The sequence below is a fragment of the Neoarius graeffei genome, chromosome 7 (assembly GCF_027579695.1).
Source record: "Neoarius graeffei isolate fNeoGra1 chromosome 7, fNeoGra1.pri, whole genome shotgun sequence".
In the NCBI taxonomy this organism is placed as follows: Eukaryota; Metazoa; Chordata; class Actinopteri; order Siluriformes; family Ariidae; genus Neoarius; species Neoarius graeffei.
This window is the reverse complement of record NC_083575.1, coordinates 99,593,840-99,665,928: the sequence shown is the minus strand read 5'-3', so window position 1 is coordinate 99,665,928 and position 72,089 is coordinate 99,593,840. Positions and strand designations below refer to the sequence as shown.

General features: G+C 40.7%; 1 protein-coding gene across 1 annotated transcript; it reads left to right on the top strand.

The window, feature by feature from the left end:
* The first annotated feature begins 17,038 nt into the window (after positions 1-17,038).
* On the top strand, positions 17,039-58,337 carry LOC132889813 (mucin-3B-like). The gene is made up of 131 exons (XM_060926665.1): positions 17,039-17,125; positions 17,695-17,747; positions 18,329-18,368; positions 19,163-19,510; positions 19,605-19,759; positions 19,860-19,978; positions 21,264-21,325; positions 21,410-21,489; positions 21,609-21,738; positions 22,410-22,582; positions 24,311-24,432; positions 24,545-24,606; positions 25,139-25,482; positions 25,599-25,720; positions 25,983-26,047; positions 26,138-26,238; positions 26,349-26,415; positions 26,765-26,943; positions 27,062-27,183; positions 27,318-27,379; positions 27,500-27,837; positions 27,953-28,074; positions 28,388-28,449; positions 28,549-28,619; positions 28,745-28,811; positions 28,908-29,062; positions 29,189-29,310; positions 29,632-29,693; positions 29,797-29,892; positions 29,997-30,208; positions 30,324-30,445; positions 30,759-30,820; positions 30,920-30,990; positions 31,116-31,182; positions 31,279-31,433; positions 31,560-31,681; positions 32,003-32,064; positions 32,168-32,263; positions 32,368-32,579; positions 32,695-32,816; positions 33,130-33,191; positions 33,291-33,361; positions 33,487-33,553; positions 33,649-33,803; positions 33,930-34,051; positions 34,373-34,434; positions 34,538-34,633; positions 34,738-34,949; positions 35,065-35,186; positions 35,500-35,561; positions 35,661-35,731; positions 35,857-35,923; positions 36,019-36,173; positions 36,300-36,421; positions 36,743-36,804; positions 36,908-37,003; positions 37,108-37,319; positions 37,436-37,557; positions 37,871-37,932; positions 38,032-38,102; positions 38,228-38,294; positions 38,391-38,545; positions 38,672-38,793; positions 39,115-39,176; positions 39,280-39,375; positions 39,480-39,691; positions 39,807-39,928; positions 40,242-40,303; positions 40,403-40,473; positions 40,599-40,665; positions 40,762-40,916; positions 41,043-41,164; positions 41,487-41,548; positions 41,652-41,747; positions 41,941-42,095; positions 42,222-42,343; positions 42,665-42,726; positions 42,830-42,925; positions 43,030-43,241; positions 43,357-43,478; positions 43,792-43,853; positions 43,953-44,023; positions 44,149-44,215; positions 44,312-44,466; positions 44,593-44,714; positions 45,037-45,098; positions 45,202-45,297; positions 45,491-45,645; positions 45,772-45,893; positions 46,215-46,276; positions 46,380-46,475; positions 46,580-46,791; positions 46,907-47,028; positions 47,342-47,403; positions 47,503-47,573; positions 47,699-47,765; positions 47,862-48,016; positions 48,143-48,264; positions 48,587-48,648; positions 48,752-48,847; positions 49,041-49,195; positions 49,322-49,443; positions 49,765-49,826; positions 49,930-50,025; positions 50,130-50,341; positions 50,457-50,578; positions 50,892-50,953; positions 51,053-51,123; positions 51,249-51,315; positions 51,412-51,566; positions 51,693-51,814; positions 52,137-52,198; positions 52,302-52,397; positions 52,591-52,745; positions 52,872-52,993; positions 53,315-53,376; positions 53,480-53,575; positions 53,680-53,891; positions 54,007-54,128; positions 54,442-54,503; positions 54,603-54,673; positions 54,799-54,865; positions 54,963-55,117; positions 55,244-55,365; positions 55,688-55,749; positions 55,853-55,948; positions 56,214-56,392; positions 56,576-56,703; positions 56,840-56,901; positions 57,019-57,277; positions 57,713-58,337. The coding sequence occupies exons 1-131, from the start codon at positions 17,097-17,099 to the stop codon at positions 57,806-57,808; spliced, it is 14,715 nt and encodes a 4,904-aa protein (XP_060782648.1). The 5' UTR covers positions 17,039-17,096; the 3' UTR covers positions 57,809-58,337.
* The last annotated feature ends 13,752 nt before the right edge of the window (positions 58,338-72,089 follow it).

Below are 72,089 nucleotides of genomic sequence, written 5' to 3'. Positions count from 1 at the left end.
TGCTATAGAAATAAACTTGCCTTGCCTTGCCATGGCAGTGTGTTCCTTCTGGGACAGGGGATAAATGTGACCATGGGGTGGAAACATACCTGGTAGTAAGTCTATGGTGCAGTTGTAAGGTCTGTGCGGAGGTAGTCCGCAGGCATTCCCTTTGCTGAAGACCTTGGAGAGGTCCTAATAGCAGTCAGGAATGTTGTCAATGGAGTCAGGTTGAGGGTTCTCTACAGAGGTGGAGGCTACTTGGACCTGAGGATGAGAAAGGCAGCTCTGGAAACATGTAGGTGACCATTTGGAGAATTTCCTTGTATTGCCAGGAAATGAGAGGGTCGTGGAGTTGAAGCCAGGGATATCCAAGAATAATATCATGATTAACAGTTGACATAATATAGAGAGATATGAGCTCCTTGTGTAATGCTCCAACCTGGATCTGCACAGGTTGGGTGCATAAGGTGACCAGCCCATCACCTATGGGTCCTCCATCAATGGTCTGGATGCTGAGTGTACTGTGCAGTGGGGTGATGGGTAGGTTGAGCTCCTGCACAATGGCTTGACTGATCAAGTTCCCCTCTGCCCCTGAATCAATGAAAGCAGATAGGGTGTGAATGGAGGATGCAACTTTTAGCATCACTGGTAACTGGAAAGACTTTGAGGTGAGCTTTCTCACCGGACTTGTAGATGGTACGGGCTTTTTGACTGGGTTCTCATGGGCTGATTGGCTCAGACAGTTCCAGATGTTATGTTTGGAGCTCCCGCAGTAAAAACACAACCCCTCCTTGTGTCGTCTAGCTCGCTCAGCATGGGTTAGTCTAGTGCAAGAGACCTCCATGAGTGCACTGTCCTCCAATGGCAGAGCAGTCCTGGCACAATCTTGAATTGAGGGTCAGGCTTAAGCAACAGGTCGAGATGGATGGCTAAATCTATGAGGGAGTCAAGAGAAAAAGGTTCTCATCTCTCCAAGTCAGTTCGCTGATGATCTCAGGATGGAGACCCTGGTAAAAAACTGCCTTCAGGGTGGTGTCGTTCCATCCACTGGTGGTAGCTAGCGGCCTGAAGTCCAGGGCATATTCAGCAACACAGTGATTACCCTGGGAACTGGCAAGTAGGCTCTCTCCAACCTCTATCCCCTCGGGTTCATGGTCAAATACCCTCTTGAATAGTGAGAGGAACTATTCATAGGATTTAGTTTGCTCACCACCCTTGTTTCAGATTGCAGTTGCCCAGTGGAGTGCTTTGCCAGTGAGAAAAAACAAAAATTTAGCGATCTTATTGTGCTGCCCCCTCTGGCATGCACATCTCCGCCTGAGGGTGGCAGTACTGCGACAAGGGTAGAGATAGTAAAATGTTAGAAGAAGCCGTAAGTCTGCAGCCGAACTTCAGCAGTGCCCATTCAAACATTAAGAGAACGCATGCCTGTGAGTATTATGTAGTTACTGTGTGTTTTACTGTAACCACTATTGGTGTAAGATGACAGCCGTTTTATCTTTTTGCCGCTCTGACGATGCTAGTTTTGTTAGCCTGTCTATGGCGTTTTTCATTATACGTTAGCTTTGAGCTAGCGGACTTTATTCCCAGCTATTATAATTTGAATGTTAATGGATTTACTGTAAGTGTGAATGCTGTTAAAACCGTGTTGGTTGAGCATCTTTATTACTTAAAGATATATTAAAATTTTGCCTCTCATTGGAGAACTGTTAGCTATCTGCCAAACTAAACACAGCACGTTCAGGGAGGGCAGAATAGTAAAAAGGCATATTCTTGTTGCACTCTGCCAAGAAACAGACTGCTCCACAGTTGCAAGTGTTTAAAGCATCAGAGAAGACCTGTCAATCATGGTAACTCCTACAGATGAAAACAAAGGAGATAAAACACTGGAGACTAGATCAAGAGCATCCAGTTCTCAACACTCCAGTCAACTCACCTCATCATCTGTCGCTGTGGCCAGGGCATGAGCAAAGGCTGAAGCTGCACGAGTGAAGCCTTCCTTTGCACACAAGGAAGCAGACATCTTGAAGAAACAAGCAGAGCAGCTTAAAAAGAAAGCTGAGTTAGATGCAGATCTGCATGTGCTCAAATCAGAGAAAGAAGCGGCAGCAGCACAAGCTGAGGCTCAAGCTTGGGAAGACTCCATACAAGAAACCGGAGACCCACAACAGCCCCAACTGGTCGAAATGCCACTCATCAATCCAACCCAGCGCACTCAAGAGCATGTGCAGTAACATGCAGAATTCAACTCTGGTTTGCAAACATATCCTAACTACCCCCCGATCCTTCATCTGCATCCATGCATCAGCCAGCCATAGGCTACCTTAAAGCGACAATGGACTATAAAGACCCGGATGGTTACCAGGGCAGTCAGCACAGCAAGGAAGAGTTTAAACCTTTGCCATTTCTTTCATCCGACCAAAGACAGAAGGTTGGGGCGAGCATGTCACAACACAACTATGCTGTAAGTCCCAAGAGAGAGCCTTTCAGTGGGAATTATGGTCCTTATGTAAAAAAGTCTATCAATGACAGCCAGCTTTATCATCCTGGGCCCCACCTATCTACAACCACACCTCCTCATGTCCATCCTACAGACACCTCAGCCCTTGCAAAATATTAGATGCATCGAGAGATGGTTAGTTCTGGGTTGCTGAGATTCGATGATCAACCCGAGAATTACTGGGCGGGGAAGACGTTGTTCCAGACTGCAGTTTGGGATCTGAATCTGCTACCACAAGAAGAGTTGGACCTGCTTGCAAAATGGCTAGGACCACAATCAGCTGCTCAAGCAAGAAGAATCAGAGCAGCTTACATCCATGACCCTGGGGCAGGTCTCAACATGGTGTGGCAGCGACTGGAAGAATGTTTCGGTGCACCAGAAATCATAGAGTATGCACTGTTAAAAAGAGTTGAGGACTTTCCAAAGGTGTCGAACAGAGAGAATCAGCGTTTGAGGGAACTAGGAGATCTTCTTTTGGAGCTACAAGCAGCAAAACAGAATGGCTATCTTCCTGGCCTTTCTCATCTGGATACAGCACATGGAGTCGACCATATTCTGGTGAAACTCCCATACAACCTGCAAGAGAAGTGGGTTACCATTGCTTCAAAATTCAAGAGAGACTGTGGTGTGTCCTATCCTCCATTTTCATTCTTTGTCAGATTCATCAGTGAGGAAGCCAAGGTTTGCAATGACCCTAGCTTTGCCTGTGTTATGGCCTTCAGCCTGAGAACAGAAAAACCAGCAGGTCTAAAGCAGAAACACCAGCTTCCAATCTCTGTCAGGAAAATGGATGTGTCACCAGCAAGTGGAGCTACTCAACATACTACCACTGACAAGAGCATCATGGACCCTGACAAACAGTGTCCTCTGCATGGTAAACCACACCCACTGAGGAAGTGTCATCTGTTCAGAAGTAAGAGTCTAGAAGAAAGAAAATCTCTCCTGAAGGACAAGTATGTGTGTTTTAGATGTTGTTCTTCCATTAACCACATGGCTAAAGACTGCAATGTGCCAATAAGATGCAGAGAATATGGAAGTGAAACACATACCACAGCACTTCATCCAGAACCTCTTCCTTTAAAGTGGAAAAGCTCTGCTGCTTCAGAAGACCATGGCAGGGAGCAAAAGGAGCTAACAGCCATGGATGTGACATCGAAGTGTACTGAAATATGTGGAAACTTAGCCGGCTCCAGATCATGTTCTAAAATGGGTTTGGTGAGAGTGTATCCTGTTGGGCAGTCAGAAAGGGCAGTCAATATGTACGCTGTTCTTGATGAACAAAGCAACTGCTCACTTGCTAAGACAGACTTTTTCGACCTTTCCAGTATTGATGGACACCTGGAATCATATACCTTGAAAACATGTTCAGGAGTCATGGATGTGACAGGAAGACGAGCAAACAACTTCATCATCGAGTCCCTGGATGGTATGACACGGCTCTCTCTTCCTACTCTCATCGAGTGTGACATGATACCCGATGATAGAGCGGAAATCCCAGCTCCTAAAGTTGCTCTGCACTATCCACACCTCAAGCCAGTAGCAGGCAAAATTCCAGTAGTCGATCCGCATGCAGAAATCCTCATCCTCCTTGGTAGAGACATTCTCTGTGTGCACAAGGTCAGAGAGCAGCACAATGGACTCCACAATGAACCATACACTCAATGTCTGGAACTTGGGTGGGTCATTGTTGGAGAGGTGTGTCTCGGAGCCGCACATAAGTCATTTCAAACCAATGTCTACAAAACCAACATTCTATACAATGGACGAGCTTCACTTTTGGGTCCATGCGCCAACAACATTCAGATCAAAGAGAAGTTCAGTTATCACACTCCAAGCTTGAATCTTCAAAAGGTCCATGTCTAACCAAGTGAGAGAGACTGATGATCTTGGTTGCCAAGTATTTCAGAGAGCAGAACACGATGACAACCTTGATCTGTCAATTGAAGATAGAATTTTTCTGGAAACACTGGATCAACAAACTTAAGGATGAAGCAAACACATGGGTTGCCCCCTTACCTTTTCAAACACCATGGAACTGCCTTCCAAACAACCAACTTCAAGCTGTGAAGCATCTCTCATCTGTAAGGCACAATCTAGACAAGAAACCACAGATGAAAAAAGATTATCAACTTCATGCAAAAGATATTTGATGCCAAGCAAGCAGAGCCAGCTCCACCGCTAACAGAAGGCCAGGAATGTTGGTACCTACCCTTATTCAGCATTTACCATCCACGCAAGCCAGAGCAAAGAAGAGTAGTGTTCGATTCCAGTGCTAAACATGAGGGAGTTTCTCTTAATGACGTGCTCCTTCGTGGTCCTGATCTGAACAACACCCTTATCGGGGTCCTGATCCATTTCCGCAAAGAACCAGTCACAGTTACTGCAGATGTGCAGCAGATGTTTTATTGCTTTACAGTCTGTGAGGAACATCGAGATTTTTTGAGGTTCTTATGGTATGAAGACAATGACCTGCAGAAACCAGTGAAAGAGTTTCACATGATGGTCCATGTATTTGGCAACAGTCCATCAACAGCGGTTGCTATTTACTGCCTACAACGAGCCGCATCAGAGGCAACAGAGTCCACTCCCAAAGCGAGGGAGTTTGTCATGCGCAATTTTTACGTGGATGATGGACTTGTGTCATTCCCCACTGAAACAGATGCTATCAAGGCCTTGTGGACGTCTCAAGAAATGTTAGCTGAGTCAAACATCAGACTACACAAGATAGCATCCAACAGCAGCAGCGTCATGCAAGCCTTCCCCACAGAAGACTGGGCCAAAGGTGTTAAAGACTTTGATTTTGAAAGAGAATCACTGCCCCTACAGAGAAGCCTAGGTCTCGGCTGGAACCTAGTGACAGACAGCTTCACCTTCTGTGTTTCTTCAGAGGAGAAACCCTCAACTAAAAGAGGCATTCTCTCCACAGTGAACAGTCTATTTGATCCCTTAGGGTTTGTAGCGCCAGTTACTGTGGGGGGAAGGAACATGATGAGGGAGCTTTCTGTTGAACAGTACGATTGGGATGCTCCACTTCCAACAGCAAAACAAGAACAATGGGAGCTCTGGAGAGACTCCATGAAAGAGCTGGAGCAGCTCGATATGCCAAGACATGTTTCTGTTTCATTGGCTACACAGACTCCGTATAGACAACTTTGTGTTTTTTCAGATGCTTCTGACATTGCTATAGCAGCTGTTGCTTACTTGAGAACTGTCTCTGTGGCAGGAGAGTGTCATGTGGGCTTCGTCATGGGAAAATCCAAACTGACGCCGTGTCTGGCACATACAGTCCCTCGTCTGGAACTCTGCGCTGCCGTTTTGGCAGTTGAGATGGCAGACTTCATTAAAGGTGAAATGGGCATTGACATTCACTCAGTGCAATTCTACACAGAGTAGAATTGTGCTCGGTTACATTAACACCACATCACGCCGATTCTACGTCTACGTCTCCAACAGAATCACACGAATCAGGAAGTCTTCTCATCCATGTCAGTGGCATTATATCAACACTGAACAAAACCCGGCTGACCATGGGACTTGGCCACTAGCTGCTGCAGACCTTAAGTGCACCAACTGGTTTTCTGGGCCATCGTTTCGGTCAAGGCCGCAGCAAGAAAACACTGCTCCTGTCGACAACTTTGAGCTGATACATGCGGACCAGGATCAAAAAATCCATCCTGAGGTGATAGCCATCAGAACAAAGGTGTCATCGGCATCAAAGAATCTGCTTGGGGCACAGAGGTTTGAAAGATTCTCCTCGTGGAAGTCACTGGTGTGGGCTATCTCCACATTAATCAAGAAAGTCAGAAGCGAGGTGAAAGTTCCCAATAGTAAAGACAGTAGAGGAGAGGAACATGCCCAAGCAACAGCTGTGATCATCAGGGCAACACAGCAAGAGGTCTTTTTTAAAGAGATAGAACATCTCATCAAAGGGGATCAGATCCCAAGGCAAAGCCCTCTCGTGAAGTTGTCTCCATTACTGGATCAAGATGGACTACTTGAACTCTCATGAAGTTGTCTCCATTTCTTCTTCTCCGTGCTCTCATGGAAGGCGGTCACATTTCTCTGCTCTCCTCTCCTTTTTTCCTGCTTGTGCTCTTTGTTTTGTCTCGTCTGCCTATACTTTTTTTTTTGAGAGACTCTCTCCACATTGAATTTCTAAACTAAAAAAGTATGGATTTGATAAACTGGTCTCCTAACAAAATTGACACAGTTACTGGGTTCGGGGGAACCCACCTGTCCTGCCGGAATGTCTGTGGAGGACATTGGAGATATCTACCTATTTGGAACCATGATTACCAGACTTTTGCTGATTGGATTAGGCATTGCCCTGGTATATCGAGGAAATCAGACAATGGTGACAGCTGTTCAAAGCCCCACAAAGCTGCCTGATATGATTGAGTGGTGGGCAAAGCTGTTGGCACTCGGACTGTGGCAGAACTTGAACCACAACATAGTTGTCACCTTGGAGACGCTTTCAGCTTTGCAAGGAATAGGTATTTAGGAGACTAAATGGAATTGAATTGAACAGAAATGGACAGAAATGGACGAAATGGACAGATATGGATGAGTGGTGTTGACATGTAAAGACTGCGTCTGTTCGAAAGACCAAACAATCTCTATCTTATTGACATTTGGCTCCCTGAACAGCACCAGCCTCGATCAAGGCCGTTGCTGGGACAACATTTCCCCCAGAAGGTCACTGCTGGGAGACACTCTCGTATTCTTCGCATTCCTTCCCCAATTTTCCGCGGTCGCCGTTTTTCACCCCCAGTGTGACAAGCGGGTGCGTGACCAGCACTGCTTGCATGGCTGCAGGAGTGGATGGCTGCTTGCTTGCGCTGGGTTACCTCTACCTCCTCCCCTCCTACCCCCTTACCCCCCCACCCCTGATTGCCCCCTCCTTCCCCCCTTTCCCCCCCTCAAGTCCCATGTTTTAAAGTGTACTTGTGTTATTGTGTGCTTGTGCAGAGGTTTTTTAAATGCTCCCACACTGTACTCCTGATAGGAGCATAGTGGGGGGGGGTGTTCTTTTTTCCTCATCTTTCCTCATGTTACTACTGTGTTTCTTTTTCTTTTATCCCTGTCTTCCTGTCCTGTTCCCCCTCAGTAAGGACAGGTTGATGGTCAATTTCACCGGTAACAGTGATAAAGGGTTCATTCATTCATTCATTCATTCATTCATACCCGAGAGTCGGTGGTCACACATCTGCAACAGACATGTACTTTGATGATAAACATCCTGTGATCATTCCAAAGACGCACACAGCCACACTATTGGTGAGACATTATCATAATCAAGTTGCACATCAGGGACGTCATTTTACAGAAGGCGCCTTGAGATCAGCTGGACTGTGGCTAATTGGGGAAAAGAAACTTGTTTCTACTGTTATACATAAATTAAATGTGTCACTTGCAAAAGACTTGGAGATAAACTAGAGGAACAGAAGATGTCAGAGTTACCAGCAGACAGACTGTCATCGTCACTACCATTCACTCATGTTGGAGTGGACGTCTTTGGCCCATGGATTGTGACAGCTCGAAGAACAAGAGGAGGCCACGCTAAGAACAAGTGGTGGGCAGCCATGTTTACCTGTTTGAGCACCAGGGCGGTGCATATTGAGGTCCTGGAAACCATGACTACTGCAAGCTTTATTAATGGTCTCAGGCGGTTCACAGCAATCAGGGGACCCATTAAAACGCTCCGATCGGATCGGGGAACAAATTTTATTGGGGCATGTAAGGAACTCAACCTTGACACAGAGGATCCTGATCTGCAGACCCACTTCCATAACAGCAAATGCACCTGGGTCTTTAATCCTCCTCACTCCTCCCATATGGGTGGAGTGTGGGAGAGGATGATGGGCATCGCTCGATGCATCCTGGTTGCTCTCCTCCTCAAAACAAGCGCATCCCATCTGACACATGAGGTGCTCACTACTTTGATGGCAGAAATCACTGCCATCATGAACTCAAGACCATTGGTTCCAGTACAATACAATACAATACAATACAATGCAATACAGCTCTGCCTATTTGAAATCCATCGGCAAATTACAACCTAAAGAACGTCTCACAGATGAGTTATGGCAAAACCTTGGCCATCTTGGAATACGTAAGCCCTTTCGTTCAAAGAGAGCTGGCTGTTATCGGGTTCGCCAGTTCAGTAGCGAAGAGCTTTGCAACCTACAATCGAGTGAACCAACTTCCTCGTTCACCACTGATGAATTTACACTAAATGCAGCTTCCAGTCAACCAAGTAAGTCACATGTGCCGTGGTTTCCCAGTATATTATTGGCAAATATTCGTTCTATTTGCCAAAAGATGGACGAAATTCAAGCTGTAGTTGATGTAAACCTTCCAGGCATTGTCTGCTTGGTTGAGACCTGGCTGAATTCATCTATTAGTGACTCCCTTATTTCTCTCAATGGGTATTGCTCTTATAGACGTGACAGAGCTGATGGCTGGGGTGGTATTTGTGTATATGTAAACTCCCAGATTCGCTGCAACAGAATCCTATCTTACAAATCACCAGAGATTGAATCACTGTGGCTTGAGCTACGTCTGTTTTGCCTTCCTAGGGCTGTATCTTGTATCTTACTGGGTGCTGTTTACCATCCTCCCAAAAATGGAGCTGCAGAAAACTTAGTTTTATTAAAGCAGATTCATAATAATTTTGACTCATTCCTGTCTCGACATCCTGATGGGTTACCTGTGGTATGTGGGGATTTCAACCCTACTAGCACAGGTATTACAGAACGGCAAACTAAGAATGCAACTGGACTAACACAATTGATCAAGATCTTAACTAGAGATACAGGGACTTTAGAATGGTGTTTGTCTAACAGGCCTAAACTGTTTGCTCCACCTCTTCAGTTGCCCAAACTTGGTACGAGCGATCATTTTACTGTATTGATTAAGCCGAAGACTATTGCTCCCAATCAAGTCCCTTCTGTCAATACTATAGTTAAAAGGGACCTTCGGCCCAGTAGGGTCCGTGATTTTGGCCGCTGGATTACACAGTATGACTGGTCTGGTGTACTGAGCCATACACATGTCCAGGAAAAATATGACTTGTTTATTTCCACCTTGACAGAGGCAGTTAACTATTACCTGCCCTTACAGCGTACCAAGTGCTGTACATCAGATAAACCCTGGATCACTCACAAGCTAAAAGCTCTTATTATTAAATGTCAAAGAGCTCTTGCAGTTTATGGGAAAAACTCACAGCACTATAAAGAACTGTGGAATAAGGTGCAAAGGGCATGTGTAGAATGTAAACAAAAGTTCTATGAGGGCAAGGTAGCCGCTCTTAAAGAAAGCAACATCAGCCACTGGTGGCGTGAGGTAAAGGGTCTTACTGGACAGAGAATTCAAACAGACTGGGTGACCCAGCTACTCGATGAGGATACTCCAACACCAACTGCTCTAGGGGAGAAATTCAACTCCTTTTTAGCTGATCTTACGTCACACTTCACCCCCCTAGACATTATACCCGTTGCTGTTGACCCTAACCTGGATGTTCCAAGGGAGTTTCTTGTTGATGTCACGTCTTGTTATAAAGCCTTGTGCCAAGTTAAGATCAATAAGTCGCCTGGGCCCTCAGCGGTGCCCAACAAGATCTGGAAAGAGTTTGCTTGTGAACTTGCCCCTATTGTTACAGATATTTATAATGCTTCACTTAAGCAAGGGTTCATCCCTGTCCAGATCAAGGAATCTATAGTTACACCTTTGCCCAAAAGTTTTCCACCTAAATGTATTAAAAACGATTTAAGGCCAATTACCTTAACCTCCCAAATAGCTAAAATACTGGAGGGTTTTACTTTATAGTTACTTTTTAGACAGGTTTCCAACAAAATTGACCTAAGGCAGTTTGCACTACCAGGTAGATCAACCACGCATGCGCTTGCATATTTGCTACATTGTATTTTTGAGGCTCTGGACAGTGGTCATTGCTATGCACGCATACTGTTTACTGATTTTAGTAAAGGATTTGATCTGGTGGATCATTCTGTTTTAGTATCTGAGCTTCGCAATTTGTGAGTACATGAGATCTTAATTAGATGGATTGGGGCCTTTCTGACTGAAAGGTCTCAGCAGGTCAAAATTGGTAACACTCTATCGAGTTGCGTTGTCCCAAGGGGCGGCATTCCTCAGGGGATGAAGCTGGCTCCCCTGTTTGCAGTCCTAGTTAACAATTTGGTTAGTGACTGGAAAACAAGGGTAAAATATGTAGATGACCTTTCCATACTTGAAATTATTCCTAGATGTTCAACCAGCCTGCTGCCCTTGGTTGCAAGGGATATCTGTACATATGCTTGTAGTCATGGAATGAGGTTGAACCCTGCCAAATGTAAAGAACTGTGCATAGACTTTTTACAGTATAAGCCCTTTTACCTACCTCCCTTGCAAATGTCAGGTCAAGTTATTGAGCAAGTATCTTTTTATAAGTTGCTTGGTGTATACATTTCAGACAATTTGTCATGGTCTACCCACTGTGAATTTATTGTAGAGAGAGCTCGGAAACGCCTATATGCTTTGTGTGTGTTGAAGAAATCTGGTGTTTCATCATCTGACCTTATTCAAGCTTATTGTAGCCTGGTTAGGCCCATCCTGGAATATGCATCTCCTGTGTGGGCTGGGCTACCAGCTTGTCAAGGTCAGCTGGTGGAGGGCATTTAGAGGGCTGCACTTAAAATTATATTTCCTGAGCGATCATATGAGTCGGCACTCACTGGTTGTGGTTTGTCTATGCTGGTAGCGCGCCGCAATGCAGCTTGCAGGAAATTTATTGCTAACATCAGGGAATCTGGTTTCCTAGCACACATGCTACCACAGCCCGTGAGTGTCGCTCATGGCTATGGTCTGAGGTCTGGCCTGTTCCACGATGACTATCGTGTAGCGAGGACCGACCGACTCAGCAACTTTGTGACCTATAAGTTCAGTAGGGATTAAATATGTTTTTTTGTGTGTGTTATTGTATTGTATTAGTATTTGTATTTGGCCTCCCTTGTAATTTAGTGTTATCACTACCAAAGGGCTAAATAAACTGATCATTCATTCATTCAGTATCTTCTGACCCTGAAGCTCCATCAATGTTGTTGACACAAAAAGCAGATATTCTGTCTGCACCTGAAGGTGACTTTGATGTAAACCACCTCTTGATTAAGCACTGGAAAAGGGTTCAAGGCCTTGCCGATGCTTTCTGGAGGAGGTGGAGACAAGAATACCTGTCAATGCTCCAACCCCCAAAAAAGTGGCACACTGACAGACGCAACCTGCAAGTAGGAGACGTTGTTTTACTGAAAGATTCACAGGCCAGAAAATCTGAGTGGCCTACTGGACTTATTGTTAAGACTGTGCCCAGCCAAGATAATAGAGTACGCAAGGTGGAAGTTAGGGTGGTTAAACAAGGTACTCCTAAGGTATATTTGCGACCTATCCCAGAGGTCATCTTACTTTTCCCTAAACACAATGTGTAGTGGTATAAAGCATTATACCAGGCGGGGAGTGTGCTGCCCCCTCTGGCATGCATGTCTCCACCTGAGGGTGGCAGTACTGCAACAAGGGTAGAGATAGTAAAATGTTAGAAGCCGTAAGTCTGAAGCCAAACTTCAGCAGTGCCCGTTCAAAAGTTAAGAGAACATATGCCTGTGAGTATTATGTAGTTACTGTGTGTGTTACTGTAACCGCTATTGGTGTAAGATGATGGCCATTTTATCTTTTTGCCACTCTGACAATGCTAGTTTTGTTAGCCTGTCTATGGCGTTTTTCATTATACTTTAGCATTGAGCTAGTGGACTTTATTCCCAGCTATTATAATTTGAATGTTAATGGATTTACTGCAAGTGTGAATGCTGTTAAAACCGTGTTGGTTGAGCATCTTTATTACTTAAAGATATATTATATTAATCCTCAGGCGGCACGGTGGTGTAGTGGTTAGCGCTGTCGCCTCACAGCAAGAAGGTCCTGGGTTCGAACCCCGGGTCCGGCGAGGGCCTTTCTGTGTGGAGTTTGCATGTTCTCCCCGTGTCCACGTGGGTTTCCTCCGGGTGCTCCGGTTTCCCCCACAGTCCAAAGACATGCAGGTTAGGTTAACTGGTGACTCTAAATTGACCGTAGGTGTGAATGTGAGTGTGAATGGTTGTCTGTGTCTATGTGTCAGCCCTGTGATGACCTGGCGACTTGTCCAGGGTGTACCCCGCCTTTCGCCCGTAGTCAGCTGGGATAGGCTCCAGCTTGCCTGCGACCCTGTAGAAGGATAAAGCGGCTAGAGATAATGAGATGAGATGAGATATTAATCCTCTTTGTTGTATGTATTTTAGTTTTACAGTAATCTTCAACTGGGAGTGGCAATAAATCTTTGGAAGAAAGAAGACTTTGCCTCTCATTGGAGAACTGTTAGCTATCTGCCAAACTAAACACAGCATGTTCAGGGAGGGCAGAATACTTATGCTCGTCAGATAGGCTGGGCATAGTGGCAAAATAAAAAGAACATTGTAACAAGAAACCTTTACATGCGCCGACATCTCCAGCGAACTTCTCCAGAGTGGGGAGTTGCAACGCCAGATTAGGAGACTCGGGGCATGCTAAGACATCTGGGTGTTGAGATCGGCGAGTATCTGATGATGTTCTCCTAGCAAACGGCCCTGCACATTTAAAGCAGACTGTTTGGAATCCTCTGCTACATCCATGTAGGTGAAGTATCCTTTGAGGATGTAGGCACTTACAGATGTATGCGCGGAGGAAGACAGATTGCAGAAAGTCATCAAAGCCAAATCGTGATGCTGGAATCAGTGTCAGAAAACTAGCAAGGGTCAGGTGATCAGCAAACAATGTAGTGTAGGAAGGACAAAGAGTGAGAAACGAGCAGAAAGTAGCAAGGGTCAGAATCAAAATGAGCAGTCAGAAAGATGCAAGGCTTGGTATGAACTGATAGCAGAATGATACTTCACAAAGGTGTGTTTGAGAAGTGAGCTTATATGGAAGGACAGGTGATTGAGGAAATGACGGCCAGCTGTGATTCAGTAGGCGGGAGACAGAGGGCACTGTGCGTTATGGGAATTGTAGTTCGGAGGGTCCGTGTTTTGTAGTCTGCTGAGCTTCAGCGGGTTTACTGACAGAATTTGCTGATTAGAGAACTGCATCAAACAACAGGTGTATGGGTGTACCTAATAAAGTGGCTGGTGAGTATATATATATATATATATATAAAGAAAAACAATAAGACTCCTTGGTTTCAACATTTATGTTGCTGTGAATATTATTACCATAGCACAGTTAATTAATGATGAGATGAGAGAGGATTACAACAGCTCAAAAAATCTTTTTTGAAAAAGCATATTAAAAAAATTAAAGTAATTAAAACTACAATAAAAAGAATAAAAACAATGTTCAAAAACAAATGTTTTCTCATTCTCCAAGCACTAAAATTGCGATAAAATATTTTGAGAGTAGTAAGATAATTCTGAAAGTAGCATTCCATAGAACTAAATGCAAGTCTTCGGAGTATTATGTATAAAAAAAAAGTATAATTAATTTATTTGCTTGTATCTCATCTCATCATCTCATCTCATTATCTCTAGCCGCTTTATCCTGTTCTACAGGATCGCAGGCGAGCTGGATCCTATCCCAGCTGACTACGGGCGAAAGGCGGGGTTCACCCTGGACAAGTCGCCAGGTCATCACAGGGCTGACACATAGACACAGACAACCATTCACACTCACATTCACACCTACGCTCAATTTAGAGTCACCAGTTAACCTAACCTGCATGTCTTTGGACTGTGGGGGAAACCGGAGCACCCGGAGGAAACCCACGCGGACACGGGGAGAACATGCAAACTCCGCACAGAAAGGCCCTCGCCGGCCACGGGGCTCGAACCCAGACCTTCTTGCTGTGAGGTGACAGCGCTAACCACTACACCACCGTGCCGCCTTTGCTTGTATTTATTTGCAAAAAAACAAAACTCTTTGTTCCCTCTTTCACACCCAGTTTTGTTTGTTAACGTCCACACCAAAGTTCTATTTTTGTGACATCCTTTCTTTTTTTTAATTATTTGGTTCAGTTCACCACATTGTTTGCCCACATGAGTATTCTTTGATTGCTGATGTGTGCTTTGATGGGAAATTCTTATTGGTTCTCACGGAAAGCTGTTCTTCCTCTTCAGCTCATGCAAGTCTATATAAATCAAACTAAAAGTCATACATGTTCTCTGTGGAGAAGGTTTCTTTATTTTTCAGCATTAACACAAGGAAAATATACTGCCATATGCATTAACCTCTGTGATTTGCATGCATGGCTAAGTACATGTGAAACAGACTAAACAATGTTGAAAAGGTTTGATAGGTCTGTAGTTCAATGTAAGTGCAAAAGCACTCGTGGTGAAATAATACATTTGTTTTACTGAACAATACATACACTGGCACTCCCTGACAGTGCAATTAAGCTTCCAGTGAGTAACTTGTTTAGAATAGATGTTTTTTGTTCAGATGTGAATGGTTACCTACCTTATTCCTATTTTAGCAAAGTACCAGCAGGATTACCTATTTCATTTAAATAGTGGCATATGTTTCTGTTTAACTGAATATCTATTAAAAAGAATATTGACGCAAGATCTCTTGGGTGGTGGCACATGTTTTACATTTTTCCACAGTATTATGATAGTTTTACAAATAGCATGATAATGATCAGTGATTAATTCCAAGAGAGGGTTGGGTGTAATTATAATTATGGGAGTGTTACTGCATATTCATGGCAGGTGACTGGAACTATTTCTCTTGATGACTTCTTTCTGATCTGATTTTATTTTTTCTTTGCTTTATCCCGAGATTTATTTATTTATTTATTTATTTATTTTGTTTCATCATGTAGGCTCTACTACAACCCGAATATTTAAAATTCATTAAAATTCTGCATACCCTGTATGATTTCACAACCAGCTCTTTCTATTATTCATATACATACACAGGAAATTTGCCTGACTAAAAGTTACTCAAATTGAAAAACAATATTTTAGAGAGGGACCAAATGTTATCTGTTGAGTAAAATTTCTTCAATTTGAGTAAATTTTACTCAGGCAAATATCCTGTGTAGTATTAAAAAGAGGTAAAGCCCAGAGTAATGCCTAGAACACATAAAAATGCTCAGTATGATTCTTTGTAAATCACCACAAATGAAAATTATTTAAAATGGATGGATGGATGGATGGATGGATGGATGGATGGATGGATAATATATTTACAACTTGTACTTGAGATAAAAATGCTAATTAATAATTAATTTTGGTAACAGCTTTATATGCGAGAAAAATGTGAGGGATCTTACATGGCTTTATGTAGAAGATGCTGATAGTGCACACAGAACTTTTATATTAATTATGGTTATAAAACAAACTGTGAGAATAAAACAGGAAAACTTGGTTGCGAAAAAGGAGCAGCAAATTTAATTGAACTTTGAACTGTATATACCTTTGTCATAAAAATAAAATGTGTTAACGTTATTCATGAATGACGTTCGTCATTTTATTGTATGAATACACTCACAGCAAAACAACTTACTTTTGGGTGTAACAAAGGATTCTCCTCCCAAAGCGTCAACAGCTTCTTTCAAGCATACTGTAATTAGATGTATTAAGTTTGTGTTTTTTCAATATACACACCTTATAGCACCGGTTTGTTTCAGTGGCAACATACCCAGTTTTCTCTTTTACAAAAATAACTAAAATCAATGTGTTGAGAACAATAAAGGAAGTAATAAACAGGATGAAAAGTAATATTAGTGATGTAAAAATCTTACAGTTCACTGGCAGTGGAATGCACACCATGCCAAACCTTGATATAATCGATAACATAATTTTAAGGTCAATTTATCATTTTATCCCATTATCTTAACACCATCACCATATTCAGTGTGACTGAAATCTGAACTCTTATATGGGAAAAAAGTTATAGCCATATCTTTGATTCAGGACATGTACTGGCTACATTTTCTTCTTATCACCCTTTCTGTGAACTGTCAATTTGCAAAACTCCACTGCTCCACCCTGAATATACTTGAGGAGTGCAATAAGCTTGACAGATGGACAAAAGAAAATAAATAGTTGCCCTAATCTCGAGCTCTTTCTATTTAATTCTATAACTGCCAAGTTTCTAGGTATGTCTGCCATGTTTATCAACACAACCAATATCATACAAACTGGACTAAATAGGAATAGTGTTTATATTAAAGTATTTAGATATTATGGATGATTTAGAGCTTGGCTCTGATTTCTAAATCTTTCAAAAATAAGTCATCATCTCATTGCAGTATGCACAACACAAATCTTTGTCTAACTTCCTGGCCATGGTATTCTCTTTATACATCACTGCATACTTCACATTGTCTTTGTCATGATTTTCAGTATTTGGATTTACACCTGTTATTGTTCAGGTGAGCAAAGACATCTAATTTGTTTGTGCGACGCAAGTGCAGGAGGGCCCGCCCCTTATTGACATAACACCACTCCTTATAACGTCAATTTTCACTTTTGATAAATAACCTTTCAAGTCTGAGTGTGACATCTTTAAGACAAATCACTGAGTGTGTTACAGTGGACAAATTATCGATTGAAACTGGATGGTTATGACTTTGAAGAATAAATTAAGGTAAAACAATTGCTATCTTTTAGATTTTTTTTCACTGTTAATCCTGATGCTTTAATTAATTAGTATGTGGTAATTTTTCTTTATGAAGCAGATAAAAATCACAGCTTATTCACTGTAGATTGGCAGGTATCATCTATTGCACAACAGCTATTGGTATCTGAGTTTGAGACAGTTTAGGAAATTAAGTTAGACTAATTTAGAAGCAAATTAAGATTCATAAGGAATTTATGTATTTTCTGATGGAATTGTGTTTTAATGAGAAAATGAGAAGAGACGAGTTTAGACTAATGACTCCTCGTTTGTTTAAATCATTAATTTTTAATTAAAACCAATCTGTTCTAGTACATTGTAGATGACAGAATTGATCATCTATAGCAGATATATTAGTTACACATTCTAATTCCATTATCCAGTATAGCATAATGACAAGAAATTTCAATCTGTTTTAGAAAATATACAACAGGCTTTGGTTAACCATCAGTAATGGCTGATTTAAAAACTGATCAAAATATTAGACGAGCATAGTCAATAAACTAAAATTGAGATTTCATATCACTGTATATCAACAGGTTTGACTTCTGTAAAAATCATGGCACCAGAAAAACTACACTCCTCACCATGTGTAAGTAAAATTTATATTTTGTTCACTTTAATGTCATTGGAATATTTCTGCAACTACACTAGAATTTACTGTTCATTTAACATTAGTCACAAATATATACTGTCCTTTCCTTTTAATAATTTGAGTTGAGTCAATATTTAAGCTTAGTGGTTAATTTCCTAATTATTTCTGCTGGATATATTAGTTTTGTGTGAAATTGAGTGTGAAAATCAAGCTTTCTCTCAGTGCCCAACAAAATACCAGACAAAGCTGTTAATCTATGCTTTGTTTATGAAAGTAAGCTTATGGTATTCATTAAGGGATCTTTTCCTGGAGTAGAACATTAAAATAAATAAATAATTGTATGATGTAAAGTTTGGAAACTACAATATATAAGTTGTCAGATACATTGTTTGCAATATGATTGTAATGATTACACACTATATGATTATTACTAGATCATACCATAATTTCTATGTATGACCTTAATTTGGACACAATTGACCTGTTTTATGTTTGTTTAAAACCTAAAGTCAATAAACAGACATATAACCTGATCATTAAAAGATATTTTACATTAAAATATTCTTTGTTTGTGACAGTGTGTGTGTGGTGGGTGTTTACCTGGACTTGTGCCCAAGCGTAAGTACAATATTTTTTCTCCATTGAAGGCGCCTGGTTGATTGTAATGCTCATTGTGGACCAAAAAAAAAATTGGGGGAGAATTAATAATGCGGGAAGTGAGCTAGCAAATGTCAGTGGTTAAAGCACAGTATGTCAATCCACTATCTCAATGTTTCCTTTAACAATCCTTTATATCAGGGCTTTTCAAAGTGTGGGGCGCGCCTCCCCTAGGGGGCACCAGAGTTCTTCGGGGGGCGTGCAACGTGAGGAAAAATAAACCAGAATAAGTTACTATTGCGGACATTTAGCGAACTTCAGCTAGCCTTTGCCAGAGACAAAATGGATCGATTTTTAGTACCTAAAGCTACAGGGAGTGAGGAGACAGAGTCTGGGCCAAGCAAAAAAAGAAGGAAGTATGACCACGATTATTTAAAGTTTGGATTTTCATGGACTGGATCTGAAGATGCTCCACTGCCACAGTGTGTTGTCTGCCAAGAGGTGCTAGCTAACGATGCTATGAGATGTTTAAAATGTGTAAAACAAGATGTTTTTTTTTAAAAAGCACAGATGTTTAAAATGTGTAAAAAAAAAAAAAAAAAGATGTTTTAAAAAAGCTCATATGTTTTAAATGTGTAAAAGAAACAAATAAAAATGTGTACAACAACCATTTTTTAAAAATACGAATGGAACATTAAGTATAGCAACAACAAAAATTGTGTGTGGGGGCGCTGTTGTTTATTTGCTCTCTGAGGGGGGGCGGACTCTCCCACACTTTGAAAACCCCTGCTTTATATAATATTGATCGATTGCAGGACAAGAGAACGGCTGAATCCTGAGACACCTACAAGGGGACCAATGAAGATGAATCATGATTTCACACAAAACAAAACTGTACTGAAAGAAAGCAATAAAGTAACTTCACAACAATCTGCAGATACAGACATAACAACTGTCAAAAGAGGTGGACATACTTCTCCTACTAATACTGATAGAAAAACAACTGAACAATCATTCAGTACTGCAGAAGGTACAACAACCAAATCTAGAGGAAGACTTTCCAGCAAAGTCACGATCAAACAGCCATCACATGGAACAAGCAAAATGACAACAGTGGCTCCAAGAACTATTAAGAGTTCACCAATGAAGACGACTCCCTCAAAGTATGTTCAACATCTGTTGTTTATTTAATAGATAGTTGAAGTAGATGATTATTAATCATCATTGGAAAATAATCAATATCATTTGTCTCTCCAGACCTGTTCCACCTACGGCTACTGTAAAGCTGGTGTTCAACTGCTCATATCCTGTTCCCAGTGAGAGTTTGGTCTTGAATGCTATCGCAACTCTGCTACACTCTCGAGCTGCCAACATCCCCAATACTGTGAAAATACGGGGCTTCTCCTATCAAGGTATATTCTCCCTTCTAATGATACCATGCATCTCTGTCCCTTCCTCATGAAACCTAAAGAAGAAAAAAGGAAGAAAATGATATTCATTTTTTTTCCACAGAAATTTCAGACAACTCCTATGAAGTTGACTTCATAATCAGTGTCAATATCATCATGCCAGAAAAATACGACCTCAGGAAAAAAGTCTACAAGCAAATCCAAAAATCCATCAATGACGTAGTAAGCAAACATAACCACTTGTGTAAAAAAATGATTCTACCTTATTTAATGAACATGAGATATTTTTATTTTATAAAAGGTGAAAAATATACTAATCAATGACTTGTGAAATCAATCAGGCAAATGAATTTTTAAATTCACAATACCAGAAGAATGTTTGTTTTTGGTTAAACAAAGAAAAGTAATGTATTTCCCTAAAAGATTACTTGCTTTAAACCAGTGATGTGTATTTGAAGATCAAAAGTAATAATTTCACAATATGTAGATCACTTTAATCAGGCAGGTGTTTCACAACCACTGGACAGGATGTTGGCATATATGGCATTTACTCTGCCAAAAAAGGAGCTGGTAATGAGGCCTTAATGATAGACAGCTATTTTTTCAGTAGTTTTGCCTTAATAAAAGTAGAGTAGAGGAAAGACTTGCAAAAAAAAGAGTCTCTGAGTAGCTGTGGATCCCTTAAATTTACACAGTATATAAAGAGAAGTGAAAGTGCTGATGAGCAGGGAAAAAAACAATGTGTCCTCAGTCATGTGGAAATGGTTTGTTGTGATAAAGTTCAATACTGTAAAGTCAGTCAGGCAGGTTTGTGGCAAATGATCTCTTGAATCTCAAAATCAAACGTTTTCTTGAAGGAATTTTGCTCCTCCATTTGTTTCATTGACGTCTATACACTAAATAAAAGTTTACATTTTCATTTACCTCCATTATCTATACCACTTATCCATCAGGGTCATGGGGAAGCTGGTACCAATTCCAGCTGATTTTGGGTGAGAGGTGGGGTTCACCTTGGGCAGGTCGCCAATTTATCGCAGAGTTACACAGAGATAAACAACCACTCACACTCACATTCACACCTATGAGGGTTTTATTGTAGCCAGATGACCAAATCCACATCTTTGTACTGTGGGAGGAAACCAACACAGGCATGAGGAGAACATACAAACTCCACACAGAAAGGCCCCAGTCAGTCATGATGTTCGAACCCAGAACCTTCTTGCTGTGACAGTGATAACCACTGCACCACCCAATTTTTATTTACTAAAAATTCAATGTAAATAATGAATAAAATTTTTTTAATGTCAAGCACACAAGGGATAATTCAACATGTATGCCTGTTGTTATTCCAAGTTCACATTTCCATATTTGTTAAGAAAAATTATATAAATTAGCAATATGTTTAAATAAGAAACATCTTTGAAATGGGGTTTACTGATTGTGGTCATGACAATGAAAGACTGAATGTACAGAGAACAGTTACAACAGATTTTTTTGTCATCTCCAGCTAAACATGCTATTAAATGAACCTGGAGCAGAACTATTTGAACCCCATAGCACCTTCTTCATGTAAGTTCAAAGAGGCATTGATTTATTGACTCATATTCAACAGTAAATTGTATGATTATCATGTTAACATTTTGCTGTTTACAGGAATTTGGAAATTGATATGGAGTACAGATTTGGATGTGGAAATAGCAAACAACCAATCAGCTTCATAAATAAACTCAGTGGTATGTTAAACCACAGATTATTACTTTATGAATGGAGAATGTGTGGTTGAAATTAAATAATTGTTCCAGTAATTGGCCCTATTATTAAAAAAAGTCTTCTTTTGATTAAATTTGAACAGCTTCTGTGACGACTGCAAGAACTCTGGAGGGGACCACCAAACCACTAATTACTGCATCAAGAAACACGCATTTAGGTGGAGGAGGCAAAACAACAACAGTTACTCCAGCAGTTTCAATAAATAAAAACAAGTATGCTCAACCTGTGACATTTATACACTATATGGCCAAAAGTATGTGCACATCTGATCATTAAACCCATATGTGCGTATTGAACATCCATTCCATATTTATTCCCCCTCATAATGAGCTCCACTCTTCTGGGAAGGATTTCCACTAGATTTTGGGGTGTGGCTGTGTTCATTCAGCTACAAAAGCGTTAGTCAGATCAGGCACTGATGTTGGTGAGGAGGTTTGGGATGCAGTCAGTGTTCCAGTCCATCCCAAAGGTGTTCAGTGGGGTTGAGTTCAGTCAGAGCTCTGTGCAGAGCACTCAAGTTCTTCACTCCAACCTTCACACACTATGTCTTCATGGAGCTCACTTTGTGTTCAGGTGCCTTGTCATGCTGGAGCAGGTTTGGATTCTGAGTTCCAGTGAAGGGAAAATGTAATGCTACAGAATAAAGAGACATTCTATAGAATTGTGTTCTTCAGACTTTGTGGTAACAGTTTGGAATCACATATGGGTGTGATGGTCAGGTGTGCACATACCTGTGTAGTGTACTTAATGATTATTGTTGAATGCAGTGTGAATTGTTGTTGTAAAACAATGTAATACTAGATTATTTTATTAGGACTTAGCTGAACATGAGTATTTCTTTCTGTATTTTGGTAATTGCTTCTCGTGTTCTCTCCTGTTTCAGAGTCCGGGCCATTGTGATGCACGTTAAAATTGAGTTTAGGAACTTGACCACTGTACCAAGTGAGGATGAGGTTCTCAGAGCTGTTAATGCTACATGGAACACAAACACCAGAACTGTGCGAGATGTAGGAATAGAAAAACTGCCTGTCAACATACAGAACATCATCTATGAGAGTAAGTTTCTTTACTAATCTGTCATCAAAACCTAGTTTTCCTTGCTTTGGCAGCATAGTAGCACTGTGATAGCATCACCACCTCACAGTTCCAGGGTTCCCGGTTCCATCCTGAGCTCAGGTTACTGTCTGTGTTATGTTTCACATATTTTCCTTATATTAGTATGGATTACCTCTGGGTTCTCCGGTTTCCTCACATCTCCCAAAGCCATGCAAGTAGGTGTACTGGCTAAGATGAAGTGTTCCTAGGTGTGAACGAGAGTGTCAATGTCTGTGTGTTGACCTGTAATGTAGTGGCATCCCATTCCAGGTGTATTCCTCTTTCATTTACATTTATTCATTTAGCAGATGCTTTTATCCAAAGCGACTTACAAAAAGAGAATTAACAATCAAGCTACATAGAAGAAGTCTTAAAAGAAATATCACTAAAGGGAGCTTTAGAGTGTGAGTGCAAAAGTGGAATCAAGTGCAAGATGAGTGCAGTGGAGCGGAGGGGGGGTGTAAAGTCTAAGTGCAGGACAGGAGGTGTTCTCTGAAGAGCTGGGTCTTCAAGAATTTCTTGAAGACAGACAGGGACGCCCCTGCTCTGGTAGCGCTCGGTAGGTCATTCCACCAGCGTGGGATGACACATGAAAAGAGTCTGGATTGTCTTGTGCGCGGTGCTGGAACTGCCAAACAGCATTCTTTTGATATCTGGAGTTGAGAAAGAGTAACCTGAGCCTTTATTAGAGAAATCAAGTAAGTAGGTGCAGACCCAGTAAGCACTTTGTAGGCTAGCATTAGTGATTTGAATTTGATGCATGCAGCCAGGGCTAACCAATGTAGTTCAATTAGCAGAGGGGTCACATGTGCCCTTTTGGGCTGATTGAAGACCAGGCGTGCCGCTGCATTCTGGACCATCTGAAGTGGCTTCACAACACAGGCTGGGAGGCCTGTTAGAAGGGCATTGCAGTAGTCAAGGTGGGAGATGACCATTGTTTGTACCAGCAGTTGGGTGGCCTGTTGGGTTAAATATGGTCTAATCTTCCTTATATTAAATAATGCAAAGCGGCAAGACCGGGCTACAGAGGCAACATGATCTTTAAAGGTCAGCTGATCATCAATCATGACACCTAAGTTCCTTGCTACTTTAGTAGGAGCAAGAGCTAAGGAGTCAGTCTTGATACAGATGTTATGATGTATGGTTGGCTTGGCAGGGAAGACCAGTAGTTCAGTTTTTGAGAGGTTTAACTGGAGGTGATGGTCTTTCATCCATGCAGATATATCAGAGAGACAATCTGAGATTTGCGCTGAGACCATATGGTCGTCAGGTGGGAATGAAAGATAGAGCTGGGTATCATCAGCATAGCAGTGATATGAGAAGCCATGTGAGTGGATGATTTGGCCCAATGAGGTGGTATACATGGCAAACAGGAGGGGCCCCAGCACTGATCCTTGGGGCACCCCTGTAACAAAGGGTGTATGAAATGTACATGAAAGGGTGTACATTCCAGGTGTATTCCTCTTTCATACCTGGCATTCCTGGGATAGACCACCACCCTGACCAGCACTAAACTCTTACTGAATATCATATAAATAAATGAATTTTCATGTTCTATTATGGCCTGTCTTTGATATATTTTACCAAGTTAATGTTTGTTGAAAAATACTTAAATATTAGAACTAATGAGGTTATGGTGTTTGTTCACACTATTTTATAACCCCACCTTTAATTATCATTCCTTTTCAGAAACAGGCAGCAACTCATACAGTATTGACTTTGTATTCAAGATCAGCAATGTGACCATTCATGTAAACAATGATCAGATAAATGAAACATACAGCACAATACAAAACAAAATGAACAGCCTGGTGAGTAAAAGATACTTTTCATTTTTACTTACAAACTTAAAAAATTCACACTTTTAATTAAAAAAAATGACAATATTAAGTTATTTCTGTAACACTTGACTCTTGTATTCAGCTGAGTAAAATCATACATCACTCAAATCCCGTACAATTTACCTACCCACCAGCAAACTTCAGGTAAGTGAGAACTCAGCCTGCTCTGTTACATTTTCAGGACAAATAAAAATAGACAGATGATTATTGCCCCATGAGGATAGTTGAGGGTTATACCTGGAGGACGCTCTGGACTCTTACAGTAATGCTTTTATGGCTGAGGACTACAGTTGACTTGCTAACTTTAGGACTGCAGTTATCATGAACAGTTTTGCACTCAAGTTTCCATCAATGAAGAGTTTATAACATCAACGAAACTGTCCTCATGTTAAAACTATTAATATTATAGTCAGGCTGTCTGTTGTTGCCCAAATGAGGATGGGTTCCCTTTTGAGTCTGGTTCCTCTCGAGGTTTCTTCCTCGTGTCGTCTGGGGGAGTTTTTCCTTGCCACCGTCGCCACAGGCTTGCTCATTGGGGATAGATTAGGGATAAAATTAGCTCATGTTTTAAGTTGTTAAAATTCTGTAAAGCCGCTTTGCGACAATGTTTATTGTTAAAAGCGCTATAGAAATAAACTTGACTTGACTTGACTTATTCTGGGGTTTTTTTTCTCAGTTTCAGTTATAACACTACCACAATTGAAGCAGTTCAAAAGTATGTGTTGAACTGGAATGATACCAAAGCACCAAGTGAACTTCTCACTCAGCTACTCAGAGCCAGTCATCAAGCACCAACTACAACTGCTCCTGCTACTGCTCCTGCTACTGCTCCTGCTAATGTTAAGCGTGAGAGTGTCACCCCTACAACTGCATCAGCTGTGGTTCTCACCAGAGTGGTGATCAGCAACTCATCTCTCATTCCCTGTGAGAGTTTGGTCAACAGTACTATCAAAACTCTGTTGAAATCTCAAACTGCAAAATTTCCTGACACTGTAATAGTGATGAACTACACATATGAACGTAAGGTTTATTTTAATTGTATAATATAACTCTTACTGTCCAAATTACTGTATTGTCCTTCTGAACTTGATAGCTTGACCAGACAGGCCAAACAAGAAATTTATTTTCTTCCCCAGAAATTTCAGACACTTCCTATGCTGTTAACATCACATTTAAGATGAGTAGTATCAAAATACAGGGGAAGTCTACCTGCATTAACAGCTCTGAAGAAAAGGTCAAAACATCTATCAACAGAGCAGTGAGTACACAACCAACAGCATGCTCAACATATTCATTTTATTACTGTTGGCATTGATTTATGTACCACAGACACAACAATAATTTGGTAATCAATCAATCAATCAATCAATCAATCAATCAATCAATCAAATATTTTTTAAATGTCCATATATGAATACATTTTTGATGACTTTGGAATACCTGGTGTTGCAGAACTTTATTATTATTATTATTATTATTATTATTATTATTATTATTAAAAACATTTGTTTTTTCTTCAGCTGAGCACTCTTCTAAATAAGCCTAATGCAGAACCATTCAAAAAGCCAATACTCAGCCTGGAAGGGTAAGTTCAAGGAAGATGTATTTTCCACTCTAAGACTTATTGTATTTGTATTAGTATCATGACGAAATTGCTTTCTACTGCTCTTAACAGCTGCCCAGGAAAACTAATGACTGGTTACATGGAATACAGTTTCCAGGATGGAACTAATATAACACTAGACAACTTCCTCGATGAGCTTCAGAAACAGAGTAGTAGGTTTCATCACACCATCCTTCCTTGTGACTGGTCTCTTGCAATGCCTGGGAATCAGTCCATGATCTATTTTATTTCATTGTTTGTCATGGTAAATATTTTCTTCTAGATTCATCTTCAACAGCTTGTCCAAAAAGCAGTACAGTGGCGCCCTCTACAGCATCTCCGTCGACAGTGTATGTGTCAAAACTCCAGTCTATATTTATTTTAGGTGTATATATTGATCATGAAAAAAAAACCCTAATACTTTGTGGTTAATGCCAGAGAGGAAGCACTGAGTTAACATTTTCACTGACAATTAACATAATGTTTTATTTCTCTAAATCTGATTGAACTTATATGAAATTATAGAACTGACAGTTAAGAAATAAAATTGTCACATTAACTCAATGGCAAGTAAATATGTTATTTTATTCTACAAATATATTCATGTTACTGAAACAGGAGGATTTCTCTATTCTATTGAACAGCTTCTCATTCTCCAGGTATTTTAGTAATAACTTCTTATATTCTCTCTTCATTCAGAATTGGAAATGCTTACATTTACATTAAAATTATATTTGAGAACCTGACTGATGTACCTACTGAGGCTGAGGCTCTAAGTGCTGCTAATGTTTACCTGAATTCAAATATCAGAAGAGTGAGCAGTCAAGAAACACAAACTCTTAATGAACCTGTCAGCATAAAGAACATGACCTATCAGAGTAAGTCTCCTTTGTGATTAATTTTCCATGATCTCCAAGCAAAAACATATTCAATACAAAACAAATAAAACTAACTCAAGAGGTTAAGCAGTAATCCGATATTAATCTCTCCTTGCAGAAAGAGGAAACAACTCCTATAGTATAGACTTTGCATTCAAAATCAGCGATGTGGCAATGTCTGTGAATCTGGACGAGAGAAACACAACACACGATGCAATACAGGACAAAATAAACAGCCTGGTGAGAGAAGGATATCGTTCAGGGTCATACAATAACTTTACATTTCACTTTTAAATTGAGATTTGTTTTCTACAAAATAGAAATAAATATTGCAATTGCAACTGAAAGTTATGAAACAAATATTTTCACTCCAGATGAACATAATCTTGAGTGAGCCAACTGCAGCATCAATCAACTTCTCACAAGCAAACTACAGGTAAGTAATGATTCAAACTCTCGTTCTGTTTAGATGCATTTAAATTCTGAGAAAAAAAGAAACAAGAAACAATGTGAGACTGTATGAGTTGAAGTGAATTTGATTCTTTACCCATTTCAGCGGAAATGCTACAGTAATAGAGGCATCTCAAATATACATCTATAAGGAGGGTGACATCAAATCACCAAGTAGATTTCTCCATCAACTCTTATTACATAATAAACAGACAGAAACTGCCACAAACACAACTGGATCATCTGTGGTTCAGACCAGGCTGGTGTTCAACTTGTCCTCTCCTGCTTCCAATGAGAGTGCTGTCCCCTCAATCATCACAAGGCTGAATGATGCAAGGCTCAACCACGGGGAGGGTCCCGTACTAGTTCTTCTCGAAACTCTGCTGAACTCTACGCTCACAAACATCACTGAGCCTGTGAGAGTGCTCAACTACACCTATGAGGGTATGTTCTCCTTTCTTATCGCACAATACATTTAAACCGAGACCATTCATTGTCCCTTTCAAATGGAATCTGTACCATCATCAGTCTTAATGAATCACCTCTGATTTCTCCACAGAAATTTCAAACACCTCCCTCACAGTTAACATAACATTCATGGTCAGTAACATCAGCATACCGAAGGACCCTGACCTCAGGAACGACACCTACACCCATGTGGAGAGCATCATCAATCAAGCTGTGAGTTAACATCACCATGTGCAAAGCAGACAGCGTTCCTCGGATCACAATTAATTTTGATCTTCATTCCATTTCTGACCTTAAACTAAATGATCGTAGCCTCAGCTGTGGTGTGGGAAATAACTCATAACATCAATTAGGATAATAATTGTTGTAATTGAATGGGTTCACAGATACAAGTTGAAACGTTTTCAGTTTTGACCACAGTTTAAATACTGTCTGAAGAGTCAGTTGCTCATTGTAGGAAGCCTGATGCTGTGGAATTCCACTTGTCAAGACAGTGAACATTAAACATCTTCATTTTTCTTCACAGGTAAACACACTTCTCAATACTTCTGGTCCCGATCGACTTCAACCCACATCCTCCAACTTCACGTATGTTCCTGCAGAAGATTGCAGTTCTGAAATGACTCTGTGGAATTCTAATTGTGAAGTCAATGGTATCATGACAATCTCACTTTCTCTTCATTATAGGAGTTCAGGGGATGAAGTTCAGGGTTCCATGGAATACAATGTACCAAACTTCACCAGTCAGCCAGGGGATGGTAGGTTACACGACAACTTGATAATCTTGCTCAACAAAAGCATGAAGAAATTCCTCTTGCTCATGTTTCTGAACCTGTTTATGTTCCGTTACATTCCCCTCTCACTAAACATTCTTCTGTTGCAGATACATCTCCAAAGGTTAATCCTACTAACACTCCGAACCCTACTTCTCCAGGATCTCCATCCACAACGTACGATTTATTTGTTTAATAGATAGAGAAGAAGATTTACATTTCAATTAAGATCTGTGATGCATTTATAAATGATGAATTTTTGTGTTTCTGCAGCAATGGTTCAGCTGTGGTCTACGTCAGGATGGTGTTCCACAACTCCACGTCTGTTCCCACCGAGAGTTTGGTCCTCAGTGCTATCGCAGATCTGCTGAACTCTCGAGTCACAAACCTCAATAACTCTGTCACGGTTCTGAACTACACCTATGAGAGTACGTTTTCCTTTCTAAGTGTAGACGACAGCTGCAAATATCCACATGATTGTCTCACGATTCTAAGACCTCCAACATTATTAGGAGTGATAAATGACATTTCTATCATATTATACGGATCCACAGATATTTCAGACACCTCCTACGCGGTCAACTTCACATTCCGCATCAGGAACATCAGCAATCCAGCGAACCCTGACGACAGGAACTACACCTACGAACAAGCGCAGCGCATGACCAATGATTCTGTGAGTGTACATCACCATGGAAGTAGAACATTTTTCTCCTCTCAGAAAGTTGGTTAAAAAAAAAATACGTTGACCCATTGTGCCACATTTACAAAGTCCATCAAAAACTCAACAATGCGTAGACCTGTTCATTAAATAGTTTTAAGAAGGTCAGTGGCTGTGTAACATGCAATAATTCAATGTGTTACGAGATGGAATTACGGCTTTTGAATTTCGTACGGAACAAAGGTCTTCAGATCTCTTTTTAACTTCTTGACGTCCAAGTCTTTTCATGTGCAGCAAAAGCTACTAACAATAAATGAAATTTGTTTCTATTTTCAGCTGAACACACTTCTCAATGAGCCCAATGCAGAACCCATTGAACCAAACTCCTCCAACTTCACGTAAGTTCAAGGAGGGAATTATTTCCTTCTGATGTTACACCATGTCATTCTAACCATATGGTATTTTTATGAAGATGATGTTACTTTCTTGTATTTCTCACAGGACTTCAGGAGATATGATTTATGGTTACATGGAGTACATCTTCAAAGAAGAAGATACCAAAGTACCAATCGCATACCTCAATAAACTCCTCATGATGTACGAGAAATTTCTCGCATTCATCCTTAATTTAATGGCTTTTAACACATTTGCCATGAATTCTCATTGGAAAACCCTCACAATATTGCTTTCTACCCGTGTAGCAATGGATCATCTGTGGTTCAGACCAGGCTGGTGTTCAACTTGTCCTCTCCTGCTTCCAATGAGAGTGCTGTCCCCTCAATCATCACAAGGCTGAATGATGCAAGGCTCAACCACGGGGAGGGTCCCGTACTAGTTCTTCTCGAAACTCTGCTGAACTCTACGCTCACAAACATCACTGAGCCTGTGAGAGTGCTCAACTACACCTATGAGGGTATGTTCTCCTTTCTTATCGCATAATACATTTAAACCGAGACCATTCATTGTCCCTTTCAAATGGAATCTGTACCATCATCAGTCTTAATGAATCACCTCTGATTTCTCCACAGAAATTTCAAACACCTCCCTCACAGTTAACATAACATTCATGGTCAGTAACATCAGCATACCGAAGGACCCTGACCTCAGGAACGACACCTACACCCATGTGGAGAGCATCATCAATCAAGCTGTGAGTTAACATCACCATGTGCAAAGCAGACAGCGTTCCTCGGATCACAATTAATTTTGATCTTCATTCCATTTCTGACCTTAAACTAAATGATCGTAGCCTCAGCTGTGGTGTGGGAAATAACTCATAACATCAATTAGGATAATAATTGTTGTAATTGAATGGGTTCACAGATACAAGTTGAAACGTTTTCAGTTTTGACCACAGTTTAAATACTGTCTGAAGAGTCAGTTGCTCGTTGTAGGAAGCCTGATGCTGTGGAATTCCACTTGTCAAGACAGTGAACATTAAACATCTTCATTTTTCTTCACAGGTAAACACACTTCTCAATACTTCTGGTCCCGATCGACTTCAACCCACATCCTCCAACTTCACGTATGTTCCTGCAGAAGATTGCAGTTCTGAAATGACTCTGTGGAATTCTAATTGTGAAGTCAATGGTATCATGACAATCTCACTTTCTCTTCATTATAGGAGTTCAGGGGATGAAGTTCAGGGTTCCATGGAATACAGTGTACCAAACTTCACCAGTCAGCCAGGGGATGGTAGGTTACACGACAACTTGATAATCTTGCTCAACAAAAGCATGAAGAAATTCCTCTTGCTCATGTTTCTGAACCTGTTTATGTTCCGTTACATTCCCCTCTCACTAAACATTCTTCTGTTGCAGATACATCTCCAAAGGTTAATCCTACTAACACTCCGAACCCTACTTCTCCAGGATCTCCATCCACAACGTACGATTTATTTGTTTAATTGATAGAGAAGAAGATTTACATTTCAATTAAGATCTGTGATGCATTTATAAATGATGAATTTTTGTGTTTCTGCAGCAATGGTTCAGCTGTGGTCTACGTCAGGATGGTGTTCCACAACTCCACGTCTGTTCCCACCGAGAGTTTGGTCCTCAGTGCTATCGCAGATCTGCTGAACTCTCGAGTCACAAACCTCAATAACTCTGTCACGGTTCTGAACTACACCTATGAGAGTACGTTTTCCTTTCTAAGTGTAGACGACAGCTGCAAATATCCACATGATTGTCTCACGATTCTAAGACCTCCAACATTATTAGGAGTGATAAATGACATTTCTATCATATTATACGGATCCACAGATATTTCAGACACCTCCTACGCGGTCAACTTAACATTCCGCATCAGGAACATCAGCAATCCAGCGAACCCTGACGACAGGAACTACACCTACGAACAAGCGCAGCGCATGACCAATGATTCTGTGAGTGTACATCACCATGGAAGTAGAACATTTTTCTCCTCTCAGAAAGTTGGTTAAAAAAAAAATACGTTGACCCATTGTGCCACATTTACAAAGTCCATCAAAAACTCAACAATGCGTAGACCTGTTCATTAAATAGTTTTAAGAAGGTCAGTGGCTGTGTAACATGCAATAATTCAATGTGTTACGAGATGGAATTACGGCTTTTGAATTTCGGACGGAACAAAGGTCTTCAGATCTCTTTTTAACTTCTTGACGTCCAAGTCTTTTCATGTGCAGCAAAAGCTACTAACAATAAATGAAATTTGTTTCTATTTTCAGCTGAACACACTTCTCAATGAGCCCAATGCAGAACCCATTGAACCAAACTCCTCCAACTTCACGTAAGTTCAAGGAGGGAATTATTTCCTTCTGATGTTACACCATGTCATTCTAACCATATGGTATTTTTATGAAGATGATGTTACTTTCTTGTATTTCTCACAGGACTTCAGGAGATATGATTTATGGTTACATGGAATACATCTTCAAAGAAGAAGATACCAAAGTACCAATCGCATACCTCAATAAACTCCTCATGATGTACGAGAAATTTCTCGCATTCATCCTTAATTTAATGGCTTTTAACACATTTGCCATGAATTCTCATTGGAAAACCCTCACAATATTGCTTTCTACCCGTGTAGCAATGGATCATCTGTGGTTCAGACCAGGCTGGTGTTCAACTTGTCCTCTCCTGCTTCCAATGAGAGTGCTGTCCCCTCAATCATCACAAGGCTGAATGATGCAAGGCTCAACCACGGGGAGGGTCCCGTACTAGTTCTTCTCGAAACTCTGCTGAACTCTACGCTCACAAACATCACTGAGCCTGTGAGAGTGCTCAACTACACCTATGAGGGTATGTTCTCCTTTCTTATCGCACAATACATTTAAACCGAGACCATTCATTGTCCCTTTCAAATGGAATCTGTACCATCATTAGTCTTAATGAATCACCTCTGATTTCTCCACAGAAATTTCAAACACCTCCCTCACAGTTAACATAACATTCATGGTCAGTAACATCAGCATACCGAAGGACCCTGACCTCAGGAACGACACCTACACCCATGTGGAGAGCATCATCAATCAAGCTGTGAGTTAACATCACCATGTGCAAAGCAGACAGCGTTCCTCGGATCACAATTAATTTTGATCTTCATTCCATTTCTGACCTTAAACTAAATGATCGTGGCCTCAGCTGTGGTGTGGGAAATAACTCATAACATCAATTAGGATAATAATTGTTGTAATTGAATGGGTTCACAGATACAAGTTGAAACGTTTTCAGTTTTGACCACAGTTTAAATACTGTCTGAAGAGTCAGTTGCTCGTTGTAGGAAGCCTGATGCTGTGGAATTCCACTTGTCAAGACAGTGAACATTAAACATCTTCATTTTTCTTCACAGGTAAACACACTTCTCAATACTTCTGGTCCCGATCGACTTCAACCCACATCCTCCAACTTCACGTATGTTCCTGCAGCAGATTGCAGTTCTGAAATGACTCTGTGGAATTCTAATTGTGAAGTCAATGGTATCATGACAATCTCACTTTCTCTTCATTATAGGAGTTCAGGGGATGAAGTTCAGGGTTCCATGGAATACAGTGTACCAAACTTCACCAGTCAGCCAGGGGATGGTAGGTTACACGACAACTTGATAATCTTGCTCAACAAAAGCATGAAGAAATTCCTCTTGCTCATGTTTCTGAACCTGTTTATGTTCCGTTACTTTCCCCTCTCAGTAAACATTCTTCTGTTGCAGATACATCTCCAAAGGTTAATCCTACTAACACTCCGAACCCTACTTCTCCAGGATCTCCATCAACAACGTACGATTGATTTGTTTAATAGATAGACAAGAAGATTTACATTTCAATTAAGATCTCTGATGCATTTATAAATGATGAATTTTGTGTTTCTGCAGCAATGGTTCAGCTGTGTTCTACGTCAGGATGGTGTTCCACAACTCCACGTCTGTTCCCACTGAGAGTTTGGTCCTCAGTGCTATCGCAGATCTGCTGAACTCTCGAGTCACAAACCTCAATAACTCTGTCACGGTTCTGAACTACACCTATGAGAGTACGTTTTCCTTTCTAAGTGTAGACGACAGCTGCAAATATCCACATGATTGTTTCACGATTATAAGACCTCCAACATTATTAGGAGTGATAAATGACATTTCTATCATATTATACGGATCCACAGATATTTCAGACACCTCCTACGCGGTCAACTTCACATTCCGCATCAGGAACATCAGCAATCCAGCGAACCCTGACGACAGGAACTACACCTACGAACAAGCGCAGCGCATGACCAATTATTCTGTGAGTGTACATCACCATGGAAGTACAACATTTTTCTCCTCTCAGAAAGTTGGTTAAAAAAAACATACGTTGACCCATTGTGCCACATTTAAAAAGTCCATCAAAAACTCAACAATGCGTAGACCTGTTCATTAAATAGTTTTAAGAAGGTCAGTGGCTGTGTAACATGCAATAATTCAATGTGTTACGAGATGCAATTACTGCTTTTGAATTTCGTACGGAACAAAGGTCTTCAGATCTCTTTTTAACTTCGTGACGTCCAAGTCTTTTCATGTGCAGCAAAAGCTACTAACAATAAATGAAATTTGTTTCTATTTTCAGCTGAACACACTTCTCAATGAGCCCAATGCAGAACCCATTGAACCAAACTCCTCCAACTTCACGTAAGTTCAAGGAGGGAATTATTTCCTTCTGATGTTACACCATGTCATTCTAACCATATGGTATTTTTATGAAGATGATGTTACTTTCTTGTATTTCTCACAGGACTTCAGGAGATATGATTTATGGTTACATGGAGTACATCTTCAAAGAAGAAGATACCAAAGTACCAATCGCATACCTCAATAAACTCCTCATGATGTACGAGAAATTTCTCGCATTCATCCTTAATTTAATGGCTTTTAACACATTTGCCATGAATTCTCATTGGAAAACCCTCACAATATTGCTTTCTACCCGTGTAGCAATGGATCATCTGTGGTTCAGACCAGGCTGGTGTTCAACTTGTCCTCTCCTGCTTCCAATGAGAGTGCTGTCCCCTCAATCATCACAAGGCTGAATGATGCAAGGCTCAACCACGGGGAGGGTCCCGTACTAGTTCTTCTCGAAACTCTGCTGAACTCTACGCTCACAAACATCACTGAGCCTGTGAGAGTGCTCAACTACACCTATGAGGGTATGTTCTCCTTTCTTATCGCACAATACATTTAAACCGAGACCATTCATTGTCCCTTTCAAATGGAATCTGTACCATCATTAGTCTTAATGAATCACCTCTGATTTCTCCACAGAAATTTCAAACACCTCCCTCACAGTTAACATAACATTCATGGTCAGTAACATCAGCATACCGAAGGACCCTGACCTCAGGAACGACACCTACACCCATGTGGAGAGCATCATCAATCAAGCTGTGAGTTAACATCACCATGTGCAAAGCAGACAGCGTTCCTCGGATCACAATTAATTTTGATCTTCATTCCATTTCTGACCTTAAACTAAATGATCGTGGCCTCAGCTGTGGTGTGGGAAATAACTCACAACATCAATTAGGATAATAATTGTTGTAATTGAATGGGTTCACAGATACAAGTTGAAACGTTTTCAGTTTTGACCACAGTTTAAATACTGTCTGAAGAGTCAGTTGCTCGTTGTAGGACGCCTGATGCTGTGGAATTCCACTTGTCAAGACAGTGAACATTAAACATCTTCATTTTTCTTCACAGGTAAACACACTTCTCAATACTTCTGGTCCCGATCGACTTCAACCCACATCCTCCAACTTCACGTATGTTCCTGCAGCAGATTGCAGTTCTGAAATGACTCTGTGGAATTCTAATTGTGAAGTCAATGGTATCATGACAATCTCACTTTCTCTTCATTATAGGAGTTCAGGGGATGATGTTCAGGGTTCCATGGAATACAGTGTACCAAACTTCACCAGTCAGCCAGGGGATGGTAGGTTACACGACAACTTGATAATCTTGCTCAACAAAAGCATGAAGAAATTCCTCTTGCTCATGTTTCTGAACCTGTTTATGTTCCGTTACATTCCCCTCTCACTAAACATTCTTCTGTTGCAGATACATCTCCAAAGGTTAATCCTACTAACACTCCAAACCCTACTTCTCCAGGATCTCCATCAACAACGTACGATTGATTTGTTTAATAGATAGACAAGAAGATTTACATTTCAATTAAGATCTCTGATGCATTTATAAATGATGAATTTTGTGTTTCTGCAGCAATGGTTCAGCTGTGTTCTACGTCAGGATGGTGTTCCACAACTCCACGTCTGTTCCCACTGAGAGTTTGGTCCTCAGTGCTATCGCAGATCTGCTGAACTCTCGAGTCACAAACCTCAATAACTCTGTCACGGTTCTGAACTACACCTATGAGAGTACGTTTTCCTTTCTAAGTGTAGACGACAGCTGCAAATATCCACATGATTGTTTCACGATTATAAGACCTCGAACATTATTAGGAGTGATAAATGACATTTCTATCATATTATACGGATCCACAGATATTTCAGACACCTCCTACGCGGTCAACTTCACATTCCGCATCAGGAACATCAGCAATCCAGCGAACCCTGACGACAGGAACTACACCTACGAACAAGCGCAGCGCATGACCAATTATTCTGTGAGTGTACATCACCATGGAAGTACAACATTTTTCTCCTCTCAGAAAGTTGGTTAAAAAAAACATACGTTGACCCATTGTGCCACATTTACAAAGTCCATCAAAAACTCAACAATGCGTAGACCTGTTCATTAAATAGTTTTAAGAAGGTCAGTGGCTGTGTAACATGCAATAATTCAATGTGTTACGAGATGCAATTACTGCTTTTGAATTTCGTACGGAACAAAGGTCTTCAGATCTCTTTTTAACTTCGTGACGTCCAAGTCTTTTCATGTGCAGCAAAAGCTACTAACAATAAATTAAATTTGTTTCTATTTTCAGCTGAACACACTTCTCAATGAGCCCAATGCAGAACCCATTGAACCAAACTCCTCCAACTTCACGTAAGTTCAAGGAGGGAATTATTTCCTTCTGATGTTACACCATGTCATTCTAACCATATGGTATTTTTATGAAGATGATGTTACTTTCTTGTATTTCTCACAGGACTTCAGGAGATATGATTTATGGTTACATGGAGTACATCTTCAAAGAAGAAGATACCAAAGTACCAATCGCATACCTCAATAAACTCCTCATGATGTACGAGAAATTTCTCACATTCATCCTTAATTTAATGGCTTTTAACACATTTGCCATGAATTCTCATTGGAAAACCCTCACAATATTGCTTTCTACCCGTGTAGCAATGGATCATCTGTGGTTCAGACCAGGTTGGTGTTCAACTTGTCCTCTCCTGCTTCCAATGAGAGTGCTGTCCCCTCAATCATCACAAGGCTGAATGATGCAAGGCTCAACCAAGGGGAGGGTCCCGTACTAGTTCTTCTCGAAACTCTGCTGAACTCTACGCTCACAAACATCACTGAGCCTGTGAGAGTGCTCAACTACACCTTTGAGGGTATGTTCTCCTTTCTTATCGCACAATATATTTTAAACCGAGACCATTCATTGTCCCTTTCAAATGGAATCTGTACCATCATTAGTCTTAATGAATCACCTCTGATTTCTCCACAGAAATTTCAAACACCTCCCTCACAGTTAACATAACATTCATGGTCAGTAACATCAGCATACCGAAGGACCCTGACCTCAGGAACGACACCTACACCCATGTGGAGAGCATCATCAATCAAGCTGTGAGTTAACATCACCATGTGCAAAGCAGACAGCGTTCCTCGGATCACAATTAATTTTGATCTTCATTCCATTTCTGACCTTAAACTAAATGATCGTGGCCTCAGCTGTGGTGTGGGAAATAACTCATAACATCAATTAGGATAATAATTGTTGTAATTGAATGGGTTCACAGATACAAGTTGAAACGTTTTCAGTTTTGACCACAGTTTAAATACTGTCTGAAGAGTCAGTTGCTCGTTGTAGGAAGCCTGATGCTGTGGAATTCCACTTGTCAAGAGAGTGAACATTAAACATCTTCATTTTTCTTCACAGGTAAACACACTTCTCAATACTTCTGGTCCCGATCGACTTCAACCCACATCCTCCAACTTCACGTATGTTCCTGCAGCAGATTGCAGTTCTGAAATGACTCTGTGGAATTCTAATTGTGAAGTCAATGGTATCATGACAATCTCACTTTCTCTTCATTATAGGAGTTCAGGGGATGAAGTTCAGGGTTCCATGGAATACAGTGTACCAAACTTCACCAGTCAGCCAGGGGATGGTAGGTTACACGACAACTTGATAATCTTGCTCAACAAAAGCATGAAGAAATTCCTCTTGCTCATGTTTCTGAACCTGTTTATGTTCCGTTACATTCCCCTCTCAGTAAACATTCTTCTGTTGCAGATACATCTCCAAAGGTTAATCCTACTAACACTCCGAACCCTACTTCTCCAGGATCTCCATCAACAACGTACGATTGATTTGTTTAATAGATAGACAAGAAGATTTACATTTCAATTAAGATCTGTGATGCATTTATAAATGATGAATTTTTGTGTTTCTGCAGCAATGGTTCAGCTGTGGTCTACGTCAGGATGGTGTTCCACAACTCCACGTCTGTTCCCACTGAGAGTTTGGTCCTCAGTGCTATCGCAGATCTGCTGAACTCTCGAGTCACAAACCTCAATAACTCTGTCACGGTTCTGAACTACACCTATGAGAGTACGTTTTCCTTTCTAAGTGTAGACGACAGCTGCAAATATCCACATGATTGTCTCACGATTCTAAGACCTCCAACATTTTTAGGAGTGATAAATGACATTTCTATCATATTATACGGATCCACAGATATTTCAGACACCTCCTACGCGGTCAACTTCACATTCCGCATCAGGAACATCAGCAATCCAGCGAACCCTGACGACAGGAACTACACCTACGAACAAGCGCAGCGCATGACCAATGATTCTGTGAGTGTACATCACCATGGAAGTAGAACATTTTTCTCCTCTCAGAAAGTTGGTTAAAAAAAACATACGTTGACCCATTGTGCCACATTTACAAAGTCCATCAAAAACTCAACAATGCGTAGACCTGTTCATTAAATAGTTTTAAGAAGGTCAGTGGCTGTGTAACATGCAATAATTCAATGTGTTACGAGATGGAATTACGGCTTTTGAATTTCGTACGGAACAAAGGTCTTCAGATCTCTTTTTAACTTCGTGACGTCCAAGTCTTTTCATGTGCAGCAAAAGCTACTAACAATAAATGAAATTTGTTTCTATTTTCAGCTGAACACACTTCTCAATGAGCCCAATGCAGAACCCATTGAACCAAACTCCTCCAACTTCACGTAAGTTCAAGGAGGGAATTATTTCCTTCTGATGTTACACCATGTCATTCTAACCATATGGTATTTTTATGAAGATGATGTTACTTTCTTGTATTTCTCACAGGACTTCAGGAGATATGATTTATGGTTACATGGAGTACATCTTCAAAGAAGAAGATACCAAAGTACCAATCGCATACCTCAATAAACTCCTCATGATGTACGAAAAATTTCTCGCATTCATCCTTAATTTAATGGCTTTTAACACATTTGCCATGAATTCTCATTGGAAAACCCTCACAATATTGCTTTCTACCCGTGTAGCAATGGATCATCTGTGGTTCAGACCAGGCTGGTGTTCAACTTGTCCTCTCCTGCTTCCAATGAGAGTGCTGTCCCCTCAATCATCACAAGGCTGAATGATGCAAGGCTCAACCAAGGGGAGGGTCCCGTACTAGTTCTTCTCGAAACTCTGCTGAACTCTACGCTCACAAACATCACTGAGCCTGTGAGAGTGCTCAACTACACCTTTGAGGGTATGTTCTCCTTTCTTATCGCACAATACATTTAAACCGAGACCATTCATTGTCCCTTTCAAATGGAATCTGTACCATCATTAGTCTTAATGAATCACCTCTGATTTCTCCACAGAAATTTCAAACACCTCCCTCACAGTTAACATAACATTCATGGTCAGTAACATCAGCATACCGAAGGACCCTGACCTCAGGAACGACACCTACACCCATGTGGAGAGCATCATCAATCAAGCTGTGAGTTAACATCACCATCTGCAAAGCAGACAGCGTTCCTCGGATCACAATTAATTTTGATCTTCATTCCATTTCTGACCTTAAACTAAATGATCGTAGCCTCAGCTGTGGTGTGGGAAATAACTCATAACATCAATTAGGATAATAATTGTTGTAATTGAATGGGTTCACAGATACAAGTTGAAACGTTTTCAGTTTTGACCACAGTTTAAATACTGTCTGAAGAGTCAGTTGCTCGTTGTAGGAAGCCTGATGCTGTGGAATTCCACTTGTCAAGAGAGTGAACATTAAACATCTTCATTTTTCTTCACAGGTAAACACACTTCTCAATACTTCTGGTCCCGATCGACTTCAACCCACATCCTCCAACTTCACGTATGTTCCTGCAGCAGATTGCAGTTCTGAAATGACTCTGTGGAATTCTAATTGTGAAGTCAATGGTATCATGACAATCTCACTTTCTCTTCATTATAGGAGTTCAGGGGATGAAGTTCAGGGTTCCATGGAATACAGTGTACCAAACTTCACCAGTCAGCCAGGGGATGGTAGGTTACACGACAACTTGATAATCTTGCTCAACAAAAGCATGAAGAAATTCCTCTTGCTCATGTTTCTGAACCTGTTTATGTTCCGTTACATTCCCCTCTCACTAAACATTCTTCTGTTGCAGATACATCTGCAAAGGTTAATCCTACTAACACTCCGAACCCTACTTCTCCAGGATCTCCATCAACAACGTACGATTGATTTGTTTAATGGATAGAGAAGAAGATTTACATTTCAATTAAGATCTGTGATGCATTTATAAATGATGAATTTTTGTGTTTCTGCAGCAATGGTTCAGCTGTGGTCTACGTCAGGATGGTGTTCCACAACTCCACGTCTGTTCCCACCCAGAGTTTGGTCCTCAGTGCTATCGCAGATCTGCTGAACTCTCGAGTCACAAACCTCAGTAACTCTGTCACGGTTCTGAACTACACCTATGAGAGTACGTTTTCCTTTCTAAGTGTAGACGACAGCTGCAAATATCCACATGATTGTCTCACGATTCTAAGACCTCGAACATTATTAGGAGTGATAAATGACATTTCTATCATATTATACGGATCCACAGATATTTCAGACACCTCCTACGCGGTCAACTTCACATTCCGCATCAGGAACATCAGCAATCCAGCGGACCCTGACGACAGGAACTACACCTACGAACAAGTGCAGCGCATGACCAATGATTCTGTGAGTGTACATCACCATGGAAGTACAACATTTTTCTCCTCTCAGCAAGTTGGTTAAAAAAAATCAGACGTTGACCCATTGTGCCACATTTACAAAGTCCATCAAAAACTCAACAATGTGTAGACCTGTTCATTAACTAGTTTTAAGAAGGTCAGTGGCTGTGTAACATGCAATAATTCAATGTGTTACGAGATGGAATTACGGCTTTTGAATTTCGTACGGAACAAAGGTCTTCAGATCTCTTTTTAACTTCGTGACGTCCAAGTCTTTTCATGTGCAGCAAAAGCTACTAACAATAAATGAAATTTTTTTCTATTTTCAGCTGAACACACTTCTCAGTGAGCCCAATGCAGAACCCATTGAACCAAACTCCTCCAACTTCACGTAAGTTCAAGGAGGGAATTATTTCCTTCTGATGTTACACCATGTCATTCTAACCATATGGTATTTTTATGAAGATGATGTTACTTTCTTGTATTTCTCACAGGACTTCAGGAGATATGATTTATGGTTATATGGAATACATCTTCAAAGAAGAAGATACCAAAGTACCAATCGCATACCTCAATAAACTCTTCACCATGTACGAAAAATTTCTCGTATTCAACCTTAATTTAATGGCTTTTCAAATATTTGCCATGAATTCTCATTGGAAAACACCCAAAATGTTGCTTTTTCTCCCCGATATAAATATGAAGTTCCTATTTTAAGAAGATTTACATTTCCATTAAAATCTCTGATGCATTTATAGATGATGAATTTTTGTGTTTCTGCAGCAATGGTTCAGCTGTGGTCTACGTCAGGATGGTGTTCCACAACTCCACGTCTGTTCCCACTGAGAGTTTGGTCCTCAGTGCTATCGCAGATCTGCTGAACTCTCGAGTCACAAACCTCAATAACTCTGTCACGGTTCTGAACTACACCTATGAGAGTACGTTTTCCTTTCTAAGTGTAGACGACAGCTGCAAATATCCACATGATTGTCTCACGATTCTAAGACCTCCAACATTATTAGGAGTGATAAATGACATTTCTATCATATTATACGGATCCACAGATATTTCAGACACCTCCTACGCGGTCAACTTCACATTCCGCATCAGGAACATCAGCAATCCAGCGAACCCTGACGACAGGAACTACACCTACGAACAAGCGCAGCGCATGACCAATGATTCTGTGAGTGTACATCACCATGGAAGTAGAACATTTTTCTCCTCTCAGAAAGTTGGTTAAAAAAAACATACGTTGACCCATTGTGCCACATTTACAAAGTCCATCAAAAACTCAACAATGCGTAGACCTGTTCATTAAATAGTTTTAAGAAGGTCAGTGGCTGTGTAACATGCAATAATTCAATGTGTTACGAGATGGAATTACGGCTTTTGAATTTCGTACGGAACAAAGGTCTTCAGATCTCTTTTTAACTTCGTGACGTCCAAGTCTTTTCATGTGCAGCAAAAGCTACTAACAATAAATGAAATTTGTTTCTATTTTCAGCTGAACACACTTCTCAATGAGCCCAATGCAGAACCCATTGAACCAAACTCCTCCAACTTCACGTAAGTTCAAGGAGGGAATTATTTCCTTCTGATGTTACACCATGTCATTCTAACCATATGGTATTTTTATGAAGATGATGTTACTTTCTTGTATTTCTCACAGGACTTCAGGAGATATGATTTATGGTTACATGGAGTACATCTTCAAAGAAGAAGATACCAAAGTACCAATCGCATACCTCAATAAACTCCTCATGATGTACGAAAAATTTCTCGCATTCATCCTTAATGTAATTGCTTTTAACACATTTGCCATGAATTCTCATTGGAAAACCCTCACAATATTGCTTTCTACCCGTGTAGCAATGGATCATCTGTGGTTCAGACCAGGCTGGTGTTCAACTTGTCCTCTCCTGCTTCCAATGAGAGTGCTGTCCCCTCAATCATCACAAGGCTGAATGATGCAAGGCTCAACCAAGGGGAGGGTCCCGTACTAGTTCTTCTCGAAACTCTGCTGAACTCTACGCTCACAAACATCACTGAGCCTGTGAGAGTGCTCAACTACGCCTTTGAGGGTATGTTCTCCTTTCTTATCGCACAATACATTTAAACCGAGACCATTCATTGTCCCTTTCAAATGGAATCTGTACCATCATTAGTCTTAATGAATCGCCTCTGATTTCTCCACAGAAATTTCAAACACCTCCCTCACAGTTAACATAACATTCATGGTCAGTAACATCAGCATACCGAAGGACCCTGACCTCAGGAACGACACCTACACCCATGTGGAGAGCATCATCAATCAAGCTGTGAGTTAACATCACCATGTGCAAAGCAGACAGCGTTCCTCGGATCACAATTAATTTTGATCTTCATTCCATTTCTGACCTTAAACTAAATGATCGTAGCCTCAGCTGTGGTGTGGGAAATAACTCATAACATCAATTAGGATAATAATTGTTGTAATTGAATGGGTTCACAGATACAAGTTGAAACGTTTTCAGTTTTGACCACAGTTTAAATACTGTCTGAAGAGTCAGTTGCTCGTTGTAGGACGCCTGATCCTGTGGAATTCCACTTGTCAAGACAGTGAACATTAAACATCTTCATTTTTCTTCACAGGTAAACACACTTCTCAATACTTCTGGTCCCGATCGACTTCAACCCACATCCTCCAACTTCACGTATGTTCCTGCAGCAGATTGCAGTTCTGAAATGACTCTGTGGAATTCTAATTGTGAAGTCAATGGTATCATGACAATCTCACTTTCTCTTCATTATAGGAGTTCAGGGGATGAAGTTCAGGGTTCCATGGAATACAGTGTACCAAACTTCACCAGTCAGCCAGGGGATGGTAGGTTACACGACAACTTGATAATCTTGCTCAACAAAAGCATGAAGAAATTCCTCTTGCTCATGTTTCTGAACCTGTTTATGTTCCGTTACATTCCCCTCTCACTAAACATTCTTCTGTTGCAGATACATCTGCAAAGGTTAATCCTACTAACACTCCGAACCCTACTTCTCCAGGATCTCCATCAACAACGTACGATTGATTTGTTTAATAGATAGAGAAGAAGATTTACATTTCAATTAAGATCTGTGATGCATTTATAAATGATGAATTTTTGTGTTTCTGCAGCAATGGTTCAGCTGTGGTCTACGTCAGGATGGTGTTCCACAACTCCACGTCTGTTCCCACCGAGAGTTTGGTCCTCAGTGCTATCGCAGATCTGCTGAACTCTCGAGTCACAAACCTCAATAACTCTGTCACGGTTCTGAACTACACCTATGAGAGTACGTTTTCCTTTCTAAGTGTAGACGACAGCTGCAAATATCCACATGATTGTCTCACGATTCTAAGACCTCCAACATTATTAGGAGTGATAAATGACATTTCTATCATATTATACGGATCCACAGATATTTCAGACACCTCCTACGCGGTCAACTTCACATTCCGCATCAGGAACATCAGCAATCCAGCGAACCCTGACGACAGGAACTACACCTACGAACAAGTGCAGCGCATGACCAATGATTCTGTGAGTGTACATCACCATGGAAGTAGAACATTTTTCTCCTCTCAGCAAGTTGGTTAAAAAAAATCAGACGTTGACCCATTGTGCCACATTTACAAAGTCCATCAAAAACTCAACAATGTCTAGACCTGTTCATTAACTAGTTTTAAGAAGGTCAGTGGCTGTGTAACATGCAATAATTCAATGTGTTACGAGATGGAATTACGGGTTTTGAATTTCGTACGGAACAAAGGTCTTCAGATCTCTTTTTAACTTCGTGACGTCCAAGTCTTTTCATGTGCAGCAAAAGCTACTAACAATAAATGAAATTTTTTTCTATTTTCAGCTGAACACACTTCTCAATGAGCCCAATGCAGAACCCATTGAACCAAACTCCTCCAACTTCACGTAAGTTCAAGGAGGGAATTATTTCCTTCTGATGTTACACCATGTCATTCTAACCATATGGTATTTTTATGAAGATGATGTTACTTTCTTGTATTTCTCACAGGACTTCAGGAGATATGATTTATGGTTATATGGAATACATCTTCAAAGAAGAAGATACCAAAGTACCAATCGCATACCTCAATAAACTCTTCACCATGTACGAAAAATTTCTCGTATTCAACCTTAATTTAATGGCTTTTCAAATATTTGCCATGAATTCTCATTGTAAAACACCCAAAATGTTGCTTTTTCTCCCCGATATAAATATGAAGTTCCTATTTTAAGAAGATTTACATTTCCATTAAAATCTCTGATGCATTTATAGATGATGAATTTTTGTGTTTCTGCAGCAATGGTTCAGCTGTGTTCTACGTCAGGATGGTGTTCCACAACTCCACGTCTGTTCCCATTGAGAGTTTGGTCCTCAGTGCTATCGCAGATCTGCTGAACTCTCGAGTCACAAACCTCAATAACTCTGTCACGGTTCTGAACTACACCTATGAGAGTACGTTTTCCTTTCTAAGTGTAGACGACAGCTGCAAATATCCACACGATTGTCTCACGATTATAAGACCTCGAACATTATTAGGAGTGATAAATGACATTTCTATCATATTATACGGATCCACAGATATTTCAGACACCTCCTACGCGGTCAACTTCACATTCCGCATCAGGAACATCAGCAATCCAGCGAACCCTGACGACAGGAACTACACCTACGAACAAGCGCAGCGCATGACCAATGATTCTGTGAGTGTACATCACCATGGAAGTAGAACATTTTTCTCCTCTCAGAAAGTTGGTTAAAAAAAACATACGTTGACCCATTGTGCCACATTTACAAAGTCCATCAAAAACTCAACAATGCGTAGACCTGTTCATTAAATAGTTTTAAGAAGGTCAGTGGCTGTGTAACATGCAATAATTCAATGTGTTACGAGATGGAATTACGGCTTTTGAATTTCGTACGGAACAAAGGTCTTCAGATCTCTTTTTAACTTCGTGACGTCCAAGTCTTTTCATGTGCAGCAAAAGCTACTAACAATAAATGAAATTTGTTTCTATTTTCAGCTGAACACACTTCTCAATGAGCCCAATGCAGAACCCATTGAACCAAACTCCTCCAACTTCACGTAAGTTCAAGGAGGGAATTATTTCCTTCTGATGTTACACCATGTCATTCTAACCATATGGTATTTTTATGAAGATGATGTTACTTTCTTGTATTTCTCACAGGACTTCAGGAGATATGATTTATGGTTACATGGAGTACATCTTCAAAGAAGAAGATACCAAAGTACCAATCGCATACCTCAATAAACTCCTCATGATGTACGAAAAATTTCTCGCATTCATCCTTAATGTAATTGCTTTTAACACATTTGCCATGAATTCTCATTGGAAAACCCTCACAATATTGCTTTCTACCCGTGTAGCAATGGATCATCTGTGGTTCAGACCAGGCTGGTGTTCAACTTGTCCTCTCCTGCTTCCAATGAGAGTGCTGTCCCCTCAATCATCACAAGGCTGAATGATGCAAGGCTCAACCAAGGGGAGGGTCCCGTACTAGTTCTTCTCGAAACTCTGCTGAACTCTACGCTCACAAACATCACTGAGCCTGTGAGAGTGCTCAACTACGCCTTTGAGGGTATGTTCTCCTTTCTTATCGCACAATACATTTAAACCGAGACCATTCATTGTCCCTTTCAAATGGAATCTGTACCATCATTAGTCTTAATGAATCACCTCTGATTTCTCCACAGAAATTTCAAACACCTCCCTCACAGTTAACATAACATTCATGGTCAGTAACATCAGCATACCGAAGGACCCTGACCTCAGGAACGACACCTACACCCATGTGGAGAGCATCATCAATCAAGCTGTGAGTTAACATCACCATCTGCAAAGCAGACAGCGTTCCTCGGATCACAATTAATTTTGATCTTCATTCCATTTCTGACCTTAAACTAAATGATCGTAGCCTCAGCTGTGGTGTGGGAAATAACTCATAACATCAATTAGGATAATAATTGTTGTAATTGAATGGGTTCACAGATACAAGTTGAAACGTTTTCAGTTTTGACCACAGTTTAAATACTGTCTGAAGAGTCAGTTGCTCGTTGTAGGAAGCCTGATGCTGTGGAATTCCACTTGTCAAGAGAGTGAACATTAAACATCTTCATTTTTCTTCACAGGTAAACACACTTCTCAATACTTCTGGTCCCGATCGACTTCAACCCACATCCTCCAACTTCACGTATGTTCCTGCAGCAGATTGCAGTTCTGAAATGACTCTGTGGAATTCTAATTGTGAAGTCAATGGTATCATGACAATCTCACTTTCTCTTCATTATAGGAGTTCAGGGGATGAAGTTCAGGGTTCCATGGAATACAGTGTACCAAACTTCACCAGTCAGCCAGGGGATGGTAGGTTACACGACAACTTGATAATCTTGCTCAACAAAAGCATGAAGAAATTCCTCTTGCTCATGTTTCTGAACCTGTTTATGTTCCGTTACATTCCCCTCTCACTAAACATTCTTCTGTTGCAGATACATCTCCAAAGGTTAATCCTACTAACACTCCGAACCCTACTTCTCCAGGATCTCCATCAACAACGTACGATTGATTTGTTTAATAGATAGAGAAGAAGATTTACATTTCAATTAAGATCTGTGATGCATTTATAAATGATGAATTTTTGTGTTTCTGCAGCAATGGTTCAGCTGTGGTCTACGTCAGGATGGTGTTCCACAACTCCACGTCTGTTCCCACCGAGAGTTTGGTCCTCAGTGCTATCGCAGATCTGCTGAACTCTCGAGTCACAAACCTCAATAACTCTGTCACGGTTCTGAACTACACCTATGAGAGTACGTTTTCCTTTCTAAGTGTAGACGACAGCTGCAAATATCCACATGATTGTCTCACGATTCTAAGACCTCCAACATTATTAGGAGTGATAAATGACATTTCTATCATATTATACGGATCCACAGATATTTCAGACACCTCCTACGCGGTCAACTTCACATTCCGCATCAGGAACATCAGCAATCCAGCGAACCCTGACGACAGGAACTACACCTACGAACAAGCGCAGCGCATGACCAATGATTCTGTGAGTGTACATCACCATGGAAGTAGAACATTTTTCTCCTCTCAGCAAGTTGGTTAAAAAAAATCAGACGTTGACCCATTGTGCCACATTTACAAAGTCCATCAAAAACTCAACAATGTGTAGACCTGTTCATTAACTAGTTTTAAGAAGGTCAGTGGCTGTGTAACATGCTATAATTCAATGAGTAACGAGATGGAATTACGGCTTTTGAATTTCGTACGGAACAAAGGTCTTCAGATCTCTTTTTAATTTCGTGAAGTTCAAGTCTTTTCATGTGCAGCAAAAGCTACTAACAGTAAAGGAAATTTGTTTCTATTTTCAGCTGAACACACTTCTCAATGAGCCCAATGCAGAACCCATTGAACCAAACTCCTCCAACTTCACGTAAGTTCAAGGAGGGAATTATTTCCTTCTGATGTTACACCATGTCATTCTAACCATATGGTATTTTTATGAAGATGATGTTACTTTCTTGTATTTCTCACAGGACTTCAGGAGATATGATTTATGGTTATATGGAATACATCTTCAAAGAAGAAGATACCAAAGTACCAATCGCATACCTCAATAAACTCTTCACCATGTACGAAAAATTTCTCGTATTCAACCTTAATTTAATGGCTTTTCAAATATTTGCCATGAATTCTCATTGGAAAACACCCAAAATGTTGCTTTTTCTCCCCCATATAAATATGAAGTTCCTATTTTAAGAAGATTTACATTTCCATTAAAATCTCTGATGCATTTATAGATGATGAATTTTTGTGTTTCTGCAGCAATGGTTCAGCTGTGGTCTACGTCAGGATGGTGTTCCACAACTCCACGTCTGTTCCCACTGAGAGTTTGGTCCTCAGTGCTATCGCAGATCTGCTGAACTCTCGAGTCACAAACCTCAATAACTCTGTCACGGTTCTGAACTACACCTATGAGAGTACGTTTTCCTTTCTAAGTGTAGACGACAGCTGCAAATATCCACACGATTGTCTCACGATTATAAGACCTCGAACATTATTAGGAGTGATAAATGACATTTCTATCATATTATACGGATCCACAGATATTTCAGACACCTCCTACGCGGTCAACTTCACATTCCGCATCAGGAACATCAGCAATCCAGCGAACCCTGACGACAGGAACTACACCTACGAACAAGCGCAGCGCATGACCAATGATTCTGTGAGTGTACATCACCATGGAAGTAGAACATTTTTCTCCTCTCAGAAAGTTGGTTAAAAAAAACATACGTTGACCCATTGTGCCACATTTACAAAGTCCATCAAAAACTCAACAATGCGTAGACCTGTTCATTAACTAGTTTTAAGAAGGTCAGTGGCTGTGTAACATGCAATAATTCAATGTGTTACGAGATGGAATTACGGCTTTTGAATTTCGTACGGAACAAAGGTCTTCAGATCTCTTTTTAACTTCGTGACGTCCAAGTCTTTTCATGTGCAGCAAAAGCTACTAACAATAAATGAAATTTGTTTCTATTTTCAGCTGAACACACTTCTCAATGAGCCCAGTGCAGAACCCATTGAACCAAACTCCTCCAACTTCACGTAAGTTCAAGGAGGGAATTATTTCCTTCTGATGTTACACCATGTCATTCTAACCATATGGTATTTTTATGAAGATGATGTTACTTTCTTGTATTTCTCACAGGACTTCAGGAGATATGATTTATGGTTACATGGAGTACATCTTCAAAGAAGAAGATACCAAAGTACCAATCGCATACCTCAATAAACTCCTCATGATGTACGAAAAATTTCTCACATTCATCCTTAATGTAATTGCTTTTAACACTTTTGCCATGAATTCTCATTGGAAAACCCTCACAATATTGCTTTCTACCCGTGTAGCAATGGATCATCTGTGGTTCAGACCAGGCTGGTGTTCAACTTGTCCTCTCCTGCTTCCAATGAGAGTGCTGTCCCCTCAATCATCACAAGGCTGAATGATGCAAGGCTCAACCAAGGGGAGGGTCCCGTACTAGTTCTTCTCGAAACTCTGCTGAACTCTACGCTCACAAACATCACTGAGCCTGTGAGAGTGCTCAACTACACCTTTGAGGGTATGTTCTCCTTTCTTATCGCACAATACATTTAAACCGAGACCATTCATTGTCCCTTTCAAATGGAATCTGTACCATCATTAGTCTTAATGAATCACCTCTGATTTCTCCACAGAAATTTCAAACACCTCCCTCACAGTTAACATAACATTCATGGTCAGTAACATCAGCATACCGAAGGACCCTGACCTCAGGAACGACACCTACACCCATGTGGAGAGCATCATCAATCAAGCTGTGAGTTAACATCACCATGTGCAAAGCAGACAGCGTTCCTCGGATCACAATTAATTTTGATCTTCATTCCATTTCTGACCTTAAACTAAATGATCGTAGCCTCAGCTGTGGTGTGGGAAATAACTCATAACATCAATTAGGATAATAATTGTTGTAATTGAATGGGTTCACAGATACAAGTTGAAACGTTTTCAGTTTTGACCACAGTTTAAATACTGTCTGAAGAGTCAGTTGCTCGTTGTAGGAAGCCTGATGCTGTGGAATTCCACTTGTCAAGAGAGTGAACATTAAACATCTTCATTTTTCTTCACAGGTAAACACACTTCTCAATACTTCTGGTCCCGATCGACTTCAACCCACATCCTCCAACTTCACGTATGTTCCTGCAGCAGATTGCAGTTCTGAAATGACTCTGTGGAATTCTAATTGTGAAGTCAATGGTATCATGACAATCTCACTTTCTCTTCATTATAGGAGTTCAGGGGATGAAGTTCAGGGTTCCATGGAATACAATGTACCAAACTTCACCAGTCAGCCAGGGGATGGTAGGTTACACGACAACTTGATAATCTTGCTCAACAAAAGCTTGAAGAAATTCCTCTTGCTCATGTTTCTGAACCTGTTTATGTTCCGTTACATTCCCCTCTCACTAAACATTCTTCTGTTGCAGATACATCTGCAAAGGTTAATCCTACTAACACTCCGAACCCTACTTCTCCAGGATCTCCATCAACAACGTACGATTGATTTGTTTAATAGATAGAGAAGAAGATTTACATTTCAATTAAGATCTGTGATGCATTTATAAATGATGAATTTTTGTGTTTCTGCAGCAATGGTTCAGCTGTGGTCTACGTCAGGATGGTGTTCCACAACTCCACGTCTGTTCCCACCGAGAGTTTGGTCCTCAGTGCTATCGCAGATCTGCTGAACTCTCGAGTCACAAACCTCAATAACTCTGTCACGGTTCTGAACTACACCTATGAGAGTACGTTTTCCTTTCTAAGTGTAGACGACAGCTGCAAATATCCACATGATTGTCTCACGATTCTAAGACCTCCAACATTATTAGGAGTGATAAATGACATTTCTATCATATTATACGGATCCACAGATATTTCAGACACCTCCTACGCGGTCAACTTCACATTCCGCATCAGGAACATCAGCAATCCAGCGGACCCTGACGACAGGAACTACACCTACGAACAAGCGCAGCGCATGACCAATGATTCTGTGAGTGTACATCACCATGGAAGTAGAACATTTTTCTCCTCTCAGCAAGTTGGTTAAAAAAAATCAGACGTTGACCCATTGTGCCACATTTACAAAGTCCATCAAAAACTCAACAATGCGTAGACCTGTTCATTAACTAGTTTTAAGAAGGTCAGTGGCTGTGTAACATGCTATAATTCAATGAGTAACGAGATGGAATTACGGCTTTTGAATTTCGTACGGAACAAAGGTCTTCAGATCTCTTTTTAATTTCGTGAAGTTCAAGTCTTTTCATGTGCAGCAAAAGCTACTAACAGTAAAGGAAATTTGTTTCTATTTTCAGCTGAACACACTTCTCAATGAGCCCAATGCAGAACCCATTGAACCAAACTCCTCCAACTTCACGTAAGTTCAAGGAGGGAATTATTTCCTTCTGATGTTACACCATGTCATTCTAACCATATGGTATTTTTATGAAGATGATGTTACTTTCTTGTATTTCTCACAGGACTTCAGGAGATATGATTTATGGTTATATGGAATACATCTTCAAAGAAGAAGATACCAAAGTACCAATCGCATACCTCAATAAACTCTTCACCATGTACGAAAAATTTATCGTATTCAACCTTAATTTAATGGCTTTTCAAATATTTGCCATGAATTCTCATTGGAAAACACCCAAAATGTTGCTTTTTCTCCCCCATATAAATATGAAGTTCCTATTTTAAGAAGATTTACATTTCCATTAAAATCTCTGATGCATTTATAGATGATGAATTTTTGTGTTTCTGCAGCAATGGTTCAGCTGTGGTCTACGTCAGGATGGTGTTCCACAACTCCACGTCTGTTCCCACTGAGAGTTTGGTCCTCAGTGCTATCGCAGATCTGCTGAACTCTCGAGTCACAAACCTCAATAACTCTGTCACGGTTCTGAACTACACCTATGAGAGTACGTTTTCCTTTCTAAGTGTAGACGACAGCTGCAAATATCCACACGATTGTCTCACGATTATAAGACCTCGAACATTATTAGGAGTGATAAATGACATTTCTATCATATTATACGGATCCACAGATATTTCAGACACCTCCTACGCGGTCAACTTCACATTCCGCATCAGGAACATCAGCAATCCAGCGAACCCTGACGACAGGAACTACACCTACGAACAAGCGCAGCGCATGACCAATGATTCTGTGAGTGTACATCACCATGGAAGTAGAACATTTTTCTCCTCTCAGAAAGTTGGTTAAAAAAAACATACGTTGACCCATTGTGCCACATTTACAAAGTCCATCAAAAACTCAACAATGCGTAGACCTGTTCATTAACTAGTTTTAAGAAGGTCAGTGGCTGTGTAACATGCAATAATTCAATGTGTTACGAGATGGAATTACGGCTTTTGAATTTCGTACGGAACAAAGGTCTTCAGATCTCTTTTTAACTTCGTGACGTCCAAGTCTTTTCATGTGCAGCAAAAGCTACTAACAATAAATGAAATTTGTTTCTATTTTCAGCTGAACACACTTCTCAATGAGCCCAATGCAGAACCCATTGAACCAAACTCCTCCAACTTCACGTAAGTTCAAGGAGGGAATTATTTCCTTCTGATGTTACACCATGTCATTCTAACCATATGGTATTTTTATGAAGATGATGTTACTTTCTTGTATTTCTCACAGGACTTCAGGAGATATGATTTATGGTTACATGGAGTACATCTTCAAAGAAGAAGATACCAAAGTACCAATCGCATACCTCAATAAACTCCTCATGATGTACGAAAAATTTCTCGCATTCATCCTTAATGTAATTGCTTTTAACACATTTGCCATGAATTCTCATTGGAAAACCCTCACAATATTGCTTTCTACCCGTGTAGCAATGGATCATCTGTGGTTCAGACCAGGCTGGTGTTCAACTTGTCCTCTCCTGCTTCCAATGAGAGTGCTGTCCCCTCAATCATCACAAGGCTGAATGATGCAAGGCTCAACCAAGGGGAGGGTCCCGTACTAGTTCTTCTCGAAACTCTGCTGAACTCTACGCTCACAAACATCACTGAGCCTGTGAGAGTGCTCAACTACACCTTTGAGGGTATGTTCTCCTTTCTTATCGCACAATACATTTAAACCGAGACCATTCATTGTCCCTTTCAAATGGAATCTGTACCATCATTAGTCTTAATGAATCGCCTCTGATTTCTCCACAGAAATTTCAAACACCTCCCTCACAGTTAACATAACATTCATGGTCAGTAACATCAGCATACCGAAGGACCCTGACCTCAGGAACGACACCTACACCCATGTGGAGAGCATCATCAATCAAGCTGTGAGTTAACATCACCATGTGCAAAGCAGACAGCGTTCCTCGGATCACAATTAATTTTGATCTTCATTCCATTTCTGACCTTAAACTAAATGATCGTAGCCTCAGCTGTGGTGTGGGAAATAACTCATAACATCAATTAGGATAATAATTGTTGTAATTGAATGGGTTCACAGATACAAGTTGAAACGTTTTCAGTTTTGACCACAGTTTAAATACTGTCTGAAGAGTCAGTTGCTCGTTGTAGGAAGCCTGATGCTGTGGAATTCCACTTGTCAAGACAGTGAACATTAAACATCTTCATTTTTCTTCACAGGTAAACACACTTCTCAATACTTCTGGTCCCGATCGACTTCAACCCACATCCTCCAACTTCACGTATGTTCCTGCAGCAGATTGCAGTTCTGAAATGACTCTGTGGAATTCTAATTGTGAAGTCAATGGTATCATGACAATCTCACTTTCTCTTCATTATAGGAGTTCAGGGGATGAAGTTCAGGGTTCCATGGAATACAGTGTACCAAACTTCACCAGTCAGCCAGGGGATGGTAGGTTACACGACAACTTGATAATCTTGCTCAACAAAAGCATGAAGAAATTCCTCTTGCTCATGTTTCTGAACCTGTTTATGTTCCGTTACATTCCCCTCTCACTAAACATTCTTCTGTTGCAGATACATCTCCAAAGGTTAATCCTACTAACACTCCGAACCCTACTTCTCCAGGATCTCCATCAACAACGTACGATTGATTTGTTTAATAGATAGAGAAGAAGATTTACATTTCAATTAAGATCTGTGATGCATTTATAAATGATGAATTTTTTCTGTTTCTGCAGCAATGGTTCAGCTGTGGTCTACGTCAGGATGGTGTTCCACAACTCCACGTCTGTTCCCACCGAGAGTTTGGTCCTCAGTGCTATCGCAGATCTGCTGAACTCTCGAGTCACAAACCTCAATAACTCTGTCACGGTTCTGAACTACACCTATGAGAGTACGTTTTCCTTTCTAAGTGTAGACGACAGCTGCAAATATCCACATGATTGTCTCACGATTCTAAGACCTCCAACATTATTAGGAGTGATAAATGACATTTCTATCATATTATACGGATCCACAGATATTTCAGACACCTCCTACGCGGTCAACTTCACATTCCGCATCAGGAACATCAGCAATCCAGCGAACCCTGACGACAGGAACTACACCTACGAACAAGCGCAGCGCATGACCAATGATTCTGTGAGTGTACATCACCATGGAAGTAGAACATTTTTCTCCTCTCAGAAAGTTGGTTAAAAAAAATCATACGTTGACCCATTGTGCCACATTTACAAAATCCATCAAAAACTCAACAATGCGTAGACCTGTTCATTAAATAGTTTTAAGAAGGTCAGTGGCTGTGTAACATGCAATAATTCAATGTGTTACGAGATGGAATTACGGCTTTTGAATTTCGTACGGAACAAAGGTCTTCAGATCTCTTTTTAACTTCATGACGTCCAAGTCTTTTCATGTGCAGCAAAAGCTACTAACAGTAAAGGAAATTTGTTTCTATTTTCAGCTGAACACACTTCTCAATGAGCCCAATGCAGAACCCATTGAACCAAACTCCTCCAACTTCACGTAAGTTCAAGGAGGGAATTATTTCCTTCTGATGTTACACCATGTCATTCTAACCATATGGTATTTTTATGAAGATGATGTTACTTTCTTGTATTTCTCACAGGACTTCAGGAGATATGATTTATGGTTACATGGAATACATCTTCAAAGAAGAAGATTCCAAAGTACCAATCGCATACCTCAATAAACTTTTACCAATGTACGAAAAATTTCTCACATTCATCCTTATTTTAATGGCTTTTAACACATTTGCTATGAATTCTCATTGGAAAACACTAAAAATATTGCTTTTTACCTGTATAAATATGAATCTTACACACGTATACATATTATTCTGTTACACAAATCTAGTATTATTCTGTGATTACTTTTTCATCTTACCAAAACATGGTTATTTCTCTGTTCATCAAAATCTCATTCTCGTTTTATTCTCCCAGTAACTGTTATTTTCTCTCCAATTTCAGTCTGGGAAATGTCTTCATTCAAATTCAGTTGGTATTCGAGAACATGATCACTATGCCTACTGAGGCTCAAGTTCTCACGGCTGTTAGAGAAAAGCTGTCCACAAAGATCAGAAGAGCACGTGATACCTCAACACAACCGCTGGATGCACCGATCCTCATAGATAATGTCACCTTTCATCGTGAGTTGCTTTGCTGATGAGAGTTCTCTGATCTCTGATTAAAAACCTGTGCTGGCCATGGTCTAGTAGGGCCGCTCTTTTAAGTTTTTAACCGCGTGCATATGATTAATTCAATATTGTAATTAATGATCTTCCAGTATTTCTTCATCATGTGTTTCCCATCTCCACCCATCTCTCTTTTAGAAATGGGCAACAACTCATTCAGATTGGAAATGAAATTTAAAATCAGCAACGTTGTCATTTCTGCTAAATGTGAGGAAACTTTGACCAACAGCACCTATTCGTTAATACAAAAAGAGATCAACAACCTGGTGAGTTACAGCCATCATTGTGGTCATAAAATTTCCTTTCTTTCCAAATTAAAATTTCAATGAGTTTTTTTTTTAGTATTAATAAACAATGCTCTCACCTCTATAATTTATTTAATGAACTTTTTTATTATTTCAGATGAATGCAGTCCTGGGTAATCCACAGAAGGCACAGTTTACCTTCCCACGGGCAAACTTCACGTATGTAACGATCCCCATCCCTTTGTTCTATTATCAATATTTAAATATCTAGACAGTGTGAGGTAATATTATTTTAAGATCATGGTTAATTTTAATTTTTTTTCCCATTCCTTTTAGGTGCAAAGGGACTGAATTAGAGATTGTGGCTCGTCAAGTATATTTCTACAGAGAGATCGATATTCCGTTTCCAAGTAACTTTCTTTATGAAATTCTCAAAAACAGTGGTCTGGTGTACTATACAATGCCTCCACTTGTAAACATTCAGCCCGTCACAAAACCTGGAAATGGAACCGTCACAAGTGCTGCATGGATCCTGGGATTTATTATTCCCTGTGGTGTAGTCCTCATTCTTCTGCCATGTTGGATTCTACTCTGTGTAAGTATACTCTAGTATTTTATTCAGTTAGTGATAAAATGCCTAATTCAAATTTTGAATCTACTCATTATATCCAAATTGATTGTGTTTTATTAAGTCAAGTCAAGTAAACTTTATTGTCAATTCTGCCATATGTACAGAACATAGACAGGAGTGAAATATAGTTTCTCCCACACCCTTGGTGTAAAAATAAATACACAAACAAAGTATTTAGAGGGGGGAGGGAAAAAATCACATACATACATGTTTTTTATACACGAGTATTAAAAAGGCACACACATACAAAAACCACACAAGCAGAAGTAGTGCAAATGGAAATAGTGCAAACAGCTTCATGGATATGGGGGTATCAACAATGTGCAAAATAATGTTCCATTTACAGGTTGAGAGAGTTGAGTATTAATACGTCTTGTTTAATTTTATTTTTTCTGGCAGTGTGTTCTTACTGGATGGTGTGCACCAATTAGAAGACGCTTTCGCAGGCGACGGTCTCACAACGTTCAATATCAAACTCACAGCAGTGTCTTCTAAAGCACAATATATAATACTTTCTGATAACTGTAGTTATCAATTTACAGTGTCATTATCTGTCTTGATTTACAATCAGATGCTTACAGACATATTCTTCCATATGACATAGAGGTATTTTAGAGAATATTAAATCTGTAAATATGTTAATTCTATGCAGTGTCTCTAATCCTTTAATGCTTTCTACCATGTATTACATCCTCTACCTGCATCACTGGACTTACACAGGATTTATGTGAAAGCAATGAAATACAATATAATTTAAGAATATATCACAATAATCACCAGAGATGTTTTAATTTATTTTTCTAATTTATTTTACTAATGGTATTTTATGTTAATTTATTAAATTATTACTTTAATAAAAATAGTACTATACATTTCATTTCAAATAGAGGGATGTATATTATTTCTGTATACCCTTATTTATTTACATATGCACTTTATCAATATGTCAACAAGTAACCACTGTGCCATATGTTCTGCTACTTGTTATGGTATGTAAAATCACTGTCTTTGAAGCACTAGTCTCCTCATGAAATTAAAATAATGATTTACTTCAACTGAATGCATTTTTCACTTTCTTCTTCACTGATCTTTTCAAGTTGTCAAGTAAAATCAATTAAAAGTTAAATAAACATACACCGCTGTGTTATTGCTCTGAACAATAACAATAAATTATGTTTACAGAAACAATATGTAAAATAAAGTCTCGGCACCACAAACGCCCATGCAGCTATAGGATTCAGGAAAACAATCTGCCAGGCAGTGCAGAGGTTAAATTGGGCCGGAGCCCTCTGGAGCTCAGCTCCGCCTCCTCAGTACAGCCAGCAGGGCGGAGCTCCCTCTGCTTCAGTGTTTACTTTTATTCATTTTCATCTATTCTAAAAACACTAGCAATATGAGAGTTCATCAATAATGATTTAGACAACAAAAAATAAGCTAAAGTGAATTACACCCATCAATTAAAAAAAAAAACATTTTCATTGGAATTATCATTGAATGCGCATGCGCTGAGAGAATGCGTGACATCACACGGCATCATCATACGTTTAATGTTAACGTTAATGGACTTCAGCTCAGGAAACTGGCGCCGCTGTTTTCCATCAGTCCGTCATACTTTATGTTTCATGAGGATTTATGTCGTACGAAGTTGTAACTATCTGCTAAACACGATGCCTTAGTAAGTCATGGTTCTTTTGTTATGCCACCGTAAGGTGCAGGAGGCATTATGTTTTCGGGTTGTCCGTCCCGAAACCTTGTGAACGCGATATCTCAAAGGCTAATGAAAGGAATTTCACCAAACTTTCACCATTTGTGCACTTTGGGACAAACATGAACTGATTAGATTTTGGGATCAAAAGGTCTAAGGTCAAGGTCACATGTCTGTCCGAAAACCTTGTGAACACAATATCTCCAAGGCTGATACAAGTAATTTCACCAGGTCAAGATTACTGTGAGGTCAAATGTCCATCCCCAAATCACAACTTAATAAGGCGTCTAGTCTACCGGGCGGAGGCGTCCCCATCGACGCCGTTGGCGTTGATTTCTATCTAGTTTATTTTGTCTTTAGTTGAGAAACTTTCTCAGGCAAAACATCCTAGTGCAGCAGATGACATCAGTAACATTAGCTAACACTGACAGACGGGATGCTAGTCAAAAAATTCACGCCTCCATTTGCTGAAGTTCAGATCTTTTTGTCTGTAGTTCTGTCATATTTTATCTTCATTTACTAAGTTGTAGCTGTTTTCTGTGTTTTTAGCTTTTAGGTAAATATCAGAAAATTGATAGTTAATTTAATGGATGCCGCTAACCTGTCTGTGCACAGGGAATGTTAGCAAACCTCCCTCGTGATAGCAAGAACTGGCAGCCTGGACTTTTCCATTGGCTTGCACGCTCCACTCCCAATCCAATGCTGCTTTGGTCGGCCAAAGTTATGAGGTTGCTGTGGGGCACTAAGACTAGGCTAAATAACACAATTAAACGATTCAGACAGCCCTAGTCTCCCGGACGCTCTGGGAGTCTCCCGTATTTAGACAGTGGCCCTCGCGCGCCCGCGAGTGATATAACATTTCCCATAAGTGGTTTTTTTTTCCATTCGCGCTAAAGAAGCTATCATTTTAAAGACGAAATGATTTGATGATGAGAGAGAGAGAGGGAGGTTGTCTGTTAAGGTATACGTCTGCAAAAATACTACATGGGACTGATCACACTCGCTCTCACTGTCTCCCACTCGCACATTTCACTTGCAAGTGGAAGGAGCTAATTACCGGCGTTAATTACTAATCCTTTTTTAACTTTTTTCTACAAATAAATTTCCAGTATCCTCTTCATTTTTATTGTACTGTCGCTTTCATTTTTGTACTTTTCACTTTCGCTTTCCTTTTTCCGGTTTTTTCTCTTTCTTTTTTCGGAAGAACGCCGAGACCGGAAGCTTTCTTTTTCTCTCCTCCTGTGTAAAGACCACAAGCGGAGGCCATCCACATCTGATCTGCTTTAATATCAACAGATCTTCATTTAAGGTACGTGAATCTTTTCATCATGGCACACCTTCAGCCTGTTCAGTGTGCTGAGTGCAGGATGTTTAGTCATTCTTCCTCCGTCGCTAGCGATAGCTTTATTAGCTTTACTTGTGATAAGTGCAGATTAGTTAGCTCTCTGACGGAGAAGATTTCAGTGAGGGCAGCGCGTGTCCAGGCTTTAGAGCAGGTTAGTGAGCGTGAGAACAGTGTAGTTTCTGTAGGGGAAAGTCTGGATGCCCTAGGTGGAGTTAGCAATCCCCCAACTCCGGCATTAGAGCCCTTACAGCGGGGCGAATGGGTGACGGCTCGGCAGCATAAGCGTAGAGCCAAAGCTACCGCTGAGGCTCACCCACAGGAGCACCACTCCTCTCCGCATCACGTGCCGAACAGGTTTGCTCTCCTTAGTGATGCACCCACTGAGAAACCTGAAAGAGCTCTGGTTATAGGGGACTCTATCATACGGCACGTGAAATTAGCTCAGCCTTTAGGGGCACCAGCAGCTTTAGTCAGGTGTATACCGGGAGCCAGGGCGCCGGACATAGCAGGTAATCTTAGGGTCCTAGGCAAGCACAGGTTCTCAAAGATAGTTATCCATGCAGGAGCTAATGATATATGCCTTCGTCAGTCTGAGGTTACTAAGAGTAACTTTGTAGAGGTGTTTAAATTAGCGAAGGCGATGTCCGATGCTGTAGTATGCTCTGGCCCCATCCCAATGCGGCATGGCAATGTAGCTTACAGCAGGTTATGGTCGCTGAACTGCTGGCTGTCCAGGTGGTGTTCTGAAAACAGTGTGGGCTTTATAGATAATTGGGCTAATTTTGAGGGCACTGCTGGCCTGTTAGGGCGGGACAGTATCCGTCCCACTCGGGAAGTTGCTGCTCTCATTTCCTGCAGCATAGGTCATAGTCTCAGAACAGGCCTAGTTAATTTCTGACAATCCAGAGCCAAGGCCAAGGAGCAGACGAACAGGCTAAACCGACTGTCTGCTAGCTGCACAGGATGTCACTCAGGGTCCACTACATCGAGACTGTGTCTGTTCCCCGAGCTCAACAAAAAGGTAGAAATTTTCAGAGAGTTTGTTCCAGTAACCTAATCAAGATAAAATTAGATCATACTGACTGTACAGCTGCTGCCAGCACCTTTGATCTAAAGGTGGGGCTATTAAATATTAGATCTCTTACATCTAAAGCGCTAATGGTTAATGAACTCATTACTGATCAGGAGTTTAATGTACTGTGTTTAACAGAAACATGGATTAAGCCAAATGAATATATAGCATTAAATGAAGCGAGTCCTCCTGGATACAGTTATATACACCAGCCTCGTCTAACTGGCAGAGGAGGAGGCGTCGCGGTTATTTATAACGATTATCTAGGTGTAACACACAAACCTGGTTATAAATTTAATACATTTGAAGTTCTTCATACTCATATAATGTATGTAGCCTCGAAAAATAAGTCTACCCAGTTAATTCCATTGCTTATTATTTACAGGCCCCCGGGGCCATATTCTGAGTTTCTTTCTGAATTTGCAGATTTTATCTCAGATCTGGTTATTTCCTTAGACAAAGCTTTAGTTGTTGGAGATTTTAATATTCACTTTGATAACCCAGAAGACCCTTTAAAAACAGCGTTTGTGTCCATCTTAGATTCAGTCGGGATTAAGCAGAATGTCATAGGACCGACCCATAATGGTGGTCACACCCTCGATCTAATACTAACATTCAGATTAAACGTAGACAATATAGTCACACTTCCACAGTCTGAAGTTATCTCAGATCATTGTCTCATCTCATTCAAACTATGTCTGAGTAATAATATAGGCACCTCACCACGCTACTGTATTAAATGTACTTTCACGTCAACTACTGCACAGAGCTTTATAAATGATCTCCCAGAGCTGTCAACTTTGATTGGGTCACTGTCAGCCCCTGCAGAACTCGATCAGGCAACTGAATGCTTAGAGTCCACATTCCGCCATACTTTAGATAATGTCTCTAAAAAGGAAAATGGTCAGAGACAAAAAATTAGCACCCTGGTATAATGATGACACTCGCACATTAAAACAGACCACTCGAAAATTGGAACGTAAATGGCGTCAAACAAAATTGGTAGTGTTCAAATTAGATTGGAAGGAGAGCTTCCTGAAGTATAGAAAAGCTCTTAGTGCTGCGAGATCAACATATTTCTCCTCCCTAATAGAAGATAACAAAAATAATCCTAGATTCCTATTTAATACTGTAGCAAAATTAACCAGGAATAAGTCCACTATCAACACATGCACACCTGCAGTATGTAGTAGCAACGACTTCATGAATTTTTTTAATGACAGAATTGAGAATATCCGACAAAAAATTCAAACTACTAATTTAAGGTTAGACAATGAAAGTGACCCTGTAGTTAACAATATAACTGTATCAGATCATCAGTTAGAATGTTTTACTCCCCTAAAAGAAACTGAATTACTTTCATTAATCTCTACATCAAAAGCCTCAACTTGCGTACTAGATCCCTTACCTACACATCTATTCAAACAGGTAATGCCTGGAGTAATTGAACTGCTTCTAAAAATAATAAATTCTTCTCTTATGATTGGCTATGTACCCAAATCCTTTAAACTAGCAGTTATCAAACCCCTGATTAAAAAACCTGACCTTGATCCCTGTCAGCTGTCCAATTATCGGCCAATATCAAACCTCCCCTTTATCTCCAAGATCCTTGAAAAAGCTGTGGCACAGCAGTTATGCTCATATTTACATAGGAATAACATCCATGAAATGTATCAGTCAGGATTTAGACCTCATCATAGCACAGAGACAGCACTGGTTAAAGTAGTAAACGACTTACTGTTGGCGTCTGATCGGGGCTGTGTCTCGCTACTTGTGTTGCTTGACCTTAGTGCAGCATTTGATACCATTGATCATTCCATTCTTCTGGATAGACTAGAAAATGTTGTGGGAGTTAAGGGAATGGCCCTCTCCTGGCTCAGGTCTTATCTAACTGATCGCTATCAGTATGTTGATATAAATGGTGATATTTCTAGACGTACCGAGGTAAAGTTTGGTGTTCCACAAGGTTCTGTCTTGGGTCCACTGCTTTTTTCTCTATATATGTTACCTCTGGGCGATATTATTCGTAAACATTGTATTAGTTTCCACTGTTATGCTGATGACACACAGTTGTATGTCTCTGCAAAACCTGATGAGAGACACCAGCTTAATAGAATTGAGGAATGTGTTAAGGACATTAGACACTGGATGCTTATTAATTTCCTTCTGCTTAACCCTGACAAGACTGAAGTACTTGTACTCGGACCACATACAGCTAGAAGTAAGTTTTCTGATTACACAGTGACTCTGGATGGCCTTTCTGTTTCTTCACGTGCAGCAGTAAAAGACCTCGGAGTGATTATTGACCCCAGTCTTTCATTCGAAACTCACATTGATAACATCACCCGGATAGCTTTCTTTCATCTCAGAAATATTGCAAAGATAAGAAATTTAATGTCATTGCATGATGCAGAAAAACTAGTCCATGCTTTCGTTACCTCCAGGTTGGATTATTGTAATGCCTTACTGTCTGGATGTTCCAATAAGTGCATAAATAAGCTCCATTTAGTTCAAAATGCAGCAGCAAGAGTCCTTACTAGAACTAGAAAATATGACCACATCACCCCCGTCTTATCCACACTGCATTGGCTCCCAATCAAATTTCGTATTGATTATAAAATACTACTATTGACCTTTAAAGCACTAAATGGTCTCGCACCACAGTACCTGAGTGAACTTCTGCTCCTCTATGACCTGCCACGCCTACTTGGATCAAAAGGTGCAGGCTATCTGCTGGTACCTCGTATAGTGAAGGCTACATCAGGGGGCAGAGCCTTTTCTTACAAAGCCCCACAGTTATGGAACAGCCTTCCAAGTAATGTTCGGGAATCAGACACAGTCTCAGCATTTAAGTCTAGGCTGAAAACATATCTGTTTAGTCAAGCCTTGTGTTAATGGTGTTTATGAGGTAAAGGAGTAGATCTGGAGGGTCCTCAGACATAGAGTGTTTTGGTAAACTGGGATGTATGGATGCTGTCAGTCCCCACTCGCTTGCTCGCTCGAGTTTGTTGACGGTGTAGTGGCTGCTGCTTTATGTCCCGGGGCTCCCTCATGCCTGTGTTACCTTCTGGCTCTCTCCTTTTAGTTATGCTGTTATAGTTAGTTGCCGGAGTCCCTGCTTGTACTCGGTGCAATATGTATACTGCTCCTACTTATTCAGGTGACATTGGGTATACCTAACAACCTGTGTTTTCTTTCCCTCCCCCCCACCCCAAATCTGTCCCTCTGAGTTACATGGAGTCAACAGGAAATCTTTTGGTGGAGAGGGTGGAGACTTCGACTGGCTATTGTAGCCTGCAGGGAATCGGCCGTCAGACATTCTATCACATGTCCCAGACCCGGTGAAATGTAACTGAATTGTCTTGGCCAGCCCTAAGGGTCCCATCTGCATCTCATCATTGCTGAGGAGTGTGCTCCCATCACCCAATCAAGCATCCAGCCAGAGCAGGTCATGATATATTTTTTACCATATTAACATGCCATTGTTGTGTGTTATGCCTGATGTAAAGACTCTCGTCTCTGCGAGCCTACCACACAGATTTAATACTTGTCATTTTTAGGGCATACCTAACAACCTGTTTTCTTTCTCTCTCTCTCTCTCCCCCCAATCTGTCCCTCTGAGTTACATGTTGATCCTGGGATTGAGATGCTGGCCTCTTCTGCCCCTCGGACCTGCTTGATCCATCCTGGTGCCCTGTGTCTGGTCTGAGTTTTATCGCACCGCTCCTGTGAAGGACAGCCCCATGAGGACAGTTGAGGGTTATACCTGTTAAAACTGTTAATATTATAGTCAGGCTGTCTGTTGTTGCCCAAATGAGGATGGGTTCCCTTTTGAGTCTGGTTCCTCTCGAGGTTTCTTCCTCATGTCGTCTGAGGGAGTTTTTCCTTGCCACCGTCGCCACAGGCTTGCTCATTGGGGATAGATTAGGGATAAAATTAGCTCATGTTTTAAGTCATTCAAATTCTGTAAAGCTGCTTTGCGACAATGTTTATTGTTAAAAGCGCTATACAAATAAACTTGATTTGATATAGCATGTAGACAGAGACAGGAAAGGCAGGAGAAACTTGATCTAAGTCCTATTTGGAAAGTTGTAAATTAAATTGTAATGACTGGCTATTGCTGATTTGTGGTTTGATGTTGTGACATGTAAGTAAGTTTAGCAAACAATTGATTTGATTGATGTAGATTTATGGTGTGAGATGTAAACAACTGTTGTTAATATGTGAATTGATGGTGTGAGATGTAAACAAGTAATGCAAGTACAGTAATAGTGTAGATTGATGAGATGTAAATAACTATTGCTAATATGTGAATTGGTGGTGTATATTGTGAAATAAGTTTTACAAATTACAGTGTAGACTGATGGTGAAACATAGGCTTAATAAGTTACCAATATGTGCATTGATGTGAGGCATTCTCTCCATGCCCTCACAGAAGGCGGTCGCATTTCTCTCCCTCTCCTTCCCTTATCTTCCCTGCTTTGCTCCTCTCGTCTCGTCTGTCTACTGTCTATACTTTTGAGAGACTCTCTCTGCACTGCTCTCCAAACTAAAAATCATGGAATTATTCAGAACCATGATTACAGGTCTTTTGCTGATTGGATTAGGCATTGCCCTGGTTTATCGAGGAAATCAGAAAATGGTGACAGCTGTCCAAAGCCCCATAAAGCTGCCCGACATGATTGAAGCAGTGGGCAGAGCTGTCGGCACTCAGACTGTGGCTATTCAGAACTTGAACCACAACATGGATAACATCATGGAGAAGCTTTTGGCTTTGCAAAGGAAAATGGATCGATTCAGAGACCAGAATGGACAGAGTAGTCATGTAAAAGAATGCGTCTACTCGCCCCAAGACCAAACAATCCCAATCTTATCTGCTTTCGGCCCCCTCAGACAGCACTGGCCTCGGTCAAGGCCGTTGCTCGGACAACAACTCCCCCTGAAGATCACTGCAGTGAGATGCTCTTGCATTCCTTCCCCCACTTCCCACGGTCGCCGCTTTTTACCCCCAGTGTGACAAGCAGGTGCACGACCAGCGCCGTCATGGCTGCAGGAACGGACGGTTGCTTGCTTGTGCTGGGTTACCTCTACCTCCCCCCTTACCCCCTCCCCTGATCACCCCCCACCCCCCTCAAGTCCTGAGTTTTCATGTTGTAAAGTGTACTTATGTTATTTTGTGCTTATGTGCTGAGGTTTTTTTTTTTTTAAATGTTCCCACACTGTACTCCCCACAGGAGCATAGTGTGGGGGTTGCTTTTTCTCCTCCCCTCTCCTCATGTTACTCTGTGTTTTTTTTCTTTCCATCCCTGTCTTCCTGTCCTGTCTACTCCCCCTCTGTCGATTGTATGGGTATATGTATGGACGGGTTGCTGGCCAATTTCGCTGGTACTTGTGACCTAGTGACAATAAAGGGTTCATTCATTCATTCATTCATTCATTCATATAAATAAGTAGGCCATAAGTTGATAAAATTTGTATTAAACCGATGGTGCGATAAATAAAATTTTTTTTGAGAGATATTGACCACTGTTAGTGAAGAAGGGCTCCCCCTCCTTACAAAAGCCAATTTAACCACTGAGGCAGTGGGATTTAAGAGTGTAAGTACTGGGTAAAACACGAATACACACTGTTAAACTATTCAACAATTTTCGGTGGTAATGTGTCAAATGCAGAAAGCATAATCAATTTTAAATATGGACAAACAAGAGCCATTGGTTGAACGACATAAGAGGCCCATAAGTAAAATGTCAAATAAGAACTATAGTATATATTATTAAAGCATATATGCAGAGCCATGGCCTCACTTTCGTTTATAAATGCCTTGAGACCTCAAGAATGGCACAGGAATAGTTTTAAGCATTAATAATAACTCTAATTTATTCATTTTTATGATTAAAGTGATTCATATAGGTAGCGGTCTGAGTGAATGACCTTGATGTCTGTAACGTCACAGCAGGAAGTCTATCGGTCTCATCACCATTTCTGCTATACTAAAACACAGAGCTGACTGCAACTCCAATCCTCCATTTTGAGCTAATTTATTAATTCTTGCCTGAGCCAAGCAGTAATGGCAGAGTACTCCGTTTGGAGAGAATGGAGAATGAGTGGGCCAGCCACTTGATTTCTAAACTGGATATTGCTGCCATGTTGCCCTTACGTGGAAGAAGCGAATGAACGGAGAGCTAAATTAATAACTGAAAGTCAGATTGTTTCAAAACAATCGGTCACAAGATCGGCCTTCAAGAAGTGACAACATACCACCTATCCTGTTTTAATGAGAGTCAACCCACAATTAATGAAGTCAAATCAGTCTTAGTTGAGTAAGTTGGTAACAGTATTTCTTACTTTCAGTATAAATTTTTATTTATATGACTTTGGCCTATAGTTGTAAAAGGCCTCGGCCTTAAAACCAGTTACTGCTGTGACGTCACACACTCAGGGCTGGCTGGCTCAGTGGGGCAGCTCAAATGCCAACTTTGTAATCGATTTTAACTCTCAAAAATATATATTTTTTTTAATTCCCATGTATGCAGCATACAAGAGCCAAGGATGGAGATACTATCCACTCAGAAATTTACTTAAAAATAAAGGTTCTGTGTATATCCTTTAACCATACATACAGAAAATTCTACATAAAAGTGCAAAACAGAAAAAGAGTGGAGAATTCCCGTTGCTCTCCTTGGTGTCAGCTAGGAGCTAGTAATTACATAAATAGCAGAAAATGAAATAGTTCTTCATGACATCATATAGTTGAAATCAATGAAAATACTATAGAAAGTAATATTTCCCCACAATCTTGTAACTATAATAGAAAAGTACATAAATGTCTGATGATAAATATTGTAGGACTTGCGCTGCAAGGTGGGGAGAACACAGACATACAACCCAGGTCTCACTGTAAAATGTGCAGAAGTTTTTAATGAAAGAATAGAGAAGGGGGAAGCGCAAGGGAAGTGAGAGGTGAGGTAAGTGCAGTCAGAGCAGGTGGTGGGGAGCCCAACTGGCTTTGGGCGAGGTTGCTGGTGGGGCATGGCTGCACCGAAGCCTGGAAGTGTACCAGTATCGGCATGGGACACTGGCGTAATGTCCATGCAGGTTGAGCTCATCGCCTTTGTCCTCAGCGTCCATGAGATTGCCTGAGCAGAGAAAGAGAAGATGAGTTTTCAGATGCGGAAGCACACTAACTAAACTCTGCTGGTTGCGGTCCCTCTTTACACTCCCCTGGCTGCTCAAGGAGAGTGAATTAAGGCACCGATTATGCAGTTCCAGCTGCGCATGATCAGCGGGCTCCATCCCGTATCCACGCTGTCTTGGGTCATCCAAAACAATGGTGCTGAAGCACCAAAGTTTCTTCAGCACCATGGGAGTGGTTGTGTGAGGAGCAATGCACTGCTTATGTGGCAGTTTTCCCAAGCCATCATCTCACACACACACCCAGCACTGAGCCTACTGTTATCGAAGACTTGGCCAAGAGCATTCCTGTTCTGGGTCCTGTGCTGGACCTGGAAAGAGAAGTCCTAAAGAGACATAAACCAGTGAGTAACAGGAGCATTAGCATCTTTGACGATGACCATCCACTGGAGTGTGGCATGGTCAGTGACTAATGTGAAATGATGACCAGACAAATAGTCCCTCAATTTGGCTACTGCCCATTTGATAGCCAGAGCTTCTTTCTCCACAGCTGATGTACAGCACATGATGTTTTTTCACCATGGTACCCAGACCCATCTCCAAAACATCCATCTGCGCGATGAACAGGAGGTCAAAGTTGGGGTTTTGGAGGATGGGGGTGGTAGTTGTCATAGGACTGACCCATAATGGTGGTCACACTCTCGATCTAATACTAACACTCAGGTTAAATATAGAAAATATATTCACACTTCCACAGTCTGAAGTTATCTCATATCATTATTTCATCTTATTCAAAATATATCTGAGTAATAATATATCCACCTCACCATGCTACTGTATTAAATGTACATTCACATCAACTACTGCACAGAGTTTTATAAATTATCTCCCAGAGTTATCAACTTTGATTGGGTCACTGTCAGCCCCTGCAGAACTTGATCAGGCAACTGAATGCCAGAGGTGGAAAAACCCGGGTGCAGAAAGTAAAAACCCTGCCACATTTTTGCTCCAGCCAATTCAATGAACCAGCTGATCCTAATTACCACATCCCCTAAGCCAGGTTGATGAGCTAATTGGTGAAATCACCTGTGTTGAGAGCACAGGCAGAAGGAAAACCTAAGCAGGACTTTTACTTTGTCAATCCAGTTTTTCCACCTCTGCTGAATGCTTAGAGTCAACGTTCTGCTATACTGCAGATAATGTAGTGCCACTTAAAAGGAAAATGATTAGAGAGAAAAAATTAGCACCCTGGTATAACGATTACACTTTAAAACAGACCACTCGAAAATTGGAACGGAAATGGCATCAAAAAAAATTGGTAGCATTCAAATTAACTTGGGAGGAGAGCTTCCTGAAGTATAGAAAAGCTCTTAGTGCTGCTAGATCAACATATCTCTTGACCCTAATAGAAGATAACAAAAATAATCCAAGATTCCTATTTTATACTTATGTGATGGACATTTGTCCTCACAGTAATCGTGACCTGGTGAAATTACTTGTATCAGCCTTGGAGACATTGTGTTCCCAAGGTTTTCGGACAGACATTTGACCTCACAGTGACCTTGACCTTAGACCTTTTGATCTCAAAATCTAATCAGTTCATGTTTGTCCCAAAGCGCACAAATGGTGAAAGTTTGGTGAAATTCCTTTCATCTGCCTTGGAGATATTGTCTTCACAAGGTTTCGGGATGGACACACGGACAGACGGACAACCCGAAAACATAATGCCTCCTGCACCTTATGGTGGCAGAGGCATAAAAAATTCAAACTACTAATTTAAGGCCAGACAATTGAATTAACACTGTAATGAGATGAGATCAGCAATTCGAATGTTTTACTCCCTTGAGAGAAATCAAACTAATTTCATTAATCTCTAAATCAAAATCCTCAACTTGTGCACGAGATCCTTAAGGGGCGGTCACACAGCACTCCGCGTCTATATCACGTACAAAAAGATACAAAAATCTGGTGGACGTGGTCGTAAGTGCTAATTTTTGGTCAATTTTGGCTTTGCCGTGCTTTGTACGGGGTATGGCCGTCGGCGGCTGTTTCACTGCTGCAGCACTGCCTAAGCACAGCTAACCAAGTCCAGCCACGCACCCAGATGTTCCGTACCACCCTCCTCCTCCTCCTCCTTCTTCTTCTTCTCTCAGCAAGGATATGTTGAGCCTGTATCAGTTGGTTCTGTTGGTGCTGGAGCATTAAGATGAGGACATCACAGCGTTGAGGGTTCATGTTCACCCCTTGACATCTAGACTGCAAGTGCCGAGGTCTCAGAAAATCACGGTATTTATACATGCCGCAAATCAGAAGTGATGCAGAAGTGATTAGACAGTGATCAATCGAATTTAGAACTTGTTTGAGACGTCGTTTAACGGGCTTAGACAGTGCTATGTACGCGGAAAAATCCATTTCTCAGTGATAAGCCGCTAAACACACGCTATATCCTGTGATACCAACATGTAACACCCGTCCGATGACCGTGCTCTGCCCGTGATAGACCGCCAAACTTTCGCGTCTTACCACGTCTCCCCAAGTTTTAATAACGGCCGGGACACTGATTATCACGTGTTTTTCACGTGTGTTGCACATCTTTACCACGTGTGCCGGCCGTGGTTGTCCGCGGTCTAAAGTTTTGAGCAGTCCAAAACTTTTTGCCGCGTCCGACACCGTTCCAATTTTCCCCTGCGTCCTGTCACGTCTGTATATCGACTGTAACACGTCTTAACTTCGACATCAACACGAACAACATCGTCTGCTTCACGGGAGAGCACTTTTTGACGGGTTTTGGCCGTGATAAAGCTGTAAAGCGCTGTGTGACCGGGCCTTTACCTACATGACTCTTCAAACAGATAATACCAGGAGTAATCAAACCACTTCTAAAAATAATAAATTCTTCTCTTAGAATTGACTATGTACCCAAATCCTTTACATACTGAGGTAAAGTTTGGTGTTCCACAAGGTTCTGTCTTAGACCCACTGCTTTTTATGCTTCTGCCAACGTAAGGTGCAGGAGGCATTATGTTTTCAGGTTGTCCGTCTGTCCATGCGTGCATCCCGAAACTTTGTGAACGCGATATCTCAAAGGTTATTGAAAGGAATTTCACCAAACTTTCACCATTTGTGCACTTTGGGACAAACATGAACTGATTAGATTTTGAGATCAAAAGGTCTAAGGTCAAGGTCACTGTGAGGTGAAATGTCTGTCCGCGTGCGTCCGTCCCGGAACCTTGTGAACGCGATATTTCAAAGGCTGATGAAAGGAATTTCACCAAACTTTCACCATTTGTGCATTTCAGGACAGATAAACTGATTAGATTTTGAGATCAAAAGGTCTAGGGTCGAGGTCAAATGTCTGTCCGAAAACCTTGTGAACACTATCTCCAAGGCTAATACAAGTAATTTCACCAGGTCAAGATTACTGTGAGGTCAAATGTCCATCCCCAAATCACAACTTAAGGCGTGTAGTCTACCAGGCGGAGGCATCCCCATCGACGCCATTGGCGTCGAGTTCTATCTAGTT

Excerpts from the sequence above, each read along its gene's own strand:
- LOC132889813 (XM_060926665.1), top strand. The coding sequence starts at position 17,097 with ATGGTTATGACTTTGAAGAATAAATTAAG. Across the intron at positions 19,760-19,859 it reads ACGGGGCTTCTCCTATCAAG|AAATTTCAGACAACTCCTAT; the intron begins GTATATTCTCCC and ends TTTTTTCCACAG. Across the intron at positions 47,574-47,698 it reads CACCAGTCAGCCAGGGGATG|ATACATCTCCAAAGGTTAAT; the intron begins GTAGGTTACACG and ends CTTCTGTTGCAG.